Source organism: Chrysemys picta, chromosome 7 (genome assembly GCF_011386835.1).
Source record: "Chrysemys picta bellii isolate R12L10 chromosome 7, ASM1138683v2, whole genome shotgun sequence".
Taxonomy (NCBI): Eukaryota; Metazoa; Chordata; order Testudines; family Emydidae; genus Chrysemys; species Chrysemys picta.
This window is the reverse complement of record NC_088797.1, coordinates 12,581,234-12,653,322: the sequence shown is the minus strand read 5'-3', so window position 1 is coordinate 12,653,322 and position 72,089 is coordinate 12,581,234.

The window sequence follows — 72,089 nt, the reverse complement described above, 5'->3', positions numbered from 1 at the left end:
GAAAAACAAAGCTTAGCAGAGCCATATACAAGGACAGAGTTAAAGCAAGCCCGATCGCCTCATGTGCCCTTGTTTTCTCATGGTTGCCTCTTTCAGACATTCTCCTTTAATTCTCAATTAAAGCAGGAAGCAAACAAAAATCTCATTAAACAGTTTTTGCTGAGCCTTTGGAAAAATTAAGGAAGATGCTCAAGAGCTTTTCATTTAGAAAGTGTTTCATTTAGAAAGTGACAGTTCACCTCCAAAAGTATATAGATAATACACTGAGTGAGACTGGCTCATGTGGCTACAGATGAAAATGCTATTAATTACATTTCCCTCTGTCTTCTTGCAGTGGTTTCCTCCTTTCATTCATTTTTCTTTGTAAGGACAGTGAGCTTGATTTCAATGAGAATTTTGCCTACGTGTAGACTGTAGGATCAGACTTTTTTATACAATAAATGTACCTTTCATTATAATGAGCGTAACATAAGAGACAATATAAGATAGGGCTGATATTCTGAACATGGTTCACTTCAGAAATCTTTGCAAAGCTTGCCTGGGTTTGCATTTGGAGATCTGTCCTAAAATCTTCAAGACCAAGAAATCAAACTCATCAAACTACTGAAGAATACCACATGAAAAAAGGAAAGCACAAAGAGGGAAGATTAACTTCAATGGGAGTTTTGCACAAGTAGGAAGCGCAGGATCAAGATTTGAAGGGTCCTTTCATTATATTAAATACACTTAAGAATCATCGACTTTAAAACCCATCTAATCCATACACCCTTCTATGAAAAGCAGCTTAAAAACTAATGTGAATAATAATGTATTGTATGAACATTATACAAGATATTGATGTCACCATATATATGAACTGAAGCTACTAGCATCCCAGTTTCTACTCAACCCACTATTATAAATTGTGGGCCTGATCCTCAGCTGGTGTAAATGAACATTGTTCTTTTGAGTGCAATGGGGCTACTCTAGTTGACATCAGATAAGATCTGGTCCATAGCACCGAAGCCCTTTGTTTAAGTCCTAACAGTGGAGGGTGGGAGGGAATCAGCTTCTAAATTATGATTCTTTAAAGATCAGTGGCTATAATTTGTGCAGTTAGTCTGAGGCACTGATCTAGGTAGTACTTTGAAGCTTTTTTCTCATAAAACGCCATTTACTATCAAGTGCCAGTAACATTAAGATTATAAGACAATGTGTCATGTACAAATATTTATTGGGCCTCTATCTTAAGCTTTCTTCTGAGTTTCCTGGTGGAGGAAACAAACATTAAAACAGTCAACTCCATAAATTCTAAAGCTTTTGATTTTATTTTGAATAGCCTATTAATATCTTCCCCACAGCAACTGCTTTGACATAAATTAAGAAAATGAGGTCCCATGTTAGTAAAACAAGATACAGTTGCGAGAGTTCACGTCAGCACTTAGATATATTGTAAACATCTAGCGCCGTTCATCTGCACAATGGACTATGCATATAAAATAGATCTGCACAGGTTCTATTAAAGCAAATTCTTCCAAGTCCTTCCAGCAGGGTAGGAATTAAAGACTAAATCCTGCAAAGTGCTCAACACTCCTGCAAAATCAATGGGTTCTCCCTAAGCACAGCACCTTGCAGGATTGCACCCTAATAAGTAATTTTCCTCCCTTTCAAGTGAAGACAGTTCTAATCAGTTGTCACTGAATTAAGAGACTTTTACAGATGATTTGTGTCCGGTTAATTCCTTAAGTGTCAGATACAAGCACATCTAACTCATTGTCGAAGTATAAAGGCCATTAAATGTTACCAATAAAAAAGTGCTCAAGGGTTGTTCTGCCTAACATGACATCATTTTAATATGTCTCTGTACCCTATGAGCTTTGTTATGTAATATTAGTATAGGACAATTAATGCAGTGCTACTAGAAAAGGCTCATAAATTATGACAAACCATAGACCGCAGGGTTTTTAATTGTGCATGAAATTCATTTCATGTCTCATCCATCAAAAAAGAAGAAGTAAATTCTAACAAACTTGATTATGAATTTTAAGTTTGAAAGTCACCGAAATGAGCAGTAACAATGAAATGCTTGTGTCAGGGGTCCTCAAGGTGCTAGCCACCAAATTCCAGGAGGAGCTATTGTGTAAATGGCTGAGATTTAAAAAAAAAATGATTCCTAAAGGTAGGCTCCCAAATCCAAATTAAGGCATGTAAATAATTGGTATATGATTTTCAAAAGAGAGCTGTTCACACAGTCTCTCCTCCTGAAATCAATGGGATCTGCTGGTTGCTCAGGATTTTTGAAAATCTGGCCACTTTATTTAGGGAGAGAAATGCTGATCCTATGGAAATCAATGGCAAAGCTCCCATTGACTTCAGTGGGCCAGGATTTTACCCAGGTAGTCTAAATATTGACAAAGGAGTTTGGGAAACTAAAGGTCAAAGTTGAATTTTCCCTTGGGGTGTTCCACCAATTCTTAGATGCAGTGTTACATGTGTTCAGCAGAGCAAGATGTGAAGGCTAACATGGCTGCAGGGAAAGAGCAGATGTTCTATGGTGTACATTTATACCCAATTCAGAGGAGGAACCAGTGGACCTGGATTACTATAGCAATGCTGATGACAAAGCTTGTGGACATATTTCAGGGTGCTGAATTGCCTTCAGTGTCAGCATCATCCGGTAGCTAGGCCTCAAATCACTTATAGTGGGACTTTCAAAAGTTCCTAGATGCTTAATTCCCACTGAAATCAGTGAGAGTTAGTGGCTTTTCAAAAGCACCTAGTCACCTATTAGCACTTTGTAGATCAAAATGGGCACCCTGAACTCCCCCTAGATTTAGGGATTTGCATTCTCCTGTTACAAAGGGCTGAAGGAATAAAAGCAGCATTTAGAAATTAAGTGATGGACTGTTCTGAAGCTGGCTAATTCACCTCCATTTTTGCTAGCACAAATACATTTGGTTCTGAAAATATTAAAAATGATGACTGAGGCTTCAAAAGGCCCAACTTCTCTGCTCCTTTTGTAATTATTATTTAAAACTATTACATGGAAAAAAAGCCCCATACCCATTTATTTGAATCTTGAATGGCAAACAATAAAATCTTCCTACATCCATGCGTGACAAAGATATAAAATATAATCTAATATAAATGGTGAAATACACAGTGTAAATGTAATAAATGTGTCTATGTGCATTACTTTATGTTACAGCTGTGCATCTAGTGAAACATAGATAAGTTCCTAATAAAGAATTCAAATTATATTGAAAAAAAAATACTCAGATGTGACCATCAATCCACCAGTTATTTGGGTAATCCTGAAATTGGAGGTAGCCTCTCCTTTGTCTCCCTCTGTAACTTAATTTTGTTGTTGGTGGTGGTGGTGTTTGGTTGTTTGTTTTACATTTGTTTGTTTTCTGTTTGTTAGGGTCAACTTAGAAAATAGCCTGATGAACTTAATGAAAAATTCTGCTTTGTATCATCTGACAAAATTGCTCTGTGGTCCCGATAACTGCTCCTGTTAATTCTGTTAGCTTAGAAACCCTACTGGAAACTTTTGCATGCTGTCTTTATTACTTCTTACTGATCTGGGACAAAAAAACGTTGGGGAGCACTAAATGGTGTAAACCCAAACCACTTGTTTTCCCTATGAATTATCATATGTGACTGCAGAAGAGCATCTGTAATAATGGAGATTTGGTTTGGCTTGACCAATTTCATCAATATAAGGGAATATATTATTTATTTGTATTACCATAGTGCCTAGGAGCTAGGTGATGTACAAACACAGAACAAGAAGAAGGTTCCTGCCCCAAGTTGCTTATAATGTAACTATGTTGACTTATAAACAGCTAAGGACTTGTCAATAGGGCAAGTTTTGGTGCAGCAAGCCAGGGAGTGAAACTACAGCGTGCTTGCTTGCCGTGCTCTAATCTCCCATGGGGACCCTGCTACAAGTCACTGAAAGTCCCAGAGTGCGGTACAATGCTTTCAAGTAATTGTTCATCAAGCCACATTCTGGAACATTCAGTGAATTGTAGCAGTGTCCACATGAGACATTTTGTGCAACAAGCTGTTGTGCTGTAATTTCCTACCATGGCTTGACGCGTAGTAGCTTGCTCTGTAGACAAACACTCCATTAAGGCCCCTTTTGCACATATAATGTTATGATATGTAGTTTCAATATTATAATTGAAGGAGGGGGAATTTTACTGGTAAAGGTATCTAAGCAAGTGAAATATTTGTGGATGACCATAGAAAACACTATGATTTCTATGAAAATAAAATCTGAATATAAACCTTGCTTATCGGCTGAGCGAATGCTATGAATTTCCTTGCAGTTTTGTTGTAATAATTATTTAATTTGGACATGGGCTTCCACTGAAACTCTTTTGTTTCATCCCTATTGCATTTAACATAACCGAGTGAATTTTGAGGTAAGATTAATTTGATTTGACAGAGTAAATTAGCAACCAGTTCAGCACCAAACTCTATAAAAGCACCCAACAAGGGGACATTTTTAACATAGAATAAATGTAACCAGTCTTCCAGTTTGCCAACAGCAGGAGAAAGATACCATTCTCCTAGTTAAATATAAATTGATTTATTCACTTAGGAAGAGGATAGAAGAGTAAAAGCTCTGTATTAAAGGATATAATGAGATTGATTCTGCATTCTGGGAATGAAAACACATGACATTTAAAAGTTGGCTATATCAAGGAAGAATGAGTGGTTAAGATGAACACTGGCAAAATCAGAACGAGTTGGATTAATGGCAAGAAATGTGTGAATCATGTAAAAATTAATGCATTGTCAGAGGGCTGGGGAATCCACTAGTTTATGAGGTGTCTGTCTATCAGCAGTAGTAATTTTGGGCCTGATCCATCATGGAGTTTTACTCTTGATATTAAGCTAACTGCTAAAAGATCAGGCAAGCCAGATAAACACTAAGAACTTTGGCATGGTTACCACCTCCTTCTCACTGATATGTTAAATCTTAAGCAATTTTAGCACAACCATACAGAAACTCATCAGTCTCAATAACAGTCAATAATATTCTGGGTTTTCTTAAATATTTGAGTAAATCTGACTGATCTGAAAAATAGAGATACTGAGTGACCGATGGATAATTTAATGGCTGGCAAGGCAAGGACACCCATTTTGTTGGAGCTAAGGCAAATATTCTAATTTTTTTACCAAACTTGCAAAAACCTTTATAAAACTCACTATTTTCCTTTGAAAAATTGGCATCACGTTGCAAAATAGCTATACAATTAAAGCTCTCATTCAGCAAGATTCGTAAGCACATGCTTAAATTTATGTATTTCAGTGGAACTGTTCCCATGCTTAAAGTTAGACACATATTTAGGCCCAATCAAAAATATTTAAGTGATTAAAAGTGTTTTATACCATTGGTGAGAAAAACTGATTTTGTCTGTCTCTGATATTTCTAAAGGGCGTGTCATCAAAGAATGCAAGCAATAATGCTGATGGTATCAAATCATGTTAGTGTCATTTTTGGCAGATCTTAAAAATGTTGCTGAGTTTTAAAGAGGGTAAAGTTCACAATGCCACAGAACACCACCAAATAACAGCACCAAATTTGCTTTCTATTACTAATGGGGAAACCAATTTGAACAAAATAGGAACCAACCTGAACTGATTGACATAAATTTGAAATGGTTCTGAATTGAACTTTCCTGGATTCCAAATGTTCAGAATTGTATTTCATTATTCATCGTCATACACTATTGCACTTCCTGGTTGCAACCAGAAGCTTAAGTGCCAAAATGCTTTGAGAGTTCATAGTGGGAGTTGTGCCAGCCAAACTGGAAGCAGAGTGCTAATAATCACACAAGAGTCTATTCTCATGAGATTTCCTACCTGTTTTACAGACCCCAAAACTCTGGAGACTTCAGACAGCATTTACATAGGTATTCTCACTTTAGTTGCTTATCTGAACTGAACTTCCAAATCATGAGAGTTAGCCCTTCACTATTTTCCATGGGTCATTTCCCAAAGCCCCCAGAGATGTTTCAACTTACTATATCAACTTGGATCCAAGTGGCATTAATATCCACTTTAACAGTCTAAAAGGGGTGGTACAGATTCCCTTAAAAATAATATTTTGCAATTTCACATGACAGCTTGGTAACAAACTAATCTATTTGCAACGAGTATTGAAATAAGGGTACGTCTTCACTTACAGGAGGGTCCGGCGGCAGGCAATCGATGTTCTGGGATCGATTTATCGCGTCTGGTTAAGACACGATAAATCGAACCCGGATCGATCCCGGAAGTGCTCACCGTCGACGCCGGTACTCCAGCTCGGCGAGAGGAGTACGCGGCATCGATGGGGGAGCCTCCCTGCCGCGTCTGGACCCGCGGTAAGTTCGGACTAAGGTACTTAGAATTCAGCTACGTTATTAACGTAGCTGAATTTGCGTACCTTAATCCGAAGTGGGGGCTTAGTGGGGACCAGGCCTAAGTCTACCTCAGAACACCAAGATGAATTGCAGCAGCTTGCTTTCACTGGGTCCTACTTTTAACCTAATTTTCTGGATGGGTGTGATTGAGAAATAAGGTGAAATAACTGTGTCAATTTCACCAAATTTTATATATATATATATATATATATATATATATACACACACATGTACAGAGAGAGAGAAATTATAAACCTACGTCTCAAACATTAGTCAAACTTCCTCAACCAAGTCTTTTGGCTGCTTTCTTGAGCTTATCAACATCACCTCTACCCCAACACCACCACATACTGTGAAGTCAGGGAACTTTCCATTCTTAAGGTCTCTGTGCTTTTTGGGATGGGAAAGTGAGGCCTTAAGAAAACTCAGTGCTATTGGGGCCACCAGAAAAGGATCAAAGTAAAACCTCCCACTCTGTTCCTGTGTCAGTCAGCAGGATTCAGAGAATAGGTAATAATAAGTAGCATGCCAGGGAGGTCAGAAGCAACTGGCGATCATCAGGCAGACCAGTCAGATGATGAACATCCCACTTTCCGTTCAGGGCATGTGAGGAGCTCTATGAGCATGTTCACCAGTGTCACTAATGTCATGCTCAAGAACTTGCTCATGTGATGAGAATTCTGAGCCTGATGAGTCATCTCTGAGCCTGAGTGCTCTGAGCCTGAGGAATTATTTGAGGTAATTATCTGTGAGTGCTAAATGTCCAGCCAATCACAAGCAGGAGTCTAGCCAGGTGACCCCAAGTCAGGTATATGGTCTCCCAATGAAAGCAGGTACTCCAGTCTGCTCAGCATTGGTACCTTGTTGTGGATTCTCCCTGCTATCTGGTAGTTCTGACAGACTGTTCCTGCCCCTGCTCCAGCTCCTGCTCAAGCTACTGCTGATCACCTGGCTGTCCAAACAGCTCACTACATACAGTCAGTGGGAAGGACAGAGTCAAAGAATAACGTAAAGTCTTAAAAAGAGGTTGCTCTAGAAAAGACAATGACACAAATGATGTCATGATCAATAGTAAAGGGGGAATTCTGTTTTCCAAGAACAATGCAGAATATAAAAAAATACTATTGCTGATGTCTTCATAAATAAAGCCCTGAACAATCAAAGAAAAATTAAAAACATGTTTATGAACAATTCTCAGGGTATTTTTTCTCCTTCAAAAATAATTAAGCGGATGAGGAGAATATATTGCTAATCAATTACCCAAGAGGTCATCGTTACAGTTTGGTCTTGCAGTAAGATAGACTTCACTCATTAACCTGTCAGGATGATAAAGGCCATTCATCACAATGTCTACCGTTGTGTCAAGAATCAGGTCCTTCCAGAAAGATATCTGTCCATCATTGTCATGATCTTCTAGTTAGACAATCCATCACTTTGAATGGCACAAAAAATAGTCTTATCACTGTCTGTTGCTTCACAAAATAGGTACCTAATTCCATGAAAGGACTAAGTAAAGAAGAGACCTATTTTCAAACCAGGGAGTAAGTAAACTCTAAAAGACTATGGTATAATTAAAATAAAGAATATGGATTTGTAATCTGAGATGTTGATTAACTAATTTGGCTGAAGGCTTGAGAAAGTAATAGAGTTAGTGGGCCAAAGTGAGTGGCTTTCCTTCATGCATGTATTGTGGCCAGATTAAGGAAAGTCTGAAGTACAGTTACACACACACACACACACACACACACACACACACACACACACACACACACACTTTTAATCTAGTTTACCAAAGCATCAATTGAAATATATTATTCAAGCTGAAAAAATAAAGGCCTAGAACCTCCTTTTGACTCCTAATAGCATACCAATCATAGCATACATATAAGCAAGACACTAAAAGTAATTCTTCTGCTCTGCTCTGCTCTGCTCTGCACTGATTAGTCCTCAACTGGAGTATTGTGTTCAGTCCTGGGCACCACATTTCAGGAAGGATGTGGACAAACTGGAGAAAATCCAGAGAAGAGCAATAAAAATGATTAAAGGTCTAGAAAACATGACCTATGAGGGAAGATTGAAAAAATTGGGTTTGTTTAGTCTGGAAAAGAGAAGACTGAGGGGGGATATGATAACAGTTTTCAAGTATGTAAAAGGTTGTTACAAGGAGGAAGGAGAATAATTGTTTTTCTTAACCTCTGAGGAAGGACAAGAAGCAATGGGCTTAAGTTGCAGCAAGGGAGATTTAGGTTGGACATTAGGAAAAGCTTCCTAACTGTCAGGGTGGTTAAGCACTTGAATAAATTGCCTAGGGAGGTTGTATAATCTCCATCATTGGAGATTTTTAAGAGCAGGTTAGACAAACTGGTCAGGAATGGTCTAGATCAGTGCTCGGCAACCTGCAGCACGTGGGCTGCACGTGGCCCATCAGGATAATCCACGGGCAGGCTGCCAGACAGCTTGTTTACATTGGCATGGCTGCCCGCAGATCCCAGTGGCCACAGTTCGCTGTTCCCAGCCAATGGGAGCGACAGGAAGTGGCAGCCAGCACGTCCCTGCGGCAAATTTCTGGTAATAAAAATGCATTTAAAGTAATAAGGTGTATGATATGTGCTCCCAAAACAGACCAATCTGTCAAATCTTCAGCTGATTTAAACTGGCATAGTTCTGTTGGCATCAGAGGAGCTATAGTAAAGTCAGAAAACTGAGAGCTCTTATAAAGGCAGTAAAACATTCTAGAAGAAGTCATAAAAATATACTAGACTTTAATTAATCGATTATAAATTGGTTGAATGGTGCATTGGGGCATTATTATTGCTAATCTACATGATTTTTTATTAGAACAACTCATTTTTGAGTACAGAAGTCTGTCCTGGAATGTGTTTGTGAAAATCCTACAGAACTACAATATTCCCAGGTAAATGAGCTATACGTTTGAACACAATCTGACATGTGAGTAATTTACTTTTATTTATGAATTAAGTTTTTAATCTAAAAAACAAAACAAATTTAAATCACATTCTGACTAACTGAAATATGGAGCTACCATAATTGTATTGATTTTTTTTAATGTATGAAGAGTAGAAATGGTGATAAAATATTGCTAGCATGAAATTGCTGGATTTTGTTACTTTTATTTACCCAGCTGACTGGTGTGAATATTTCTAGCAGAGGTTTTGGTTTTTAATCCACATTCAATTAGGCAGAAATCAACAAATAAAAACACTGCAGTTAAACATGGAACAATATTTATAAATTAAGTTACCCTTCCATTTCCCTTCTTTCCTATGCCCGGCAGAATGGTTTTTAAAATTGGGCTTTTTGCATAGATATCTTTTTGCATAGAACTATATTAAGAAGATGATTTGAGAATGAATTTTATTAAACATGTTTGTTTGCAGATGTTAATATCACATGTTCTTTATTGCCAATGAAGCCAAATCATATTGAAGAAAAACGCTTGTGAAGTTAGAGACATGTACACATTTTAAGAGAAAATTCTATCAGATACAGTAAGAATCAAAAGCAGGGGAAGCTGAAAGTGTGTAGGCAAAACTGACACATATATATGCTCAGAACCAAAATACCCAACCAGCAATGGGTAAAAATTCCTTGCATAGCTAACTGAATGGGGTAGGCCAGCTCTGCCCTCACAGAGGAACCTCTTTCCAACAACCAGTGAAATTGAAACTAGGTACTACCTATTGAAGTGAATTCAAAATTAGATCTGGAATATAGCAACAATAGTGATGAAAACGTGTTAAGGTAGTTACAATAAAACATCAATGAAAGGTCTAATGAAGATCAATTGTGTTGTCTTTTCAGTAGCTGTAGTGTGACATTGTTGCTGCAGAACTTCAGTGAATTACATTCCAGTCTTATCCTTTTAGTAAGTGCTATAATGTAATGGAAAACAAGTGACTTTGGGGAGAGCGGGGGGGGGGGGGGAGGGCAGTAGTTTCATTATGTCATTATGGTACCAGCTCCAATAAGGCTCAAATCATCTGCTAACAATTAGATATCCACCCAACAAAACCCCACTAGCTACTGCAAAGTTTGGAAGTAACTGAAGTCTGTGTCACCCCAGAGCCAAATCCTGCTTACTTTACTCGCACAAATAATTCCTATTGCTCAAAAGGGATTTCACTGTGATTATCTGTATGAGTGAAAGAAACAGGATTTGTCCCACGGCTCAGCCCATCTGGACAACACTCTCCTCAAACCATACAAACAATATTTAAATTTGGCAGTAGTCCCATTTCTTATCCTCAGCATTGCAGTCAGGCCAGTGTATAAAATGAAATAAAAACAGTGAACCTTTACCTTTTTCACCCACATTTAGAGACTCATAGACTTTGAGGTCAGAAGGGACCATTAAGATCTTCTAGTCTGACCTCCTGCACGGTGCAGGCCACAGAATTTCACCCACCCACTCCTGTAACAAACCCCTGACCTATGTCTGAGCTACTGAAGTCCTCAACTTGTGGTTTTAAGACTTCCAGGTGCAGAGAATCCTCCATACTCTTGCCTATTTTCAAAACACATGAAATTGCAGAGTTTAACAGCAGAATTTCTAGCCAATTGCTACATGTTTGGCAGAAAAATTAAATGGAACCCATTACTCTTTTTTATTTATTTAATTTTATTTTCTTCCAGCTAAGACAGGGAGAGAGGGCTTAACAATAAAACTAGAAAGCAATGTCATTCATTTTGTGTGTTGCTTGGAGATAGGCAGCTGAATTCCCCCATGCTGACCAGAGTTTTTAATTTAATTAAAAAAAAAGAAAAACAACCCAGCTGTTTAGGCAGAAATGCTGCTGCTGAAAATGAGTCCTTTTCTACCCATAAAAGGATAACAGAGACCAGTAATATGAAAAATGCAGATGATATGGTTCTTATCTCTGCTATGTGGAATTGGCCAACATAATCGGGCGGAAAAAATAATTTCTACAAGTATCTATTTTGACTCTCTTTGAATATCCATAAAGAAGGAAGACAAGTATCATTGCAGGACTGGGTGCAGGGTTGTTGGATTTTCATTTACACCTCATAATAAGGAGCTCTCCTATGAAAATCTCTTAGCCACATTAAATACCTCTATAATTAATTATTTTATCATAGCACTCAAAGTGCCTGATGCTGAACCACAATGTAATAAAGAAGATAGAATATATCTTAGGACAGTAACAAGCTTCTAATAGCACCTCGATCTGTCAAGTAGGGGACAAGGAATATAGTGAGGTGGTACGTGCTCAAACAATCATCACTGTTAAGTTTCACTGCTAAGCGAACTATTTCACGCAGGGCAGACCCCTCCTTACCCCGAAAGTCTCACTGACACTGGCACAGTTTTGCAGGACTGGGGTGTAATTCTACTGAATTTATTTTCATGGCAGAGAGAATGCAAACATGACATATAGTTGTTGGGACTGAACAAAAATTGCCTGGCAACACTCAAATTTAACTTCCAAGAAATAAGCGTGACTATTACCGGATATCCAAGGCCTGAAATCCATTCTCCTGTTTTATGTGCTACTGGGGACTTATACTTTTGCACGGCTGTTTTTTGGGCACCGAGGTGCAGCTCATAACGATCATTTGCCTGGGAATCCTGCTTTGTTATGAATATCCTACAGTTCAGCACCTCCTGGAATTGCTTTCCAAAACGACAGCAAATTCTTATTGATAGTTCTTATATATATACAGTATAACGATAGTTTGGGACACCCACCAAGCCTAGAGAGAAGTGTATTGACAACTTCAGCAGTAACCTAAAATTTATATACCTGAAGAAGTCTAAACTTATTGAAGTTAACTAACTCCTTTGAAGGATAGTTGCTGATTTTTCCCAAGAGGAAAAATAATAAATGGACCTTATCTATTCAGCCCTATAGTTAGGACATTTATCGAAGGATCTAGATTTACTGTAATCATTTATGATATACAGGATGGCAAAATATAGTACCCAGATCCTCAGGGAAATATTTAACATTTTATTTTGAAAAAGAGTGAAAACCCATTCTTAAAGCTTTGACAAGACTTGCCACATGATACAAATTATGCTTTATCCTCAAAGTACTGTAACTGTACAAGTCCACTGGGGTAAGACTTAGTCGTCATTTTCAATGGAGAAGTGACAAACAAAAATGTCCATCTCACTTTGTGTTTCATTTAATATTTGTTTCTCTGTTTCCTTCAACTTTCTTCTTCAAATTAATGAACAACAGTCCCATCTCTAATATTAATAAAGAACATCAGTTGTTAACCATACATACTTTTACAGTAATGAACACACTTTACAAGGTTTGGAGTCCAGGTTCATATTAGATCAACATCCAAACATTTCCAATGGAGATAGGAAGCTGCTTGGTAAGAGCGTCACTTCTAAAAACGAAGAGTGAATTAGCTGTATATTGAGAATACAAAATTGTATATCTTTTTCCCTATATACTTTACAGGGTAAAGCCTCAAACCTGCAAACATTTGTTCATGCACTTAACTTTCCAAACATGTCACAATATTAAAGTTAATCACTCTCATAAATGTGTGCAGGTACAGGGCCTAAGTCTGTGTTACAAGGAATGTTTCTCTGACACTACCAGCTATATTAATTGGCACTAGCTTTTCTTCAGTGCTGGGAAAACCGAAATCTTGCTGTTGAATCAGAAGAATCCGTCTCTATCATGCTTCTTAAGGGAATTTATTCATAGACAGGTTAAGAATTATGCTATCATAGGTGACCTTGCCTCATTCCAGCCATAATGATATGAAGAAATAATTGTGCCTATTGTATCTTATCTGATTATTTTTTATTTCTCTGTAGTCTGCTTACTTTGTGTGGTCAGTAGGTACACCTGAGTAAAGACCTCAGAAGAAGAGACTGTGAATATTTGCTCAAATTAAAAAAAATGAATTCACATTCCTTTTAGGTCACATTTTTGTGACTATCCCAACATTCATGCTCATTGGCAGAAATTTTCATTGAAAGAACACATTTTACTCTAATCTTATCAAATACTCATGGAGAGCAAACTTCTGGCTAGAAATTCAAGTGTTCACACCAGGAACATGATTCTAGGAGTTATGACAATTCATGTCTCAGTTTAACACTCATAATGTTAACTATATGAGTAGTCCAGTTGATTTTAATGCCAGTCTAATTCACTTAAAATTAAGAGCATGCCTAAGTACTTTGATAAACTGGGGCCATAGTCAGGTAACAGAAACAATACCATGTGACTTAGGTGTCCAGTGAAAGCTACCCATGGCTCACAATTTTGAATATTCACAATAGACTGCTTATGAACAATCCACTGACCTCGAATTATCCACCAAAATTATTTGTTAGATGATGAATGAACCGGCACGAGCTGTATTTGTACAGCATCTAGAACAATGGGATGATAAGGACACCTAGGCACTACTGCAATACAAATAGTTAATAATCTTCTTCTTCCTTGTATTAATCCCATCAAATGGGGTCCACTGTACGAGTCCTCTCCCTCAAAAGTCCTCTGTTCAATGCCATGTCCTCTATTGCACCACATATCTTCCTTTATGACATCCCACCACTTCTTCTGGGGTCAGCCTCTCTGTCTTTTCTAATTCAGTCTTTATCTGTTGGACTTCCTTACCGACATAGTAGTCAGGTCTGCACTTTACATGACCAAACAACCTTTTCCTCTTTTTTTTTTCTCCTTCCCTTTTATGGATGTTTTGTTGAGCATATCTCTAACATACCAATTCCTTGTCTGGTTTTCTCTTGCTCGCGCCACCCAGCCATCTCAACATTCGCATTTCTGTGCAACAGATCCATTGCTCATGTTTCATCTTTGTTTCCCAAATTAACAGCAAGAATCATAATAATAAAAGACAAAATTAATAGAAACAGCTATTGGCTGTGAATGATTTGGTCACCTCAAATAGAACAGAATAGTCAAAGTGAATGCCCAGAGGGAAGAGCAACACTAGAGGCAGTACAGTAAGTTCTACATATATCCACTATTATGTATCTATTAGGAATTCATACACCTGACTCTACAGTAATGAGGTATTTAAGTGCCACCTGGTGGATGTTTTATGAACTCTCCATCTGTCACACCTTTTCTGAATTCCTATAAATTACACTCAAATGCACAACTGACCTCAGCAAGGTTGACATATAGTTTATAGAAGTATGTGCACTAGTATACCATGGATTGTTATTTTTTATATTAGAAAGTGTGAGTTTGCTATTAAGCTTGTTCATTTGAGAGTGCTGTGGAGGAATTTGGTATATGAATTGTGGTCCATGTCAGAAGAGCAAGGAAACCTCTTGAGGTGAGTGTGTAAATCGTTTTGGGTATTCTGAGGTATGTTAATTAAGGCATGTGAACTAAGGTTGCCTTAATTGGTGATTTCCTTGATTTTCAGTTATTGTGAGTGGGTTTTGGAACCCACCTACAATAACTCCTGTACTGTGCGTAGGCCCCAATAGGACTACTCACGAACTTCAAATTAGGGACAGGGCCTCTGATCTCTATTTGGAGTCCCTGTGCACTACCACAATGCAGATAATTAATATATAAAAATAATGATTGCATGTTTTGTTGGATCCTCTCGAAATACTCTTGAAACTTTGCAAAATTCTTTGGGATCGTTGCATAAAGGCACTGTATAAATGCCAGTCATTTATTTATTAGGAGCTTGGCCCTTTGCTTTCCAAAGCCTGTGTTACTTATAAACAGCTCATATACCGTGAGCTAGAGGTGGTGCAGTGACTGAAGCTGCCTCAGAAGGAACAAAATTGATCAATAATGTACCCCCTGAATAAGCTAAAGCAATCACTTTCATTGACTTTAGTGGGCAATTTGTGTTCATCTTACAGTGCAGCTCGCATATGAACAAGGAGAGCAGGAAAAATGTAAAAGTGGCACCACGTCAATTGATGCTGGTGGTTGTGGCCAATTACTGGAATTAAAAAAACCTTGTTCAGAATATAGCAGGATTAGCTGTTGACCCTGTTGGCCTAATACAATTGCTATTATACTTATTTTCCTGAGTCCTTCTGCCCTAACACAACTGATTATGCTATAATTGAAAGCACCCACTGCAGTGTGTATTGATGCCGCTTCTGCATTCAGAACTCATGGATCTGAAAGGCTTTTAGATATTCAGTTAATAGATGTGGGGAAATATTTAAGTAAAATGTTGGAAGATAGAGCAAAAGCGACTGAAAACAAATAATTCAGTAGCTATTGTTTGAGTGAAGGAGGCTACTGAAAGCTGCTCTTCTCGAACAACTGTATGGAAGCCACAAAATCAGTCTTGGTTAATTTTGTCGTATCTTTATGCAACTTTCTAAAAAAACTAGAAATACGTTTGTTCTACTTCCTCCTTCCAAAGATGTATGGTATTTACTATTTGATCTTATTCATGGTTAGTGAAGAGTGTCATAGGAAGTTGGGAAACCTAAGGAAATGGGTGTTATTGCCTTTTACTACCATTTTAGGACTTGACTGTGCAATTGTTATACTGATGAGCCTTTACTCATCAGTATAACAATTGCACAGGAATCATTAAAAAGGGGATAGAGAATAAGACTGAGAATATATTATTGCCCTTATATAAATCAATGGTACGCCCTCATCTCGAATACTGCGTACAGATGTGGTCTCCTCATCTCAAAAAAGATACTGGCACTAGAAAAGGTTCAGGAAAGGGCAACTAAAATGATTAAGGGTTTGGAACGGGTCCCATATGAGGAGAGATTAAAGAGGCTAGGACTCTTCAGCTTGGAAAAGAGGAGACTAAGGGGGAATATGATAGAGGTATATAAAATCATGAGTGATGTGGAGAAAGTGGATAAGGAAAAGTTATTTACTTATTCCCAAAATACAAGAACTAGGGGTCATCAAATGAAATTAATAGGCAGCAGGTTTAAAACAAATAAAAGGAAGTTCTTCTTCACGCAGCGCATAGTCAACTTGTGGAACTCCTTACCTGAGAAGGTTGTGAAGGCTAGGACTATAACAGAGTTTAAAAGAGAACTGGATAAATTCATGGTGGTTAAGTCCATTAATGGCTATTAGCCAGGACGGGTAAGGAATGGTGTCCCTAGCCTCTGTCTGTCAGAGGATGGAGATGGATGGCAGGAGAGAGATCACTTGATCATTGCCTGTTAGGTTCCCTCCCTCTGGGGCACCTGGCATTGGCCACTGTCGGTAGACAGGATACTGGGCTAGATGGACCTTTGGTCTGACCCGGTACGGCCTTTCTTATGTTCTTATGTACTCAAACATAGTGATGGGAATGCTTGTGTGTTTGAGTAAGGGCTGACCAGCATAAGGAGGAGTTGATTTTAGGGATCAATCCAGTGTCCACTGAAGTCAACAGGAGTAAATAGTTCTATTGACTTTAGCTGAAGTGGACTAATGCCCAGATTCTCCAAAGTATTTAGGAACAGAACTCCCATTGAAATCAGCCTTTAATGAATGTAAAGATATGAGTTTTAAAATATAATCACACCTTTATTTTAAACTATATCTAACTGGTTTAATTTGTTTTTTGTAAGTTACATACAGCACAATTTCAGGGATGCATATTACACATTAAGCCTGCCTCTGATTGACCACAGTTATAGCCACATCCAAAACGAAACTGTTTTTATCACATATGAATACCTGCACATGATTGGACTGAGTGGTATCTTAGTTATGCAACCTCAACAAGGTTGAAATATCTTATTTTAGACACTGCCAGTTTGCTGTGTGGTGTGACTAACTGCAAACTAGATGCTTCAGAGCATGAACAGAAACAGGTAGCTAAGTATTCTAAGTGAGATGTCCATTAACTGCTAGATGAAATGTATTACATTTTCCCTTGATAGAGAATGTCACATAGAATCAGATCTGATCCCAACAACATGCACTCTGAGAAAAGAAAGGCAAATTTCATCCTCTGTGAAGTCCCAGCTTTGTTCAAGCATAAAGAGGTCCTTTCCTCCTAAACTGTCAGTCTGTCATGTATAACAGGAACCTTCTATAACAACAAGGCCAACTGGCAGGTTGTCTTTCTTGAAGAAGATTTTATATCAGTTCATCCTGTTGTCCACTGTGCAGAGAGACAGAGAGAAACAAGAAGTACAGGGGCATCTACTTTTTATGAAGATGAGCTATCTTACATATAGACGATGTAGATTCCTGATAGGGCTAGGATGGGAAGGGAGGACAAAATAGACACTGTGGGTGGGATCCAGATCTTCCAGGGGATGACTTTCCAGTCATGAAGGGATGATGCCAAGTGTGAGTAGAACACCCGCAGTAGAAATAAGATACCCTGAGCTACCCCTTTACAAATTGCAGATCTGTTGACTTGGTTATTTTATTCATAAGTTTCCTTGTGTTGCTTGATGCACTCCCTCTTCACTAACAACCAATGAATGGGATCTGTGGCCTCCTGACCCAGACAGTGGATTTGTTGTGGCGGCAGATTAGATGACATCACAAGGGGAATTAAATCTCCATTCAGACTATCCTGCTTCAGGAACACAAAATACTGTGCCTTTCTATGCCCAGATGAACTGTCTTTGGTAGGGTCTCATGACAGTAAGACTAGGGGAAGTGGAACGGAGATACGAGATGAATCTTCTGTCTGCAAGAATACATTGCTGGAGAGAGGGATGTTCACAGCAGGAGTTCAAAAGCCTTGCAGAAAAAGTAACTTTTTTTCTCACTTGAATATAACTCTTGCTGTTAGATGCCACTTGGTGAAAAAAATAATCACATTTAGCTAAATATGGGGGTGATTATAATTCTTTTCAACAAACAAGTGTCATTGTGACTTATGAAGCATGGGCATCAATGTCTACGAAATCTACCCCTAAATACCGGATTGTTATTTCACTTACTGAACCAATCCATGAGTGAAGAGTACATTTAGCTATAGGGGGCTGTGTTAATGTGTACTCATCCTTTGATTCAGGCATCAACAAGCATTATTGACTAAAATATTATGCTTATTCAGATTATTTGGCTGAACAGTTATTGAAAGCAAATACAGAAGATAAACTATTTAGAATGAGCAGAGAAGGGTAAAAATACAAGGTCATAGTTTGCAAAATAAACTGAAGGGTGGGATACTACCAAACAAAAAAAAAAAAAGAATGAACTATAGTGCTTAAAAATTATTTGAAGGAACTGAATGTTTAAGGAAGGCCTGGATCTGTGCTAAGCAGAAACCCAATGAACTCAATTACTCCAGTTACTACTTCCTTCTCTACAGATACAAAAGTAATTTACTTACTTATTAGTCATTCCTTACAGGATTATAATCTATCATAGCCTCATCTTTTCCATACTTCCTTGGGAATACAGAGAGGAAAACAAATCTATAAATAAACAAACAAATAAAAACAAAAAGACAGCTATAAAATGCTGCTCATCCATCAGGAGGGCAATCAATATTAAACATCTTTTACTTTGCCAAAGATTGATTGCTCCTCACCCACTGATCAGGATGAAAGGAGGTGTTTTGGAACAGGCAAATATCTGGACACCTCAAAAGAAAAGAGTGACCCTCTCCCAAAATTTCAGAACTGTTTCTCTCTTACATCACTTTGGTTAATCTCATTGAGTAGACATCCCCAAAGAATGAAAGAACCTTATTTAACACTTGTGATCCAAAGCTCATTGAAGTCAGGGGCTAAACACTGAGGGTGAAATTTTAAACCCACTGAAGTCAATGGCAAAACTCCCCTTCAGTGAGACAAAGATTTCCCCCTGAATATACTTGGGAACCCATACACTGTAGAATAACTAGGTTTATTCTGCCTCTCACATGTGGCTTTCCACCACTAGCACTAACTATTCTAAGGGGGAAACAAAAATTGCCACTCCAGAAACTAATGCAGTCTCTTTTTTTTCTTGGAAATTTTATGGACGCTTCCTATCACTACCGCTGACCATATAAAATAATACAATGTTTCAGTTTCTGTTCTTAAATATTTAGGTACTATGGATACTTGTCATTACTTCTTGCCATTTGGAAAATAAAATAGGAAATTCCTGCAAATCAAATACTGCAGGAGAACATTAGATATTTTCTTAATTGTTTTTATTTTAAATATGTAGTTTTGGGGATCATGTAATAATATTATAAGATCATCAGTGAGAATGATTCCACATTGTAGTGTTCATATGGAGACTGGGACACCTAAAAACGTGAGCTGGTCAGAAAGCTGGGGAAACACAAGTTTCCCTCGTTTAAAGGACATTTTTTCAACCTGCACTACTTTTGGCACCTAAACACTGACTTGATTTGAGCACTGAGGGCCTAATCACTGACATTAATGGAGTGTAAGTGCTCAGCATCTAACACTATCAGACCCCAAATACAGAAAGGTTCTCCATACATGGTAACCCAAGTTTGAAAACTGTACTTCCCAGTTAATAAAGAAGGATCCCCAGACAACCTCCCCTACCTTAAACAGGCCAGCTTCAAAAGTGTTTGATAACGATCTTTTATTGGTATCTTTCCCTCTCTGTTGGTTCTACTGACTATATAAAAAAAGTTAGAAGACAGAATCTAGAGCATTTTATTGGGGATTTTCATTAGCTCTACAGAGCTTTTTATGATAGTTAATCCATTCTGAATATATCAATACTTCAGTGGCCATATCAGGATTGTCTTTTGTTTTGTTGAGCCACACAAACCCAGGCTGATGTCTGGATAAACTAATTTAAAATGAGATTAGAGAGAGAAATGTTTCCATCCATTTAGAATGAGTGTAGTGAAGAAAGAAAGGAAACTCCATAATTTTAGTTCTCCACTGAATGCACACTGGGAACAGTGTCTTCAACTTCCTAGGTAGGCTTTTATACAATCCCTCAGCCAGATTCACACCGACACGGATGGAAACTTTTTGTGGCAAAAATAATTGAGAATCCTCACAATTAGTTTATGAAAACAATCTAAGAGCCCATGGATATTCCATAGTATTTTGAGGAACTAAAGTTTTCAGGTCATAGAAATATTGTCTAGTTTGTCTAGTTTGTAGATAATACTGTTGATATTTCCGTAAAATTAAGATATGAACTACCCATACTTTCCTTGCAGATATAGCATGTACTCATATATGGACTTACTCAAGTAACAATATATGATATGAAGAAAAGACTATCATGAAATGCATACCAAAAGATATATCAGTTATCATAGACCTTAAAGAACTGAGAGCCATTTTACTGATCGGACAGTAAAAAATGTATTATATAATGGCAGCAGCAGAGTTTTAGGATTCAGACCTTGAGTTTATTTATTTCAATGGCCTTTGTGATAATTCTCTATAAATTATTTATTATTATTTCAATCAGCTGATTGACAGGCCTTGAGGTAAATTTAATAACAATATAAATATTATTCAAATACCTTCTGGTAAAGGATATTATTTATAGAAGAAAAGAAGGAAATCCTTTCTAAGTTACAACAGTGATAGACATTTAATATTCCCATCCTCAGTAATGGTGAGATTCAGAGCACAGAAACTACATAGTTTCACTAAAGCCATCAAAATAGGCCTTATGGGGACTTAAGCTGCAGATAAGCCATCTGTAGGGGGTGAATTTAGCCCTAAATAGAAATATAGGCAGTTTTCACATAGCATCAACCACTTGTTTTAATATCATCAATCATGTTTTTCTTGTGTTCCACCACCTCGCCCTTTTGGAATCATTCAAATTCCCTGTGCCAACTATAATGGCTTACATGGAACTACTGTATTATTAAAATATTTAATTTATTTTTAGATATCTACAATTCCAATTTAGCATCTGGAAGTAAGAAGTAGAAGTCAGCACCATCAAACCAGCTAGACCACCACCAGTAACCAGCAAGTATGCTGTAGATTACCACTGTTTCTACATACCATAGTCTGGCAGCTTCTAAAAATACCAGTAGGTGCCTAACTACATCTTTAGGCACTTAAATACCTTTAAAAATCAGGTTGTTAGGAGTCTAAATCTCATTGAAAGTCAATGGGACATAGACACGTAATACTTTCGAGGATCTGGGCCTTAGTATTGTAAATCTCCTTGATTTCAGTACCTTTGAGGATCTGGAGCTAAGTATCTCTTAAAAATAAAAATATGTAGGCAAAATTATAGTCACATTGCAGTCAATGGCAAAACTACCACTCTCCTGGAACTCTCCTTCAGGGAATTAAATTTTATTTCTGGGCCAAATCCTGCCACATCTTTGGACCACAAAAGCACCCAAAGGCATGCAGTTCCACAACATAGAACAAAATAGACTGCAGACAATTCACAGAAGGATGTGAGTTCTGTTGCACACCATGGAACACTGCCTCCTGTGGACTCAAATTATGTCACCATGCTGGGATGCTTCAGGGTAGATGGGGCAGGGACAGGTCAGGGAGAAGGGATGCACGAAGACTATGCAAACCCACTGTGCAACCCTCACACTGCCTCTATATATGGAAGATGACTGCATGCATTTTTCTAGCCAATTGACTTCCCCCACCCATTGAAGTGGAGCTGTTGCACGAGTGTTTGTGGTGGCCTTGTTGGATATGATCCCCCCCACCCAATCCCATGTTATGCCCCAATGCAAAGGCCATTTTCTTGGCCTTGGTAGAAATTAAAAGCATTTGGCCTCCTTTTTTGATGTCTAAAGTCCAAGAAATCGTGTTACATTGCTCTAAACCTTCATATTCCTGATTAAAAACTTTGCAATTCTATGTGCTGTGTGACTGTCAGAGATAGAATCAATAGTATACTAAATATAGGTCACTCTCTTGTTTTCCCACATATATGTTTTAAATTGCAGGAGCATTATAAAAGCTGTTTTGTTATTGTTTTTTTCCAGATTCTTGATTGGTGTGAATCAATGTAGTACCACTGACTCTAAAGGAGCTATACCAGCTGAAGATTTGGCCCTATAACTTTAATATACAGTACACGTCTTTCACTTAACACCCAACAGTTTTGTTTGTTTGTTTCTCTGTAGCTATCCTGAGAGTATTCTTCAAGCAAAATAAAATGATTGTTTTATAGACAGCAATATATTGAAGAAGATATTAAAGAAATGCTAAGTCTCCTAAGGCCACAACACAATTAAACGCTGGAAAACTACTTGTAAAGGTTGTCTTTTATATCAAATGGTTTTTGGAATTAAAATTGAATCTTATCCAATATAACATAGTTTGATAGATTTTTTAAAAGACGTTCTATTTTGCTTCATTGTTGTAACAGCAGTACATCTATTCTCTAATTTGATATTATATTTGTTAGTTTGCTAATTCTGTGAGTCAGCTATCGTTTAAGAAAACCTGATGTTTCATTTGACTGAGTGATGTCCTACTGGAGGGAGTGGTTACTGAACCATAGGTTCTATTTTCTTGTGTTTCTAGTTTCCTGTAAAAATGCAAGAGAAGCTACCAGACATAGATTAATAGGTTATAAAGCCAAAAGGGACCCACTGTGATCATCTCAACTCACCTCCCACTTGATACCATTCCAAAGACCTTTCCAGAATTAATTTCTTTTTATTCTAGACAGAGTGTATCTTTTAGAAAAAAAATCCAATCTTGATTCTAAAATTGCCAGTGATGAAGAATCCCCCACAGCCTTTCATGAACTCTTCCAATGGTTAATTACCATCACTTTTTTAAAAAGGCACCTTTTTCCAATTTGAATTTGCCTGGCTTCAACTTCCAACTTCATTGGATCTTGTTATATCTTTGTCTGCCAGACTGAAGAATCCATTACCAGTTTTTCCTCCATGTAAGTACTTATAGACCAATCAGTTTTTTCTAACTTTCTAGTTGTCTCATGCTGTTTTTTTTTTAGAAGCATTGTCTGTTTCAGTAACGTTTGTCATACTTGAGCCAAACTTCTGCCTCTCCACCACCCCCGGCTGCATAGGTCACACTGGAACAGAGAGACCCAAAATGCAGGACAGAAGAAAAATAATAGTGCTTGTCACATGATGCCTAAAGCAATAAAGGGTTAAATTGTTTAGCATAGACTACTTTCCCTGAGACTTAAATTTCATGATTCAGCATTTTAGATGTAAATAATTTACAAAATCCTGAATGAGAAGTGAAGGGTCTGTTTTCAAATTTGTGGTTTAAACGGCTGTATTTTCTTTCAGCTATTTCTAATCCATCATTCCATAGCTTGGTCTAAATTCCCTTACTCAGGGATGTGAGAGCAGACTCTTCTTTTTCCATTGTGCAATTGGCAGTATGGCTCTAATGCATTGGGTTTAATAGGGTGAAGATACATTCTGTAATAGCAGATCTAACCTGTTTCATTCTATAACACATTTGTCTGCTTTATCAAGCAGAGCATATGATGCCCTGTGTATAGCAACAAATTAGACTTTGTTCATTTTAGCATGTAATAAATATAAAGTTTGTGTATCCACTCTGCAAACTTCTCACATTCTCTCTGAGGCTCATGGAGCCTACAAGAAATTAGTTGATGGATGAAGAATATCTGGCTCAAGCTGATTTCAAGCAAGACCGACGTGATGCTGGTCACTCTGATGAAGGGGAGACACTCTGATGAAAGGAGATTGTATGCCTTTGGTGGAAGCTGGAGACAATGCCTTGGCTAGTTCTCCAAAGTGGTGTGAAGACTTGGAGTTCCGTTTTACTCCTCGCTAAGTTTGGATACCAAGTAGCAGTGCTACACTAAAATGTCTTCATTCACCTTCAGCTTACTAGCAACTTCATCCTTTTCTCCCAGACAAGGACCTAGCTATCGCAATCCATGCATTTGGCAACTCTAGGGCTGCATAAGTGTAACTAATGAACATGACCCTACATGACCATTGACAGAATTTTAGGCCTACAAACCACATTCAAAAAAGGCTATTTGGGTTACTTCAACTCATTGAATGGAAGGAAGAAATAAGTATTCCTTGGAGAGCTGCAGGTTGGATTTCTGCTCTTTCCTGAAAAGCTAAGGGGTGAAAGCTGGAAAATCCCCCAAAGTACCAGTGAGACATGGAGAGGTTGCTTTATAGGTGAAAATCATTCTGGATTAGAAAGATATCTGATGGCAAGAGAATCTGTTTTAAAATTAGAGTTTGTTGGTCAAACTTACATAAAACTTCCATTAAGTCTTTATACATCGAGGACATCAGAACTTGACCCAATGTGTATAAACTTCTAACATGCCCTTATTACGCTTTGGGGGGTTGAAAACTATTGCTATAACAATGATGTGAGGGGGTGTATGTTTGAAAAGCCAAAAAGGAGTTTGAAGATCAACTAGCCAAAAACTCAAAAGATAATAACAAAATGTTTTTTTAAGTACCTCAGAAGCAGGAAGCCTGCTAAACAACCAGTGGAGCCCCTGGATGATCAAGATACAAAAGGAGCACTTAAAGAAAATAAATAAAATCATTGCGGAGAAACTACATGAATTCTTTGTTTCAGTCTTCACAGCTGAAGATGTTATGGAGATTCCCAAACCTGAGCCATCCTTTGTAGGTGACAAATCTGAGGAATTGTCACAGATTGAAGTGTCATTAAATGAGGTTTTGGAATTAATTGATAAACTTAACAGTAACAAGTCACCAGGACCAGATGGCATTCACCCAAAAGTTCTGGAAGAACTCAAATGTGAAATTGCGAAACTATTAACTATGGTTTGTAACCTGTCCTTTAAATCAGTTTCTGTACCCAATGACTGGAAGATCGCTAATGTAATGTCAATATTTAAAAAGGTCTCTAGAGGTGATGCCGGCAATTACAGACCGGTAAGTCTAACGTCAGTACCAGGTAAATTAGTTGAAACAATAGTAAAGAATAAAATTGTCAGGTACATAGAAGAACATAAATTTTGGGGCAAAAGTCAACATGGTTTCCGTAAAGGGAAATCATGTTTTGCTAATCTATTAGAGTTCTTTGAAGGGGTCAACAAACATGTGGACAAGATGGAGATCCAATGGACACAGTGTACTTAGATTTCCAGAAAGCCGTTGACAAGGTCCCTCACCAAAGGCTCTTATGTAAATTAAGTTGTCATGGGATAACGGGAAGACCCTTTCATGGATTGAGAACTGGTTAAAAGACAGGGAACAAAGGGTAGGAATAAATGGTAAATTTTCAGAATGGAGAGGGGTAACTAGTGGTGTTCCCCAACGGTCAGTTCTAGGACCAATCCTATTCAACTTATTCATAAATGGTCTGGAGAAAGGGGTAAACAGTGAGGTGGCCAGGTTTGCAGATGATACTAAACTGCTCAAGATAGTTGAGACCAAAGCAGACTGTGAAGAACTTCAAAAAGATCTCACAAAACTATGTGATTTGGGCAACAAAATGGCAAATTTAATGTGGATAAATATAAAGTAATGCACTTTGGAAAAAATAACCCCAACTATACATACAATATGATGGGGGCTAATTTAGCTACAACTAATCAGGAAAGAGATCTTGGAGTCACTGTGGATAGTTCTCTGAAGACGTGCACGCAGTGTGCAGCAGCAGTCAAAAAAGCAAACAGGATGTTAGGAATCATTAAAAAAGGGATAGAGAATAAGATGGAGAATATCTTATTGCCCTTATATAAATCCATGGTACTCCCACATCTTGTGTGCTGCGTACAGATGTGGTCTCCTCATCTCAAAAAATATATACTGGCATTAGAAAAGGTTCAGAGATGGGCAACTAAAATGATTAGGGGTTTGGAGAGGGTCCCATATGAGGAGAGATTAAAGAGGCTAGGACTTTTCAGCTTGGAGGAGACTCAGGGGGATATGATAGAAGTATATAAAATCATGAATGGTGTGGAGAAAGTGAATAAAGAAAAGTTATTTACTTGTTCCCATAATATAAGAACTAGGGGCCACCAAATGAAATTAATGGGGAGCAGGTTTAAAACAAATAAAAGGAAGTTCTTCACACAGCACACAGCCAACCTGTGGAACTCATTGCCTAAGGAGGTTGTGAAGGCTAGAACTATAACAGGGTTTAAAAGTAAAGTAGATAAATTCATGGAGGTTAAATTCATTTATGGCTATTAGCCAGGATGGGTAAGGAATAGTGTCCCTAGCATCTGTTTGTCAGAGGGTGGAGATGGATGGCAGGAGAGAGATCACCCTTTGGCCTGACCCAATATGTCCATTCTTATGTTTTTATGACAAATCGTGTCAAACCAACCTGATAGCTTTCTTTGACAAGGTAACAAGCCTTGTGGATGGGGATGGGTGGGGGGGAGCGGTAGATGTGGTATATCATGACTTTAGTAAAGCTTTTATACTGTCTCGCATGAGCTTCTCATAAACAAACTAGGGAAATACAAACTAGATAGAGCTACTATAAGGTGGGTGCAAAACTGGTTGGAAAACCGTTCCCAGAGAGGAGTTATCAGTGATTCACAGTCATGCTGGAAGGGCATAACAAGTGGAGTCCTGCAGGGATCAGTACTGGGTCCAGTTCTGTTCAGTATCTTCATCAATGATTTAGATAATGGCATACAGATTACATTTACAACGTTTGTGAACGATACCAAGCTGGGAGTGATTGCAAGTGCTTTGCAGGATAGGATTAAAATTCAAAATGATCTGGACAAAGTGAAGAAATGGCCTGAAGTAAATAGGATGAAATTCAATAAGGACAAATGCAAAGTACTCCATTTAGGAAGGAACAATCAGTTGCACACATAAAAAATGGAAGGAGTACTGTGGAAGGGGATCTGGGGGTCACAGTTTACCACAAGCTAAATATGAGTCAACAGTATAACACTGTTGCATAACAAGCTAACATGATTGTGGGATGTATTAGCAAGGCACGAGAAGTAATTCTTCCGCTCTACTCTGCACTGATTAGTCCTCAACTGGAGTATTGTGTTCAGTCCTGGGCACCACATTTCAGGAAGGATGTGGACAAACTGGAGAAAATCCAGAGAAGAGCAATAAAGATGATTAAAGGTCTAGAAAACATGACCTATGAGGGAAGATTGAAAATATTGGGTTTGTTTAGTCTGGAAAAGAGAAGACTGAGGGGGACATGGTAACAGTTTTCAAGTATGTAAAAGGTTGTTACAAGGAGGAGGAAGAAAAATTGTTCTCCTTAACCTCTGAGCATAGGACAAGAAATAATGGGCTTAAATTGCAGCAAGGGAGGTTTAGGTTGGACATTAGGAAAAGCTTCCTAACTGTCAGAGTAGTTAAGTACTGGAATAAATTGCCTAGGGAAGTTGTGTAATCTCCATCATTGGAGATTTTTAAGAATAGGTTAGACAAACACCTGTCAGGAATGGTCTAGATAATTAGTCCTGCCATGAGTGCAGGGGACTGGACTAGATGACCTCTCGAGGTCCCTTCCAGTTCTGTGATTCTATGGTGTGGCAGACAGATTTGTTATGATGTTTTTTGAATCTATTCAGAAGTACTGAATTAATTTTACTGTACATTTTGTCCCACATCCATAATCTAGTTACAGTGGTAGTTTGGCTGGATACTACACATTAAGTAAATCAAAAAGAAAAGTGCAGCGTCAACATGCACATTCCCCATTATTTTCCCCCTCCCACAAGCTAAGGCAAATATCAACATCAATATGGATCACCAGGGAATACAAATGGAAGATATGAACATAATTAGAGTTTTGCATGTGTTTTTATTGAGGCAGTATTAGAAAAGAGCCTCAATATACTACATGGATAGTGTGAAGCAGGTTGAGAAAATTTCAGATACAGGTGTGAGAGAAATAACTTAAATGCTATTTTAGAAAAAGAAAAGGAAGAAAAACAGAAGACTAGGAAGAAGCCATAAGCAATAGAATTTCAAATGTTGCCTGAGGCAGAAAACTGTCAAAGTGATGCCACAAGTGTAACTCAGGAAAAAAACAGGTTGGCATGTACACTATTTGAATATTTTAAGCATCTGAAAAGTTTTGTGGGTGATTAGTTGTATGCAGTAGTGTTTCTACACTTTTTGGGCCTAATTCCACTCTAACATACCCTTGGAACCCCACTGACTTAATCTCTATGGAACTATAATTTGTCTCTGTAGGATTATCAAACTCCATATTATATGCCAGGTAAAGCTGCTTCCAGATTGGATTACTGCAGCTCTCTGTATTCAGTGAACTGAAGGATAGAGCAGCGCGGTGATTCTAGCTTGCAATGGAATGCAGCAGTTTGGCCCATCAATGGAATAGACCACTCTGTCTTCTCATCCTACCACTGGTTCCCTTTCTACTTGTTCTGCCAATTCAAAGCCATGATCATTTTTCATATATCAGCAGTTGTGTTTCCATCCACGACCTACTTCTGTGCACTTCTCTGGGACAATTTTGCTCACAAATCACTGCGCAAGGCTCCTGAGAGCTGGATTCTTTAAATACTTCCAGTCATGAAAAATATCCAAATCTTGCCATTCCTTAAACCATCTACATGACTTGTTAGTTGGCTGAATTCACCCCCCACAGGTGCAGGAGATTCAGTTTGCAATTAGCAACTTCTTTCTGTGGGGGTATCTGCATTGGTAGGAGGGTTCACCCTACCTCTCCCTTTGACAGGCTTTTCCAGAGGAAGCCTGCTAGCAGAAGTTGCCCACAAGAGAGGTTAGATTAGTATATCTCCTGGATGTCTTGACACTGTCCCTTCCTGCATCAACCTTACCATTTGGAGCTTTATTGGCTGGCTCAGCTATTCAGAATAGCCGGAATTGGAGATGACTTGTGTCACTTCAAACCAGCTCCAGAAGGACTTCTGCCTCCAGTGGTTTGCAACCTTAGCTGTAATAGCATCTACTGGAGCCAATCCAGCCTTGTGACTTTTCCTTGATCTTAAGGTATAAACTCCATGGCATTTAGTGAAATTTCTGCATGTGTTATTAAAACAAAACCACAACAATAGCTGATACATAGTTAACATTTAGTAATATGGAAAGAATCATGATGTCAGGCTGGTAATTCTGCTTTAGTATTTTATCTCTAATCTAATCTGAAATATGACAGAATTATATGTGTATCCAGAATGAAGCCAGTTTTTCTTAGTCAATTAAAAAAGTGTGTTCAGTTGTTCATTTCCTTATCACCACTGAACTATACCTATTCTTCATAACTAAAAGAAGGGTTATTATGTGTTTGTGGTGGGTGTTTTTGTTTTCTTTTTAATAACACATTGCATAAAATATTGTTTTTCATCTATAATTTAAAAATGCTAAGGACCAAGGCTAGGGTTTTCAAAGGTTCCTAAGTGAGTTAGGCATCTAATTCCCAGTGAAATTCAGTTAGATTTGGATAGCTAAGTGTATTTCTATACTGCATTGTGAACCTGGGTTCAGACTCAGGTTTGAGTCCAACCCCGGCTACCGCCCACACACAAATCTGTCTGACTCAGGTCAGTAAGCATTCAGGACCCAAGACCTAGGACCCACTTGGAGGAATGGGTCTGAATCTGAGTCCTGCTAAGACTCGGGTACAAGTCCTGTCATTTTACAGGTGGACACAGCTCAATCCTCAGATCTGAGTCAGAAGGTCTGCATAGTGCAATGTGGACGCATTGGCATGTTTTTAAGACCTGGGTCAAGCAATTATATGGTGGGTTAGCAACTATACACATGCTAATTTAACTCAAAGACATCCACATTGGCAAATGGGCTATTTAAATGCATGACTCCCAATTTGCATAGGCCAATGCAGGTTTGCAAATGAGTATTTGGCTGTCCAAGTATGCAGTTTCTGTTAGCAAATGCTCCTCTGAATGCACCTATACAGGTTTAGGGGCCAGCAATGAATGTGTGTGAATGTTTCAGAAATGCGCTGTGCTCTCCATTGACAATTAGTCTCTGAACGCCATTTCGTGAAAAGTAACTGATGGCCTCATTATGAGTTTTGAAAATAATTTACCTTCTATGTAACTCGTATTCTGCTGTTTGTATTACAAACAGAGAGAAGATGAGCTAGGAGCGAACAAGGATAAAAATATAATCCATCATTTTTGGAGAGAGCTCAGTTAACTATTCCATTGTCTTATCTGACAAACCAAAAGGATATTTAAAAGAAAGGCAAGACGGAAGTAATGGTTGTTAATTTAATGGTACTGAACTAATTCTTGAAGAAATATGGTCACTGAAAAATGCTGTGAAGATGTGCATGGGCTGAAGCTACACTGATTTACATTAGCTGAGGATCAGTACACATTATTTTAAAAGTAATATATGGTTAATAATGCAATATTTCCTCTCCACACAATTTCATACATATTTTTGACTACTCAGAAATGTATGACATTCAAAATGTGTGGTTATGTGTAATTATGATTCATTAATTTGCTTATCTCTTCACACAAATCCAAGCTTTTTCAGGCATCTGTAAACAACCCACATCATATGTCTGGATGAATTCAATTTGTAATTATGAATATAACTACATAAACCATTTCCACAGAAAGCTCAGACTTGAAAATATCACATTTCAGCATTTAATGAAGTTGCAGCAGATGGAAAACTTTTCCTTCTTGTTGTTTAAAAGACATCCTTATGAAATGTACTACCCCTCCCCCATCTCCTTTTCTTCTTCTCCCCCTCCATCTCTTCTTTAACAGATAAACAGCAAAATGTGCTTACAGGAAACCAAAACCACCATCATTTCAGTTTATAGATATATAGCAGTAAGTCTTAAAATGAAATTCAATCAGACTTTTCACAGATGTTCTTCCTGAAGGGAAATAATAATAGTAGATTTTGAGCAACTTTCATACCTAGGAGCTTAAAATGTCCTTGCAGAAAATCTCCTCAGCAGTGGTACATATTGTGCTGCCCCTCTGCCAAATGGGAAGCATAAAAGAAAAGATGTGATCACAAAGAAGAGTATCTCCCAATACTTTCTAAAATATGGAATGATGTTATACTGTATATTCAGCGAGAGCCAAATTCAGTATACCTAACTTATTCTGTACACTGGCAAACCTCCCAGTGAAGTAAAGGGAGTAAGGATTTCAGTACGTGGCCCTTAGATTAGTATGCAGACTGTGCTGATGCAAACCAGGCAGGCAGATGTACTATCAGCAACTGTAAATAGTGAACAAGCTTTGTTTGTAAAGTTCTGTATTGTTGCTGGGCTTGCCACCCTCTGGTTAGTTTAATTAAAAGCAGTGGAGTTTTTTTAAGTGAGTGGGATAAGTAGGACACGTTTCATATCTTCTCTGCAGACTTTCTCTCTAAAGGATTCACTTCTCCAAACCTCCCTCAGAAAGGCAAACGCACATGGAGTGTTTTGCACAGGCACAAATTCAATCCTGTGCATTTGGCACATACGGTAATTACCTTATTTCCCATTTGCTCTACAGTAGCAAGCCAACAATATCCAGGTTTTTTTCTAGGGGGTAGATTACTCACCATTGTTGCAATTTCCCAGGCAGCCCAATTACTAATAAATATTCCCAACAAAAAACTCAGCATCTGAGCTTGAGTCACTGCTTTCACCTTCCCTTAGGCTGCATCACTATTTCCAAAAGTGAGGTCATTGGCAAGGATGTTGTTTTTGCTAGAATTAGACAAATGCAGGTGATAAGGAGAGTTAATAACATAGCAATACAAGTGCTAGAAGCCTAGAGAATGATACAGACCTTCCACTGATTCTGTTCCATGCGGGAACAAATTTCACCAGTGACGAAGTATTTCCTAAGAGAAAATAACTTAAGATGAGATCAAAACAGGTTCTTTTTTCAGGGTTCCTGGTGGGACCAAATTCAAGCAAAGAAAGTGAGTTGGCACGTTCTATGGGCTAGACCCTGTAACTGGGTCCACTGGGTTGCAACGCATTAACTTCACTTGGGCTTCACATGGACTCAGAGTTGTTTCTGACTGGATGCTGGATCTAGCCTTGTGAAAGCAGCCAAGAGCTTACTGGTTAGACAACTGCCACAAGATATTATAAACACCTGCCCTCTCCAGACAAAAGGACAGAGTAGCACAATGAAATTGATATCTTAAGCATCTCATCAAAGGCATTTGGCAGGAACCTAGATACTTGAACTGCATAAATTCACAAGACAGGTACTGTTCATACTTTGAAGACTGTAGGTAGGCTTGGAGGGATTTGATTTTTATCCGAAAATGTGTATAAATCAGTAGTGGGCAACCTGCGGCCCGTCAGGGTAATCCGCTGGCAGGCTGCCAGACAGTTTGTTTACATTTCACGGCCACCCGCAGCTCCCAGTGGCCGCGGTTCGCTCTTCCCAGCCAATGGCAGCTGTGGGAAGCGGCACTGGTTGGCTGCTGGTTGCCCACCACTGGTATAAATGTTGATTTCACCGTACACGTACACACACAAACCAATGAAAAAGTATTTCCATCTATAATAATCAAAATTTACAGACAGGCAAAGTAAGAAAAGGCTATCTAAGGACTTATTAGAGTTTGCTTTAAGGCTATTTACTTTTTTTATTTTGACATATCATGTTGACAATTTGTGTTTTAATGGTTATAAAGTTTTACTTTTTTGGAATCTCAGTGTCTACTATCATTAAATTAACATCGTCTGACATTCCTCCCATAATTTCCCACAACTGTGAAAAATTGATAAAAATAGAAAAAAGTGCTTCACCGCAATTTTTGGGATTGTGAATATTTAAATAGAAGAAACTAAAAAATACACTTTGATATTATCCATGAAAGATATCAAAAATAAAAAGATTGCATTCTGCCAATCTAGCTATAGCTAGCACTCTGCACATCTGGTAATTATTTGTTTATGTCAAATGTCAAATAAGAGTGTTGTTTCTTAAATATATTTTTCATAAGGTAATTGGCTGGTTCCGACACTGGCAATACTTAATAATGAAGAAAAGATGAAAATTAAAATGTATTTTTCATGCTGTATACATTAAAAAAGGAAAAGTATAGTTTAAATTCCTGTAGTCTTTAAATGAGTAATGAGGCATATTAATTAGCTATTGATTTGAAAAAAAGAACATTTCTGGGGGGGGGGGGGGGGAGAAGTCCCCAGGGAGTTGATTGTAACCTTCTTTTGTACAAAAGCATTTTAAATGTTACATTCTATTAAATGACAGTATAATTAAAGGTTGAAATAATAGTACTGACACCTGTATGGTGATTCAAACAAACTGCCAACAGAGATAGCATTATAGATTCAAACAAACTAGGCTGAGATTGAAAGTGTTATAACATCTATATCACCACACTTCAAAATATCTGTGGTTCATGAAGCTTTCATAGATTCTAAGGCCCGAACAGACAATTATAATCATCTAGTCTGTCCCCCTGCATAACACAGACAAAGAATTTCACCCAAATAATTCCCGGAGTATATCATTTAGAAAAACAAAATCATCATCAATGATGGAGAATCCATCACAACCCATGGTAAATAGTTCCAATGATTAACCACTGTCACTGCTAAAAATGTATGCCTTATTTCCAGTCTAGCTTCAAATTCCAGCCATTGGACCACGTTATACGCTTCTCTGCCAGATTGAACAGCCCCTTATTAATAATTGTTCTTCATGTAGTTACTTATAGACTGTAATCAAGTCACCCCTTAACCTTCTCTTTGTTAAGCTAAATAAATTGAGCTCTTTGATTCTAGCAGTATAAGGCATGTTTTCTTGTTCATTAATCATTCTTGTGGCTATTTTCTGAACCTCTCCAATTTATCAATATCCTTCTTGAATTGTGGGCACCAAAAATGGACACATTATTCCGGCAGTGGTTGCCCCGGTGCCAAGTAGAGAGGTAAAATAACCTGTCTGCTCCTACTGAGAGCCCCTGTTTAATCATCCCAAGGTTACATTGACTCTTTCGGCCACATCACCACACTGGGAGCTCATGTTTAGCTGATTATCCACAACAACCCCCAAATCTTTTCAGAGTCACTCCTTCCCAGGATAGAGTTCCCCATCCTTTAATTATGGCCTACATTATTTGTTCCTAGATGTATAAGTTTACATTTAACCTCATTAAAACCCAGATTGCTTGTTTTTTGCCCAGCTTACCAAGTGATCCAGATCGCTCTGAATCAGTGACCTGTTGTCTTCATTATTTACCACTCCTCAAATTTTTGTGTCATCTACAAAATTTTACCACTGATGATTTTTTTCTTTCAGGTCATTGATAAAAATGTTAAAACAGCATAGGGTCAAGAACCAATCCTTGTGGGACCCCCACTGGAAATTGCACCCACTCAGTCATGATTCCCCATTTACTATTGAATTTTGAGATCTATCAGCTGTTGGTTTCATCCACTTTGCTGGTCATCTATTTTTAAAAGGTTGTGTGTTAAAATATCCAATAGTGCCTGTGAGGGTATACCCCCCAAAATCTGAACTCTGGGGTACAGATGTGGGGACCCGCATGAAAGACCCTCTAAGCTTACCTTCTACCTGCTTAGGTTAAAACTTTTCCAAGGCACAGTCTTCTGTCTTGGACAGATATTGTTGCCACCACCAAGTGATTTTCCACAAATATTCAGAGAAGGGTCGCTTGGAATCCCTATCCCCCCCAAAATATCCCCCCAAGCCTCTTCATCCCCTTTCCTGGGGAGGCTTGAGAATAAAATACCAACCAGTTGCCTTAAAAATGTGAGCACAGACCAACCCCTTGTCTAAGGACTTTGGAATCAAAGGATTATTTTAAAAAAAGGTAAATTTTATTCAAAAAGAAAGAAACATCTGAAAACTCAGGCTTTAGGGATTAAACACCAAAAATAACTTTATTGGGGTTCAGAGGTTACACACAAAACAAAAGCACAGGGGGTTAGCACAAAGGAGTCCACAAACCAAAACAACAAAAGGTTCCTAATCGCATCTGTCTTAACTTTTCCTGTGCTACTTACATATCTGAGGTTCCAAATGAGGAGTTTCTTGGTATAATGCTGATGATTTCCCGCACCTGGCTTAAAGCTTACAGCTTGTTGCTGCCTTCCCCTCTCTCCAGCCTGAGAAACAAAGAACCCTCCCCCACACACACCCAGCAGTTTTTCCAATTTAACACACACACACACTTCCCTATTGGTTCCCCTGGTCAGGTGACAACTAAGGTTAAGCTTCTCTTAACCCTTGACAGTTAAGGCAATTAGGGTACAGCTACTAAAGAGGATTCTATAGCTACTGACTGGCTGGGTGTCCGTAAAAAGGAGCTCCCCCCCCCATTTATTACAGGGCCAAGTCCAATGTCACTTGAGAGATCCAGGAAAGGATCTGAGCTCTTTTGGCTTAAAGACATTCTTATGGCAATAGCCCTCAGAACGTTATGGGGGTTAATGGAAGAGGTTGTGTAGCCCATTGGTGTTCTGCCATACATATCTGCAATGGACTCTCTAAAGGGAGAGACTGTCTCAGGGGTCGGCAACCTTTCAGAAGTGGTGTGCCGAGTCTTCATTTATTCACTCTAATTTAAGGTTTCGCATGCCGGTAATACATTTTAATGTTTTTAGAAAGTCTCTTTCTATAAGCCTATAATATATAATTAAACCATTGTTGTATGTAAAGTAAATAAGGTTTTTAAATGTTTAAGAAACTTCATTTAAAATTAAATTAAAATGCAGAGCCCCCTGGACCGGTGGCCAGGACCTGGGCAGTGTGAGTGACACTGAAAATCAGCTCGCGTGCCACCTTCGGCACGCGTGCCATAGGTTGCCTACCCCTAGTCTAGGTGATGCTGCCATCATGTGGGAGCCAAAGGGTAAATGGAAGTATGAATTGGACACAGCCCAGAATAAGATAGTGAGAGGAAAATACTCATATTTTCAGAAGAAAAACAAAAAACAAATGGCCCAACCCTGGAAATCCCTTCTCCAGTAAGTAGTGAATGTGTGTGTGTGTATGTATATGTGAATATTATGTACCATCTGAGGTCAATGGAAGGGCTCAGATGAACATGGTTGTGCAGAACTGGACAGCCACAAATTGGAACCTTTTCCTGATTCCCAATATGTTATTTTTTTTTCTAAATAGAAAGTGAGTTAAAGTGTCTAATGCACCACAAATGATTGCTGAAGGAACAGCCAGGCGTTTGGGTGGCAGAGGGAAGGCGAGGGGTCCAGATAGGCCTGGGAACCTGTAAAACAGAAAGAGAAAGAGTCAGAACAAATGTATCAACAGCACAATATTGCATGGGAAAGTTATTGACATACTGCTATTTTCATGTATCCTTCCACAAGGAACTCTCTTTTTCACTGGAAAGATACATTGCATATTTTCCCCAAATGTAGAACAAAAAGGTATTCTAAAAAGTCTTCTCCCATTTAGGCTCCTGAATAAAGTAGACATATAAGAATTCCCAGTGTTTTCTAAATGCCTGATCCAAACCATTGTAGTCAATGGAGTCTTTCTATTGCTATCATTGGGCTCTGGATCAGGCCCAGAAAAATGCTTAAATTTACTTGGTCTTTGGCATCATGTTCCACAATGCACTTGAAATTCTGTAAAGCAAAAATAATTCAAGGGTGGTTAATTTCTAAAGACTCTACTACCCTTTCCAGACTCTCAATTTGGGGGTGGGGGTAAGAGGTAAGAAGGGAGGTGCTGATAGGCTCATTTACTACACATTCTGTCAAATGATGTCAGCCTCAATCTCATTATATTACATGACTCTTAACATGACACAATGATGCAAGTAGACATAGAACACTCTCCAGGAAACCTTGACTGCAATGGGCAGAAAAAAGTGATTTCTAAGTCTCTGTTTGTATTTTTTTTAAATGCATCAATGTAAACACATATATTAGAGATTAAATAGTTAATCCAGTGTAAATAAATGATCATCCAAATTGTGGGCCTTAAATCACAACCCTAAGCCACTCAAAAGTCTAAAGATGGGGCGGGGGGTAAACACCAACACTAATAAGTAAATACACTCAAGTTTCTATGCTGAATTGTAATTTAGTTTTTCCCAAAAGATGAAATCCACCCTTTTGTGAAAGATGAACAAAAGGCTCTATGTGCACCAAGTAACCAGTATCCAGGTGCAGGGGAAGCCAGAGTGGATAGTGTTGTGCAATGACTCGGAGTAGGCTGATCCAATGGGATGCACTTGACTTCTACAGATCTCCCACATCCATGGAGTGGAGGAACAGCTGCACAAGGATTGTGCAGGATCCCAGCAGTCTGCCCAGAAACTGTGTTCCACAGAGTTGTCCCCAAAGCTGTTTACCTATGAGTGGTGGTATGATAGGGGTCTTTATCCTAGTGAAATCAGGAGGCTGAAAAGTAGGTCAGCTCCAAATCTGGTGCTGCATCATGACATGGACCTTCAGTACATCCTGAGTGCTATACCAAGACTTAATTTGGAAACGATACCCTGCCTACTCCCATAGAACCACCAACATGTCTTCCAGACCCTGTCCCAGTGAGGAGATAGCCCACTAGAGATAGATGGCTTCCTACATTCCTAGATTACTTAAGATCTTGAGAATTCAAGAAAGTCAAAGGAATAGTAGACCATTGTCTAAAAAGAACAGAAGGTTCAAGCATTCACCCCAACCATGATGTCTCTGTCATCACTACACAAACAACTAAGTAAATTCAGTCACACAAGAATGAAACCAAACCTTTCCTTTTTTATTATTCAGGGATTCACTTTACATCATTGCGAGAAGTTTCACAACGTTTAGGATGCAATATTGTCCACAACCTTAGTTCTTTGGGTTGGACTGAAAGCTCTTCAAGATCCTATTGAAAAATGAATACTGTTGAATAGGAGGAAAAGTAGCTCTTGTGTAGTGTTGACAGAATGTGAGGTCAGCTCTCTGAACAAATCATGTTATAAAATTAGGGGAGAAAAACCCCTTCTTAGTTGCGTAATATTGAAAGGATTAGAAGTAAATGTAAAGTAATGCTTCCAGCTGGAAGATAATGTGTATCACACAATTGTATCTCATGAATTAAATAAGAGAGATGAACTACCATGGAGATATTTTATTTATATGCCTCCTTTCTTTCAAAGACTTTGTAAACACAGAAATGCAATACTTACAGAGACACTTAAAAACTGTTTTCGAGTAGCTCGCTTTTAAACCAATTTTATTTACTTAAAATGAAAAATAACCCTTAAATGATCACAGATTAGGATTTGCTCAACTGTATTATTAGTTTAAAGACATTCAGTAACATGGTGGAGATAGAGACATCATAGGAGGTCCTTTAAATTTTTTATACCGCAAGGAAATCAACAAAGCCAACACTGGATGTGATCTTATTGTCACTTACCATTTTGCAACAGTCTAACTCCATCTACTTCAGTGGAGTTACTCCTGATTTACATCAGTGTAACTGAAAACAGGCTCAGACCCATTGTATTTTGTTCAGAGGGAGTTGCATATCTAAAAGCAACAATGTTTAGCATCCATTGCTGTATACAGGTACATGAGAGGGCATATTGGACAGGAACATGTTCACTTGTGCATGAACATTACAGTGCTTATTACCATATATAGACAAACATAGCGGGAACATTATTCACACCTAAATGTAAGCCACACATGGTCACCTACTACCTTTGAATATTTGGCAGGGAGGGCAATGTGAAGAAGGGACAGACTAGGAGAGTGTTTAGGGGGAGATTCCCAAAGGCCCAAAGAGTAGTTAGGTGCTTACCTATCATTGAAAGCCAGCCCTCCAAAGAAGGGGGGGAGTGGCCCATCCACCACCCCTCGGAAGACCTGGTAAAAAGGGGTCAGGAGAAGGGAATGCTGGGGTGACAGACAATGGGGAAATTGTTAGCATCCTCAGAAGGCAATGTAAAGGGGTGTGTGAGCAGGGAGTGTCCTGGAGGGAGGAGTTATCTGAGGATGTAAAAGGGAAGGATGGTTGAAGTATGGTTCAGTGTAACACTAAACTTCAACAAAACTGCATGTTCAGTAGTCTTATTGCAGAGAGAGAGAGAGATGCACACACATACTCCCTGCTCAGTATTCCTATAGCTTGCAAGTTAGAAAATGCCTGTATGCTGTGGGTCAATATGACATGCCAGAAATTATTAGAGAGCTGCGTTTGTTACGAACAACTTGTCTACCCTGCTTACCCAGCCATTTTTCTTCCAATCCCTTAGCCTAGCATCTTCTACTATTTCTCACTCCCTTTGACATTTCTTTTATTGCTCTCTGGAGAACTGGCTCATATTTACACATGTCTGAAAAGTAACATCTTTCTGTAGTACTTTTTAATTAGTCTGTGCATTCTCTCTGGGATCTCTGTTTGTTCTAAAGCTTTCTGCAGGTGCCTATTTCATACTATATATGACACTATGTTACCTGAACACTATATAACCTCCTTGCTAGTATTTTGTAGCAATCATTTAACTTTTAGGTTGTCGTCCATTCTTCTTCCCCCAGGCCTTACCCTCCACGGGCAATGTAAATTACTGGAAGCATGGAAGGAATTTCTGTATGAGGAGAGACTGGAAAGATTAGGACAGAGATTTGCAAAACTGCTTCTGAGATTTGGACTTCCAGTGTCCATTAGTTTTAACTGGAATTTGACATCCTAATCCTATAACGCCTTTCCAAAATTTCTGCCCCCTGTATTAAGTTTAGAGTGGAAATGAGTAGAAGGGGACATGAGAAAGTTACACAAAATAATGAGTGATACAGATAGGGAAATTATTTATCATTTTTCCATAGGTTTTTTCTACCTATCAAGAAAAATCACTGGACTCAATGGGAACCCACTGCTACTATTTATGTGACTAAGGTTTGCAGGATTGGTCCTTAACTTTGCTATATTCCTTCTACTGTACAGAGTCTTAAATATTTCTACAGAAACAATCAGTTAAGTCCCCTCTATGCAGTAGCTTGTTCTCCATCCATTTGTACTTCTGGCTTCCTTTAATAGTTATTTTTAACATTGTACATCTTGTACCTATAGTATCTTTGCTCTTTTGAACCCAATGCACCATGCTAATCTCAGGATGTTTTATAAAACATGTTGTTTTTATATATCAGTTCATCAGCAATTTTGTTTTCTCTTATTTGTAGAACATCAAAATGGCTGTCAGTCAAACCTGGCAATTCTTTCCCTAAGATTTTGGTTTACCTTCTAACACATGAGATCTTGAGTTTGCTTATGTGAGGTGTATTTTGGCCTATTTAATTACAATAGTTCCTTTTGTGTGCTGTGGCTGACAATTTAGCAGTATTCAGAGGAGTTATTGTAATGTTATTCATGTATCATAATTATACAGATGATCTATACTGCTAGAGATTTCTCTACTAAAATAATTATTACACAATCACTGGTAAGATATAGCAGTTGGGAAAAATTCTTGCAGTCCTTACTCGGGCTGAACTCCCATTAGTACTTCAGTCCCTTTGGACTTTTAGTGGGAGGTTTGCCTTAGTGAGGACTAGGTAAGGACTGCAACCTCCTCTTCTCTGGCCTTGACAAATCCCATCTTGTCCTGTTCATATGCATTCAGAATGTTGCTGCAAAGATAATTTTCCTAGCTCATCACTTTGGCCATATCACTCCTCTCTTTGCTTTGCTTCCACTAATTCCTCTTTCTTCATTGCAATAAAGATAAGCTACCTGTCTTCACTATCAAGACCCTTCACAGCCCATCCCTACTCTACCTCTCATCTCTCATGCACTGTTGAAATACCAGCTCCTGCCTCTAATCAGCCCATGATACGAGTCTTCATTGCCTACTTGTTAAATTTTCAGACAAGTACCTTCAGGCTTTTCCCCACGCTGCCCACCGCCCATCCCCACCATGTGAAATCTCCTAATTTTCCTTCAGTAAACTTTTTAAAACTCTTTTCGTTATGCCCTCAAAAAACTTGACAATGGTTACAAAGCAGGAGTGCCGAGACCGCTGCCTACCTTGCTGACCAAAATTGTCTCCGTTTCCTCTCACTGTGCTCCCCAGTCGGTCTGTATCGTCTGATATGTACATTGTAAGCTTTTTGTCTTCTTGTTCTGTATTTGTGCAGGGATCCTGGTTCTGGACCGAGGATGTTGGCACTATATTAATATAAATAATAATTAATAGCAGCACTTCATTGTTTGTATAAATATTTGCTGGTATACTGCACGCTTTACAAAAATACTTTCTTCAATAATCTGCTCCACTTGGCCTTGACCTAAACTATGTATTGACAAAGAAATCTCTGCCTTTTGTGACACAGCCCTGTATCCACTACCAGCTTCAGCCACATGCAGCTTGGCTTTCTGTGTTTTTTTTTTTTTTCATTTGCTGACTTAATGAGCTGGGAAATCATTCTTGTGTTCTCCATGTGAGTGGAGAAGATAGAGACTCGGTCTTAATTAGCTGATGTATCTATTTACCCATTTCTTAGCACATTAAGATTAATCAATTATCCTTATTGCTGGAGTGGGTAAAAAAACAGCTTAGCTGCCCGAATCATTAAATACTGAAATCAGTTTAAACTCCTTTGACTCACCCACTCTTTTGCCATGCTAACTTAAGGGGCTGTATGCTGTGATATTTACCTAGCAAATCTACCATTGATTTCAATAGAAATTTACCACGAAATCCTTCGAGATTAAGGTGAAGATGTTTTCATTGGGGAAGGACACATTGTTTGGATAAAATAAGTGGCTTGATTCCACACAGTGGTGGAATTTCCATAAGAGGCTGAAGGTGAAATTGATCCAGTCTATACAGCAGGTCAATACAGCAAAGTCCCACTTATGCAGTTTTGGGGATTTAGGGGGGATTCATATAATGCAGAGACCTTGTGCTGAACCTGTTCAGAGGAGTGAATTTCATCCTGAGTCTCTTCAAGGCCCATTTTAATATATCCTTTTTCAGATTGCCTTTATTACTTGCACACTTGTGAAGCTTTGTCTGTTTGCCTCAATGGAGCACTAAACACATTAGTAAAGGTTTGTGGGATTGGCCTTACATATGGATATAAGCACCCAGGTTTGAAAAGTTTGGCCAGTATGTGTAATGGGCACAAAGAGATTAAAACTTTGATAGTTTTTAATGGACTAAAGCAAAGGCAAAAAACAGAGGGAAATGTTGCATACTATTGATTTTGTTTTCTTCATTGAGATGAATGATGATTTGAAGTTTTAAACAGTAATACAGTACTGACTTATTTTAGGCATTAATTCATATTTTTACTATTCTTGCCTGCGAGTGTAACAACTCCATGTTATTTGTGAAAGAAGCCAATACAAAATTGAAACCTTAGTTCCAATCATTCACCTTCACTCTTTTTCAGTATCATCCATCACTTTAATTATTATTTTTTCAAGAAGGAGATTAAAAAGGCTGAACAACAATAAATAAATAAATTAAACAAAAGCAAAAGGCAAACATGCCTGCCTATGTTTTCAGACCTAAAATAGTGCACAGATTTTCTGGAGAGCCGGTTAGTTTATCAAGCTGTCTGGGGGGGGAGGAAAGATTTGGGATGATAGCAATAAGCAATTTTGAAAACCATTTGTAATCTTGATAAAGCCCATAAAACATCACCCCAATCAGAATCACAAGTTTAGTTATAAAGAATTGAAAAGGAAGTAGCCTCCAGGCCAATTTCTGCTGCAACACCTGTGTTGAAAACCATTTTCAAAAATAAATGTGTGCAAACCAGAACCTGTGTACAAACTTCAAGGGCAAGCACTTTCCAGAGTACACTGAGGTCAATGCACAGATTTAAGTCAATGGGAGTTCGGATCTTGACTTCAATGGGAGTTAGTGCTTAATCTTTCACTAGTGTTCAGTATATTTATGTAAATGGTAGGTCTAAAAGGGTATATGCACCAATTGAGGACAAGCTTCTCATACTTGGACGTATTCTTATTTTTCAGAGATCAATTGTACTGCATTTTTGTTTATGCAGCACTCAAAATCTGAACATTAAATTGATCCATGAGTTATACAAGTATTAATTTTCTACAAAAGGGAAAAGACTAGTAAATATGCATGTCAGGAAATTGCATTTGACTAAAGTAGCAATTTGGAGCCCCGTTAGCGATCAAATTGTTGATTCTGTATTCTCTAACATGTTAATTGCATAAATTTAACTATGGCCTGATCACAATGGAAAGAATCACACTGACTTCATTGCTGATTGTATTAGGCCTGTGGTTCCCGAACTTTAACAACCTGTGAACCCCTTTCACTAAAATGTCAAGTCTCGTGAACCCCCTCCCAAAAAGGAATATTTCCAGAGATTTTCTCCTTTACCTGACTATAAATTATAAAAGCAGTGATTGTGGAAATATAAAAATTGTTTTTATGACATGCTTATTACACACTATTTATTATTTATCATTACAGTATTTTTATTACATTATGAAAATGGCAACACTCTTCCCAGATCTCACTTTCGTAACTTGTATCAAGGCGCCTATGTTTCATCAAGGAGTATCAGATGTGAAACAGCATGAAGGTATTTAAGAAGCCAACTCAAAGAATTCCTCCTACACAAGCAGTCAGGTCTTGAGCAGTCCAGACAAACAATGTACGTTACAACCAGGGCCGGCTCCAGGCACCAGCTTACCAAGCAGGTGCTTGAGGCGGCCACTTCGAAGAGGGGCGGCAGGTCCAGCTGTTCGGCAGCAATTTGGCGGACGGTCCCTCACTCCTGCTCGGAGCGAAGGACCTCCCGCCAAATTGCCACCGCAGATCGTGATCACAGCTTTTTTTTGTTTGGTTGGTTTTTTTTGTTTTGTTTGGCTGCTTGGGGCGGCCAAAACCCTGGAGCCGGCCCTAGTTACAACAAAGCTTAAACTTGTTCATAATAATTTTAAAAACAATACTAGCTGCCTATTTAATTTTAAAAACAGCAAAAAAAATCCACCTCCTTTTCCATTTTTTATAAGGAGTCTTGAAGTTTAAATCTCCTCAGTGTGGTAGATAGGCTTGCTTTGATCTTGGAAGTCCAGGGGCTCCAGGCTGCTGGCCCCGTGCTACCCAGGGTCCCCAGGGACAGCTCTCGCCGCCATTAGGGATCCCCCTACCCCCGAGAACCCCCTATAACATTTCATGAACCCCCAGGGGTTCACAAACCCCAGTTTGGGAACCACTGTATTAGGCCCTAAATACTTTCATCGGCTATCAGGAGAAACACTTTTTCTACAACATAAATGACCAAATTCTTCTACCCTCATTCAGATTGGGTAGTGTGCTGCCCCATCAATTCTCTCACTGATTTAAATGGGATGACTTGCAGATAAAGTACTACTCCTAGTAAGCAAGATATCAGGATCTGGCTCAAACGGTGTGTAACTACTTTCATGCGTACAAGAGTCTTGTAGTAACAGAAAAAAAGATGAGACGCAAACGGTGGCTGCCATTAAAACATCAACATTTCCAGTCGGTATTTTGGCAAGTAGTCGTTCTCCAATGGTGATCACGATATTTGCTCTTGTAGCCGTTTCTGTAAGCTTCTCACAAAGCTTCTCCCTCTCACTCCACTCACATTCCTTCTGCTTCATGACCTGCTCTCCAAAAATGCTGCAATTATTGTCACATTCTACAATACACAAAGTAATGGAGTGGAAAATGGAGTCATCTTAGTCTGACTCTTGGAAAAGATACATTGATAAGAACGTGGGGGGAGGGAGAGCTCACTGGTTTGAGCATTGGCCTGCTAAACCCAGGGTTGTGAGTTCAATCCTTGAGGGGGCCACTTAGGGATCTGGGGCAAAAATCAGTACTTGGTCCTGCTAGTGAAGGCAGGGGGCTGGACTCAATGACCTTTCAAGGTCCCTTCCAGTTCTAGAAAATAGGATATCTCCATTAATTTTAATTTTTAAATTTAATTTAAACATAAGAATGGCCATACTGGGTCAGACCAAAGGTCCATCCAGCCCAGTATCCTGCCTGACGACAGTGGCCAATGCCAGGTGCCCCAGAGGGACTGAACCTAACAGGTAATGATCAAGTAATCTCTCTCTTGCCGTCCATCTCCACCCTCTGACAAACAGAGGCAAGGGACACTATTCCTTACCCATCCTGGCTAATAGCCATCAATGGACTTAACCTCCATGAATTTATCTACTTCACTTTTAAACCCTATTATAGTCCTAGCCTTCACAACCTCCTCAGGCAACGAATTCCATGGGTTGACTGTGTGCTGTATGAAGAAGAACTTCCTTTTATTTATTTTAAACCTGCTGCTCATTAATTTCATTTGGTGGCCCCTAGTTCTTATATTATGGAGTAGCAATGCAGGACTCACCCCTGCAGTGCCTCCTGCTGGTCATATCCAGGAATTAGCTCTCCAGCCATTGGAGCGCCCTCTGCAGGCCAGAGTCCCGCTACCGCTTGGCCCCCGTGTCCCTCCCGGACCCAGTGCCCTGTTGTCTGGGGTGCTGCCCCCTGGCAGTAACCCCTCACAGCTCAGGGTCTCCTCCTCCCAGGGGAACCCCCACCCACTATCCCCACTTCGCCTCAGTCTTGGCTACTGCCCAGTCTCCAGCTAGCCCCCATTCACTGGGGCAGACTGCAGTATAAGCCACTCATCACAGACAAAGGGGTTTGGACCTGCTGCCTCTGCCTACCCATGGGCTGCCTCCTGCAACCCAAGTGCCCCTTTGGCCTTACCCTAGACTTGCAGCCTGGGGCTTTCCTAAGCCAGAACTCCCCGGCTCCCTTGGCCTTTCCCCAGTCCTGCTCCACTCTAGGGACTTGGTTAAGCTCGTGCAGCCAGGCCCTTCTCTCCCTGACCACAGAAAGAGACTGTTCTTGGGCCTCTGCATCACAGCCTTCTTTCCAATCAGCCCAGCCTTTCCCCTGCCACAGCCCTCTGCCAGTGCTGTTTTAAGCCCTTTTGGGCAGGAGCGGGGGACCACCCCGCTACATATGGGAACAAGTAAATAACTTTTCCTTATTTACTTTTTCCACACAACTCATGATTTTATATACCTCTATCATATCCCCCCTGAGTCTCCTCCAAGCTGAAAAGTCCTAGCCTCTTTAATCTCTCCTCATATGGGACCCATTCCAAACCCCTAATCATTTTAGTTGCCCTTCTCTGAACCTTTTCTAATGCCAGTATATATTTTTTGAGATGAGGAGACCACATCTGTACGTGGTATTCAAGATGGGGGAGTACCATGGATTTATATAAGGGAAATAAGATATTCTCTGTCTTATTCTCTATCCCTTTTTTAATGCTTCCCAACATCCTGTTTGCTTTTTTGACTGCGTGGACTTCTTCAGAGAACTATCCACGATGACTCCAAGATCTCTTTCCTGATTAGTTGTAGCTAAATTAGCCCCCATCATATTGTATGTATAGTTGGGATTATTTTTTCCAAAGTGCATTACTTTACATTTATCCAGATTACATTTCATTTGCCATTTTGTTGCCCAATCACTTAGTTAAAACCAAAGCAGACTGTGAAGAACTTCAAAAAGATCTCACAAAACTATCTTGAGAAGTTTAGTATCATCTGCAAACTTGGCTACCTCACTGTTTACCCCTTTCTCCAGATCATTTATGAATAAGTTGAATAGGACTGGTCCTAGGACTGACCCTTGGGGAACACCACGAGTTACCCCTCTCCATTCTGAAAATTTACCATTTATTCCTACCCTTTGTTCCCTGTCTTTTAACCAGTTCTCAATCCATGAAAGGGTCTTCCCCGTTATCCCATGACAACTTAATTTACATAAGAGCCTTTGGTGACGAACCTTGTCAAAGGCTTTCTGGAAATCTAAGTACACTGTGTCCGCTGGATCCCCCTTGTCCACATGTTTGTTGACCCCTTCAAAGAACTCTAATAGATTAGTAAAACATGATTTCCCTTTACACAAAACGTTGAATTTTTCCCAACCATTTATGTTCTTCTATGTGTCTGACAATTTTGTTCTTTACCATTGTTTCAATTAATTTGCCTGGTACTGACGTTAGACTTACCGGCCTGTAATTGCCAGGATCACCTCTAGAGCCCTCTTTAAATATTAGTGTTACATTAGCTATCTTCCACTCATTGGGTACAGAGGCTGATTTAAAGGACAGGTTACAAACCATAGTTAATAGTTCCCCAATTTCACATTTGAGCTCTTCCAGAACTCTTGGGTGAATACCATCTGGTCCCGGTGACTTGTTACTGTTAAGTTTATCAATTAATTCCAAAACCTCCTCTAATGACACTTCAATCTGTGACAATTCCTCAGATTTGTCACCTACAAAGGACGGCTCAGGTTTGGGAATCTCCCTAACATCCTCAGCTGTGAATACTGAAGCAAAGAATTCATTTAGTTTCTCCTCAGTGACTTTATCGTTTTTAAGTGCTCCTTTTGTATCTCGATCGTCCAGGGGCCGCACTGGTTGTTTAGCAGGCTTTCTGTTTCTGATGTACTTAAAAAGGCATTTTTAAAAAGTGGAAGTCAAATCCTACTGACATAAATAGAAAGGAGCATAAACACTGCCAAATTAAGTGTAAAAATGTAATACGAAAAGCCAAAAAGGAGTTTGAAGAACAGCTAGCCAAAAACTCAAAAGGTAATAACAAAATATTTTTTTATCTCTCACTGCTTCTTCTACATGATTGTTAAGCCATGGTGGCTCTTTTTTATTTCATTTTTAGTTCTTTTACTGCTTTTTTTTTTATAATGTGTGGTGTACATTTAAGTTGGGCCTAACTTACGGCTAACATTTGCAACAGTTCCATATGGAGTTAGAATCATACTGTACTATCTAGTAAGAAAACACTCCCAAACGACAGTATCTCCACTGTAAAAGTTAACCTGGGCTCTTCCTAGGTTTTAGCCCAATACCTCCCCCCTCACCCAATCCATAAAGAAAAACCTTGTACCTGGAATTGGAGGTGCTTTAAGTCCATGCAAGCTTACCCAGTCGGGGGTGTAGGTTATAGCCAATATGCTGTTTTCACTCGGGCTGGAACCTGTCCACTTTTCAGGGAGGACACAAGCAAAATTACTTGAGTGCAGATATTCCTTTGATGCTCTTCCCATAATTCTCACTGGATTTGACACAATTTACTGGGAATCAATCCTAGAATATTTCAGCACAAAGATACATAGGTGATACACACACAGATGAATACAAAAACAGTGAGAACATAATAATGCAGATAGGATTTTGCTGTGGGAATGCTCACACCTAGGCTAGGCTCACCTGGGTGCTCAGACCCAGCTGACAATCACTGAGCTAACTTCACAGAGAAGACATAGCATTAGAGGTAACTCAACCTTTTCAGTTTGGCCCATCACTATAATTGTAACTGGAGCTAATCTAGTATTTGAAAATACTGTATTTGGGAACTACCAGGCCTAGCCAGCTCATGGTGCAAAGCAGCTCCTTCTCTTTAATAAATACACTAAACAGTCTCTGTCATGGAAATAAACAAGGCTTTTAATTGTTTTCTCTGATGAGAATCAATGAGTTTATCTTTAGTTACAAAGTACACCCACAATTTTTTTCATGCAGACAATTAAACACCAATTTGCAAGGATAAAATTGCAGACAAAGGAATTAGTTCATGCATCAGTGACTCTTCATTAATAAATGCAGCTGGAATTGGTCTACGAGGGAAGTGAGAGGCAAAATGCTAATATGTTCCCTTCATCAGTAACATTGCTTTTGTCTTTCTAAGGGCTTGTCTATACTACACAATTATGTCAACGCAAGTTACGCCGACAATAAAAAAACGGTATAATTACATCACTTGTGCATGTTCACACAATGCTCCCTCTGTCAGGGATAGCTCAGTGGTTTGAGCATTGGCCTACTAAACTCAGGACTGTGAATTCAATCCTTGAGGGGGCCATTTAGCGATCTGGGGCCAAAATTGGGGATTGGTCCTGCTTTGAGCAAGGGGTTGGACTAGATGACCTCCTGAGGTCCCTTCCAACCCTGATATTCTATGATTCTATGTTCACAGTTGGTGTTCTAACATCGACAGTGAGAGCAGTGCACTGTGGGTAGCTATCCCACTGTGCTACTTGCCACTTTCTGCAGCTAGGAGTTGTGGGAACTCCCAAGCTGAACAGAAATCAGAGTTGCCTGACTTGCTGTGTGCCATGGAAAGAAACAACATCAGAATACTTTGGCATTCATGAAGCAGATAAACACAGTGGACTGCTGTTTTGGCGACAAATCTCAGTGGAGCTCTGTCATGGCCGATCCACATATCCCCTTGTGCATGCTCCCAAGATGGTATCTCCCTGAGTGGTGGAATCAAACTAAGTCCACTCCAGCTGTGGAGGAGGGATCCTCCATGGGATGCACTCTACAGTGAATTTATGATACAGAGATGAAAAAACAGGCTGGATGGGAAATAGGCTATTTCCTAGCCCCTTTTCTTGCTGAAATATGCAGCTCTTTCATCCCTCCCCACCAGTGGGCAACTGTCATGAAAGATCTGATCAGAGTTCTGTACCCTTAATACATTCCTCCAAAGACATGCCTGTTCACTCCTAATTAGTGAGATATATATTTCAACAGCAATTTTAGAAAGAGTTCAGCTGGTGCATAACTCCAGCTAAAGACCAGAGGGAGGGCAAGGTGACATAATGGTGAAATAGACTCAGCATTAAGAAAAAGGATGGTTACTACTGGACATACAAACAGCTTCACATCCCTTTGAAAAGTCATGACCTACCTCTAACTCTCTCTCTCTGGGTGTTTGATTTAAAGATACTAAACACATAAAATTGGCTACCCGTGGTTTCTGTTTTTAACTCAGACCAATCTCTAGAGCGGATAACTATTGTTTCTAAAAGAGGTCATGTGTGACCTCAAAAAAATTGATCCAGGAATGACAAACGATTTCCTGGTGGCTTTGCAATTTTCTGTGCCGTGTTGCAGCAGCCTGGGTCCATACTAACCTGCTGTTCCATAGACGAGATTATGCCAGCCAGGAGTAACAACTTCTGCAGGCCTACAGGAGCCAAACTGCATAATCTCCAATCATATAGGAGAAGTAGGTTAACTACGTCGTAGCATCACTCCACCAACTTTAATGGAGACATTTTACACTTAAAGTTTGTGATCTATGGCGAGTGTAAAATCAAAACACATAATGGCCACAGAGAGACGTTTCACACTGAATATTTTAATTAAAGTTTTATTTATGAGATTTGACTACAGCTTTATATTTCATTAAATATTTACAGATAATGCAATTTGGTGTGCAACTGAGATACTGAAAAGGACTCTGGTTATTTTACATTTTAAGTGTTTCATGGCATGTGCAAACAGACTGAATTCTGGATATTTTTTTTTAACTAATCTGAATAGGGCACAGTTAGAAAAACAATAACCATTGCTTTTAATAGTTCCGTTCATTAAAATAACAAATGTGGCTATTAAAAAAGAACATTTATCCATACTAAGTATAGAGAGCTCAGACCAATAAGTTACAACTTGGAAACCTAAAGTTAAGCATCTAAGTCTATACTTCAATACGAAATAATAATAATTTTCAAAGGTGCTGGGCAACATTAGGCCCCATCAACTCTACTTCAGTGGGTGCTCAGCACCTTTTGGGGCCACTTTTATTTATGTGCCTAGCTTTAGGCACCTAGATTTATACATACTTATCTCGGAGTCCTGAGGTTCAGATGTGATGACAGTTTTAACTGACTCTAGAGGGAGTTGCAGGTGCCCATTGTGACAGAAGTGGAGCTGATAGGTAGAAATGTCATACTTTAGGAGCTGTTGTGTAAGAAGGTAAGAATGGACATGTAACCTAGTTATTCAGAAAGACTGTCATTTATATTGGGGGTAATAGAATGTTCATTATATGCCAACCTGCTGCAATAGAATAGGGGCTGTGGGAAGAACAAACAGGGAAAGAATACAATGGCATCCCAGATAAGAACATGTAGCTACACATTTGAGGGACAAGAACCAGCCTATTAGCTTTGGAGATCCTGTCTCCTCTGTCACCAGGGGTTTACAAATCTTGTTTTGCCAAAGCAAGGAACCTGGAGATCAAAGGGAGACTAAAGAGTTAAAATCCCTTTCTGAGGGGGAGAAAGGGACTCATTTATCAGCAGCTGTCTAAAGAGCCCGAAATGCACAGGCTGTGGAGGAACCTAAAGGAACTTTCCCAGATCCAGGGAACGGTCAACCTTAGGAAGAAACTAGACATGCATTCTCTGTTTGATTGTTTTAAAGATTTTATTCTCTGAAATGCTTGTGCTCTAAAAAATAATATTTGGCTTTAAGGGTGCTGACTGGTCACAGGTTACCACTGCCCTTACCCCAGAGAGAAAAGAGTTGTAGGGTCTGGATATAAGTCAGATCTTCTGAAGTAAAGCATGTGTGACACACAGGGGACTGCAATGCAGGGCCCAGTCTCAGAGTGGAAGAACTGTGTAATTCTACCTGGAAACAAGGTGACAAAGGTCTGAGAACTTGGTAGGGAGAACAAAACCAAGAGGGGTCAGCCGTGCAGTTCACCCTGTAAATGTGATATCCTCCATCACTAAAAATTTGGCCCTTAATTTATAACAGACAAGGCTAAAATTATGCAACAATAAACTAGTTTTGATAAAATAAGAACTAGGGACTTTGACTATCCCTTCAATCACACTTTCATTGAAGCTCTGAGAATATTTGGTTAGAATTCCTAGTAAACCTCACCAACTTGGTGGCCACTTCCTCTTGCCAATCATTATTAAATGAACCTTAGGAGACAAATATTTATAAAACAGCATTGGTCCCAGTGCCAATTCCTGAACTTGCTATCTTCCCTCCACTCTTTGTTTCTTATCATCCATTCATTCATCTAAATCTAGATGACTTCTTTCTTCCTTTATAGATACTTATAAATTACCCTATTAGAAGTATTTTGAGAATCCAACCAAATCACGAATACCCAAGTTCACTTTTATCAAATATTGACATTTTTCAAATAATTAGTAAAGCTCTGAAAGACATGATGCTCACGTGTTATGTGCCTCTGCTGGGTTATCCTTAACCAAATATTATCCTTTTCTGTCCTTAGACCTTCTGTCATTTTCCCAGGAATTGAACTGGTCTTTCCAATCTATAATTCCTAGGTTCTCACTTAACTGCTTTCTTTTAATTTCAGATAGCACCATGTTGATGATGGAACAATGTCATGCAATGCTTCCACTATTTCACACTTCATTTCCTTAAGAACTCTCGTATACATACCATCTGTTCCCGGTGATTAAGGTTTTAATGCTCTGAGATCTTGAGTCCTATCAGGCTCCACTGACTCTATTAGAGTTAAAGATACTCAGGATCTCACAAGATTGCTGCATTATCGTTTCTCAAGTGGCTCCTTAGCTTTCTCTTTAGAAATGTAATTCTCTTAAGATCAGACACTTGTTTCCTTTGAAAAGTGAAATAGGAATTTTCCATTTCCCTCAACTCTTTGGACCAATGTAAATAATAATACTAATTTATTTCTCCCTCTACTTCACCATCTTCTTTAATTGCATCTCTTGGCAGTATAAAGCTTAATCCTATAGGCTGCTGAGAGAAGTGAAGGTAGTCAAAGCACCAGTCCTGAGCCCTCAGTGGTTATTAAGCACTTGTACAATGAGAGGTTTCTGCATAGCATGGATAAACATGCAGAGTCAGACAGTGATCAGTAATCTGAAAGTCACTTTGCTTCTGCACTCAGAGAACTGGTTAGTAGTAAATATAGGAAATGTGATACCGGGGGAATACATGGCATTTCCGGGGCACAGATATAAACGCACAAACCAGTGTGTAGAAAATGCGTGTTTAGTATCAATCTTTAGGATTTTCAGTTACTCCTTTTACCTTCTAGGAACGGTAGCTCAGTTGAGTGTGCTTAAGAGCTGCACTCGGAATGAAATGAATCCAGAGGCAGTCATGAGAGCTAGCCACTTACACAAATGCTTCTGGTGGCTCCCAGGAAAAATCATCACTTATAGGCAGCTGCTCAATGTATTCTGGCCACGGTGTTCTTGCCAACCCACCAGCCTGCAGCACCTGCTCCCTTCACATTACTTATTGGAATATGAGTTGTGAATCATCATACTCATCTGTGCAGCTGCCCAAAGTGGGTGTCCCACATATTGATTGGTTCCATGATGTGGGACATGAAACTTCCATGAATAGAGAGAGAAGAAAGAGGCACCCGACACGGGAAAAATATTCTGGTCACATGGGCTCCATTCATTATTTGGTTACAATACAGCATGTAACAGGGACTTGGATAGGTCTGTTATAACCAGCATTCACGGTTTATATATATATTTTTAAACCAAATATTTTTTCAGACACAAACACTCAGATCACCCACTGTTTGAATTTCAATACAACATTTATTGCAGTTTGTACTCTGAGAGATATTGTCAGTGTTGAATATTATGCTGTAACTCACTAGAATAAAAGTGTGTTAATTCCCACTGGAATTTCATGCTGCTTGAAAATTTATGAATTTGATTTTCAAGGGACAACACTAAGCTCAAATCAATTTTCAAAGGGGTAGGCGTTGTCAACACTTGGAAAATAAATTGTAGCTTTTCTACACTAGGAAGATTTGTGATATTGCGTACATGAACATTATTATAATTATTCATTGGTTATCTTTTCTGGTACTCTTAAAGTAATCAGAAATAAAAATACTGCATATTACATTTGTCATTTCTACTATCTATTAGGATTCCCTCTGAGACCTTTTCCTCTCGGCTTATCCAAAATACCTTGTTTGATTCTAGGAGAACATTTTATTCATTTCTCTCGAATTCCAAAACTTAGTTGAAATTCAGACTCATCACTAAGGTTTCTTTATTGGCATTTCATAAAACAACACATGAGGTGATCGGGCTCAAGTGTAGAGAGTTGTGCTAGGATGCTCCACAACGCCAAAGTACATAATTATAAATGAAATCATATACATATTCTAAAACAGACTAATACATGCACATTACATTTTATATTGTATTACATGCTTTATGATTAGTTTACTCATTTTGTGAGCCAATCCCTGTACAGATTATGAGCAATACATGAGCTACAAAGCATGTTAGTAAGCAAAGTGGTAGCTGCAAACTTATCACATTACTATTTCTTTATCTACTAGCTACAGATTATTTAAAAGGTCACTTGTGAATTCATGTTTTGACCATTGTTAACTTCTGTTTCCCTTACTTCTGTTTTCTTTCATTGTTCATGCAAGGCCTACACTACCAGCCCTCTAAATCATCCATTAATATGCATTATATAGAACACAATGACTAATTTGTACCAAAACACTTTGGATCTTACAATGGAAGCACAAAGAATATTAAGAGGTCAATAATAAATGAAATCTGGGCTACAACAGGGCATATGAAGATTTAACAGATGAAAGGTTTCTCCTTGTGGTTTTTATTGGAAGAAGGATTGGGCTAGTTGACCGGTTTTGTTAGTTACTTGGTTGAAGGGAATTTAAAAAAAAGTGGATTTTTTTCTCTTTTTTTAGCCAAACAAAAGCAAAGTTTTTAATAGTGGAATCTTAGTGGGCACTTAGGTGTCCAAATTCCATTGATTTTCAAAAGGAGTTGGCACCTAACTGCCCTTGGAGTCTTTAACAATCTCTGCCTATGTCCCCTTTGAAAATCTCCCCCTAAGGGTGTGTCTGCACCAGAAGCTGGGAGGTATGATTCCCAGCATAGGTAGTCAGACATGGGCTAGTTCAAGCATAGCTAGCACACTAAAACTAGCTGTGTGGACACTGCAGTGTGGGTGATGGTTTGGGCTAGCTGCCCGAGCTCACATCCAGGAGATCCAGCAGGCTTGGTCTCAGGTGGCTATCCCAAGCCGTGTCTGTACCACAATATCCACTCTTCTAGTTTTAGTGTGCTAGCTCAAGGTGACGTAGCATGAGTCTATTTACCAGTGCCTCCAGCTGCACTATAGAAATACCCACAGTAAACCATACTGACATGTATTGGGCCTATTATATGCAGCCTATTTTGCATCTGATGCAGGGCCCCAATGTGACACAGAGGTCCATTGGTGGTTCACTACTCCTTTTCAGCAATTCTTGTCAGGCCTGACATATTCAATACACCTAACACGCTGTTGTCATTATGTATACCCCAGAAGTGGCATGCAATATATCATTGCAAATCTAATAACTCACTGATCATTAATATTCTTGTGTGATGTAGAATCATAGAAGATTAGGGTTGGAAGAGACCTCAGGAAGTCATCTAGTCCAACCCCCTGCTCAAAGCAGGACCAACCCTAACTAAATGTATGTACGGGGTATATACAAAGACTTATGGATATGTGCTATAATTATGTTTGGCAAACAATGCATAAACCCAGTTCACCCTAGAGAAAAGAATGTGTATTTGCTTGTCATCAGGCAGAGACAATCAAGGCACATTTACATAAAAGGTAAATAAAGCCATCAACCTAGAGAATGGGGGACTGAACCTCAAATGATAAGTAATTTAATCAACTGATTGTATGCAATATCACTGTATTATAAAAGTCTATCAGGAAAGGTCTTTTCTGAAAACTATTGACACACTGGTGATTTATAACACTGGGAAATGTATGTATTGAAACTGCATGAGAAAATATGGATATTTAATGATATAATGCTTGAAAGACTGTGACCAAACACAGGGAGAAACAGGATCCCTCTCAGATAGGAGGGAAGGCAGCTATCTTTCTGTCTCCAATGAAATGAAAGAAGGTGTGACCAAAAGCAATGGGAGCCCCATTTGCACATGAGGGGGATGAGAAGCCTCATTTACAGCAGAAGGATGAGAAGCCCATGGCAGAAAGAAGAGCATGGGGTCATACTGTGTCTAGGGACAAAACAATGAGTTTGGGAGGATTATAAAGAGAGATAAGAAACCATCTTGGCATCCATTGCCGGACAAAAGGGGCCAGAAATATGGGTTCTTCAACCAAAAGTGTTGAAGTCTCTTGGAACTGAATATAGGTGATAAACCTATTTGGCCAAAGATATTTCACCTAGGCAGACAAGACAAGGGAAACCAGTACTTTGTACTTCCGTGGAAGGTCCTGATTGAGAAAAAGTCAGCCTTGGCTGGAAAGAGGAAAGACTGGTAAAAAAAAACAGCTACCTTGAACCAAGGCTGTAGCTTGTTGAGTTAAGTCTTAGCCACTCAAAAATGTTTTTTAGGTTTTTTTTGCTTGTTACCATTTTGTCTTTAACCCTTAAAACCTCTATTTTTTGCTATTAAACTAGTTTTACTTTTCAATCTAAACCAACCCAGTGCTGTGCTTGAAATTAAAGTGATTCTTAATCTCAGTTACAGTAATACATTCTGCTTTTGTCTCTTTAAAGGAGCAAGAACCCTTATTCATTTTTGAGAGTTTCAGGAGAGAGCTGGGACTTCAGGGCAGATGGCGTTAGGGAAATTTGGGACTGGGTGTGGGTTGGGGTCACCCTGCAAGTAGTAACCAAGGCTGATGGAGACGAGGGTGGGGTTGTTGTGTTGTCAGCAGGCTGCTAGGACCAGAGTGCTGAACGAGGGCTGCAGAGCGCACACGCACACACACACATACAGACACACACACACACACACACACACACACACACACAACTACATGGACCAGAGTGCTGAATCAGGGCTGCACAGCACACACACACACACACACACACACAACTGCATGCTTGTCTGCTGGTATTCAGCAGTGAACTCCAGCAGCAGAACATTTAAGGCACCCAGGGTTAAAGGGCAGGGGATGACACAACCTCTCACCCTACATTTTGGGGTGGTCTGAATTGCACCCCAAAGCATGACACACAGTGATTCAGACATAGCTTGGGGAACACAAAACCCCATCCTAAGCTACAAATATGCCTGGCCCATGCTGAAGACCGGAGTGTGCGCGAGAGCACTGGATGATAGCCCTGGCTCCTCCCACTCCCTGCAGTGGTCAACGATCACTAAGGCTGCGAGTCTGTCATGGAGGTCACGGAAAGTCATGGCATCTATCATGGAGGTGATGGAAAGTCATCCAGGATCTCCATGACTTCCGCAGTTGCAGCAGCCGGTGCAGCTGTCCCCAGGGCTTCCCGAACAGCTGGCCCCAGAGCCAGCTGCTGGGATGGGCTCGGGGATGGTCAAACCAGCCGCTGCTGGAGCAGCCTCTGGGCTAGCCTCTGGAGCAGCCCCGAGGCCAGCCGCACCAGCCATTACTGGGATGGCTCCGGGTCAGCCGCTGCTGGAGAGGCCCCAGGGCTGGCCACACTGATTGCTTGTCGGGTGCCCCAGTGCAGCTAGCTCTGGGGGCCGTCAGAGCAGCAGTGGTCCCAGAGGCTGTCCTGGAGGCCATCAGAGCAGCAGTCCCCAGAGGCCTCAGAGCAGTGGGTGGCTGGGGGGAGTTAGCCCCCCACCGCTGGAGCAGGGGCCGGTTATCAGCCCCTGGGGCCCCTCCACAGCAGCTAAGATTTAGTCATGAGTATTCATAGTAAAAGTCATGGACAGGTCACAGGCCATGAATTTTTGTTTATTGCTTGTGACCTGTCTATGACTTTTACTAAAAATACCCAGGACTAAATCTTAGCCTTAGTGATCACTCACTGAACTTGCTGTGCATAACAAGAGCTTCATACTGCCCTACCTAGACCCTCGGTCTTGGAAAAATCAGTATTTAAAGGTACAGTCCCCAACATGACACTCCCTATCTATTACTGTCCTCATGGGGTGAAGTGTTATCCTAGGGTTGAATGGAGATAGCAAACCCTGCACGTCCCTGAATTGAAGACTCCCCTTCAATTTTCCATAACAGTGCATATGTCAGTGAACAGAAGACTCCGTATACTCACCGTTATTCCTTCATACAATAACAGTTAATTAAATATATATATATGTGTGTGCCGCCAGGGTAAGAAGGGGAAGTGTTAGAAAATCCATGTCTGATTTTTTATCAAGACCCCTGGAGACTCAGCCTTGCTTGGGGACCCTGTCAGTTGCAAAGTTTGCCTTGCAAGTTTCACTGTTTACCAGCTGCAAATTTTGTTCCATAAGGCCACATACAGTATAAAAATAAAGATAGAAAGAAAGAATTGACAAATGGGCAGGCCTATTTCTGCTTACAGTGATCCTTTAGATGTTCATAGTTCACCAGCTGAACATGTTCTCTACTATTCGGCCTAAACTGGGACTATTACACTGGTCCTTGTCCCTCAGCTGAGTACCTATATGTTCTTATCTGGGAAGCCACTATGTTGTTTCCCTGTTTGCCCTTCCCACAGATACTATTGAATTCAGGTATTCTGGCATCTAATAAACATTTTACTACTCCAATATAAATTATACGGTCTCGCTCAATAACTAAGTTATTAGGTTCTTAGATTATTACATAGCAGCTCCTAAAATATTGTGTACTGTCTGGAGATGAACTAATTGGTCCTCTTGACCAAGACAATGTGGTCAATGTCTCCTATGGTAATAGGAAATCATTGTTTACCAAACCAGGACAATTACATTCTTATTTCCCACATTGTCATACAAAGAGAATCATGTAATCCTGTGATGCACAAGAAATCAACACCTCACTAATGCACAGAGCATATATTATTTTCTGTTATATTCTTCAAGTATGCGATTTTTCATGATACAACAGTAATTTCATCTGAAACAGTACTTTCTAAAAATGAGAGCTGCACAGCTGAAAACCAGGTAATTCCTATGCAAATTTACTTCTGGATTTTATTTCTCTGAATAGAATCCAATGGAATTTAAGAGCATGCTGGCTGGAGAGCTCTTTCAAAATATGAGGAGAGCAAAATAGCTCCTATTATGTTATTTCCCAGTTCATTTTAGCTGTTTCTGTCTTTCCGATTGAGACCGCCTGAAGTAAGATGCATCAGCTGTTTCTCCAGAGAGGAAACAAGGCTGCTGGAAATACAAAAACATAAATCATTGTATTTCACTATAAAGCAGCAATATATATTAAGAGAATGTCTTTTGAAACATTATATTACGGTCATTGGCCTAGCAGGCTAATAACACAAGAGGTTAATTTAAGTATGGGTTTTCCAGCAAATTTGCACATAAACACTGTCATGCATAAATACATATTTTCTACATGCAGCTGAAGGCTCAAGATTATTTTGCAGAACAGGGACATACCTTTCACATTTATTTCCTACTTGATGCATTTTAGTCAAGGTGAACTTTTTTCTTATGTATAAGTGAATTACAAGAAAAATAATATATTACTGATTACGAGTGCTATTATTAATTAAAAAAAAACCCACCAGGTTGCATTTATCATTTATTTTGTTTAAGTATTTAAGGCAACATTTCCTCCAAATATGTGTTTTTTGAGTCAGCCTTCCTTAAGTACAAGTCAGGCAATGTACTTAACTTTAAAAATAATTTTGCTTTGAATTTAGGTGGCCCATATATGCTCCCAAATTTGTATTATTGCCTGTGTTTTGTACTTCATAAGTAATATGCAGTGTGAGTAAGCAGTACTGTGTCCTTTTCATATGACTTTTATGGAATCACAGTACAACCACGTGTTTTGTCTCAAACCCACTTCTTTTCTCATCCACCTGTTACATCTTGTCTTTTAGACTGTAAGCTCTTTGCAGCAGGGGCTATAAGTTACTGCATGTTTGTATGTCATCAAGCACTGTATAGCCCTGACTAGTTTGGCCTCCAGATGCCACTGTGATATATATGTTAAACAACAATAATCAGGGACTACATGGGTATCTGTGTGATATTTTACAGTATGTGCTCCTGTAATTAAAGGCTATGTTATAATGCACACTCAAAAAAGGGTAGAGTTGAGGCTAAATTAATTAAGGAGGATAGGATAGAGGTTTATAAAATGGTATGGAGAAAGTGCAGATGGAAGTGTTATTTACCCCTTGACATAATGCAAGAACCAGGTTCCCCTAATGAAATTAATAGGTACCAAGTTTAAAACAAACATAAGGAAGTACTTCTTCACACAACACACGGTCAATCAGTGTAATTTGTTGCCAAGGGATGTTGTGAAGGACAAAAGTATAACTGGATTTAAAAAAAGAATTAGATAAGTTCATGGAGGACTGGTCCATCAATGGCTATTAGCAGAGATAGTCAGGGGGACAACCCCATGCTCTGGGTGTCCCTAAACCTCTGACCGCCAAATGCTGGAATTGAGTGGATTGCTCAATAAATGCCCTGTTCTGTTCATTCCCTCTGATGCATCTGGCACTGGCCACTGCTGGAAGACATGATACTGGGCTAGACTGACCATTGATCTGATCCAGTATGAACATTTTGATGTCCTTAATGTAACTCGGTTATTAGCACCTTACAGATCACCCCTCCAATGGGATTGTGTCAAGGAGCAGGAAATCTCCATGGAGGAGGCTACAGATTGTTCTGTGAGAGGAGTGGCATTTACTCTGAAAACTATGGATGGGAAGTTTACTGGTGGCCAGAGCTATGTGAACACAGCCCATGGCAGAAATTCTGGCTTCACTGAATGACAATGGAAAAAATCCCTCTGACTTCAGTGGGTCCAGATTTTCACCTTCTCAGCCCCCACATCATCTTGGAGTGTTCTATTTCTCTTCCGGTTTGATGCCAGATAAGTGGTCCCAGTCCAAGGCAATTCCACAGCAGGAATGAGTCCCGCAGAAGAGTTAATACCGCCCCAAGCCACTCTCCTTTGTGAGGATTATTCTGATAAATCTCTGCCCCTGTATTCAGGAGAGGCTGTAAATCAAAAAGTAATTGCATACTCATACTGTATATTTTGTTCAGAGACTTTTGTGTGCAATAAAGTACTACCTAGCTCCAGAGTTTGTCAGGACCAAAGCAGCTGTTAATCTTATAGTGATAATATACCATTGTTCTTGAGTACGCACTTCTGAGGTTGAAAGCATATTCAGAATTCTAATCTGAAGCAACTCAGGTAAATTAAAGCAATGAAGGATTTTTAATGTACTTAAATGAAATGCAAGATAAATTTCTCTTCTGGAAAGGAGAATCGAATGAACTCCTTTTGATAGCATTATAAAATATTTTAAGTTCCCTTTCCAGCAGCCATCTTTTAATTACATGCAGTTCAATACAGTTGTCTGTATCAAACACCATTTACGATTGTTCTTTAATCCAATAAATTGGGTGAAAATATTGTATTTTTATTACTAGTTTGATAGCTTAAACTGCACTGATAATTTAATTATTAACCTTGACATGAAAAAAAGGAAAGACTCCTCAACAATTTAGGAATTCAAAAGGAATCATCTTTTGAATGAAGTTCACAGGCTTGGTTTAAAACCAGTGTATGCCAACTTCACAGGAACTGATACAATTTCCTTGAAGAGAAAGGAAAACCAGCATTAACTGCAATATTCTCTGTAGAAATAAATGGCAGCATTTCGATAGGGTTGTATCCTCTCACAGTCAAATTGTGTTGCTATATAGTGTAACTACAAGCTCTCATGATGGTTAATTATTCAGACATGTTATCAGTATGCATAGGGCACTGGTTCTGCTACTTTTAGTAAACTTGGAGATTGTTCGGTTTGTAATTAAGAGATTTTTGTGGGAGTTTATAAATGAGCTAAATTATTTCCTGTGATGTCTGCATTTTTTATTGAGGAATGTTATTGCTGTCAATCACACTTGTTATCTGAGATGGATAATTTTAAAAGCATTTCATCTTATTTGCCTCTCTTTTTTGCTTGTGTGATAAAGATGAATCTGTGCTGCAAATAGAGCACATACTATCTATACAGCTTTCTCCCGTTAGTCATTTTTCTATTGTTAAACTTTGCTGACGCTACACGCTTTGCAGTTCTACTACTGTATCTGTGCAATATACATTCATTGGCCTCAATTTGTCTGTCATTTTTAGACTAAACTTGTTTTCTCAACCTGCTAGGTTGATTTTTACTGTCTTCATACTGTCATATTGTGCTCCACACCTTTACAGGGGTGCTAGAACAATTTGTATAGTGGAGGGGCTGAGAGACATTGAGCCAAACTGTAAACCCTATAGACAATGGAAACCACTTCAAGCCAGGAGGTATGGTTTTTTGTGGGTTTATGTTTGCAGAGTGGCTCCTCGGCGCTCAGATCAAGTGTAAGTAGTCTCTTGGCCTATCAAAGGCTGTGATCAAGTGTCTTGATGATTCTGGTCTTTTGGTCTTGAGATGAAAACCTTGTCTGTGTTTCTTGGAACATGAAGTAAAAACATTATTTAAGTTCTTGTCCATTTCATGGCAAAAATGCAATCCATCCACATTTTCTCTGTTAATTATCCACGAGCAGGGCCGGCTCCAGCATTTCTGCCGCTCCAAGCAAAAAAAAAAAAAAAAGCCACAATCGGCAGCGGCAGTTCAGCGGCAGGTCCTTCGCTCCTAGAGGGAGTGAGGAACCTGCCGCCCCCGAATTGCCGCAGGTGCCGCCCCTCTCCCTTGGCCGCCCCAAGCACCTGCTTGTTAAGCTGGTGCCTGGAGCCGGCCCTGTCCACAAGGCTTCTTCAGCTATCATTTGCTGAAATGAATCTCGTTTCCCTCCCCACTCCCATTTCAGTGTTTAATTTTGTTGATTTTAGTTGTTTAGTAAGGTGAAATTCACCCTATTGGGAGGACTTTTCCTGTCCCAGCTCTTGAGGTTTGTTGACATCCTTCATAGGTGTAAGGGACTGGACAAAGCAGCCTGTTCATTATGGCAGAAGCCCCAGGATGGCTCTAAAGAGAGGATATAGATGAGGTTACTGGGTAGAGATCAGGTGAGGACCTAATAGATCCTCACATATGCTCAAAACCATTGCAAAGCAACAGCAATCACAGCTGAGCAGAAATGGGTGAAATTTTTCAATTGAACAGTAAAATGGTCCCCCAAAATGTAGTTTTGGAGCAACCGAAATGATTCATGAATGCAGCTCGAATTTGGCAAATAGTTTCATACAAATAAAAATGGTGGAAATTAAGTGTTTCATTTTGCCATTTTTGAAACAAAATATTTTGATGTCGTCTTTCAAAACTAAGTCATCTAACTATTTAGCTAATTTATTTGTTTTTAAAAGAGTGAAACACCCCAAATATAACAATGAGAAAAAAAATTGTTTTGTGTCAAACAAAAGGTTTTGATCAATCTGAAACATTTGTTTTCTCTTTTTCTGGCTAGAAAAAAAAAACCAAAACATCAGTTTCAATTTGAAACAAACTATTTTGTTGTTGTTGTTGTTGTTGTTGTAGCTGCTAAATGGAAAAATCAATTATTCACCTAACTATACTGTTAAGCAATATAGCCTGGTGACCTTATCTTTGGCAGAGACTGTGAATTCCTTACTCTCTCATTGCCATGGTGCTCCCCCAACAGAGCCCAGTCACTCAGGCTTTGTGCAGAGAGAAGTGAATTTCACCTGTTACACATACCTGAACTTTTGTGTTTTATATTGCCATCATATATATCTTGGACTAAATATTTACAGAAGCCCATGAGTCAATTGTAAAATGTTATCCCTCCTGATGGCATTTTTAGTTCATTTGTGTTGCTTTAATACAGCTAGACCGTAAGCAGAGGTAGCAACTGGGGGCCTTCTTATTGTCTTTACTGCTATAAGTAGACATGGCACTTTATAGACATGAATAATCATAGTAATAGTACACCTTTCCTCTTCCTATAATCAATGACGATTAAGAGCAATAGGAGCCTGAGGACAATAGTGTTTATTTTGTAATTCTAATAAAATACATTTGGGTCAGAAAGGCTGACAAATGCCGGTGTTCCACTACCCCACAATATACCACAAGGGATCATGGAAATCAATGGGCATTATGAAACTGCCTTCGATGATATGGCCCCAGATAAGTGATGATTCATGGATACACTTATGTGGTAAATGTGAAAAATGAAAATGACCTAAACATTACCTTAATCATGATTCCATCCCTTCTGTAGCCTTTTGAGGAAGAAAAAGCACTAGGTTGAGGCAGATAATGTTGTAACTGTGGTATTTTTTTTTCTTATATGAAGGAACCAGTTGCTAAAGGTCATTGATGGACTCCAATGGAAGTAAGCCTTTACATTATGAATATAGTGAATAAAGTGAGTCTTTGGAGGAAAGCTCATGCAAAAGAATCACTACTGCATTTAGAAAAGTATGGTCAAATTCTGCTCTCATTCACACCCTATGGGAGGGTGAGTAGAAGTTCACCATTGAGCCTTAAGTATATTATAAGCATCTCACTTAGAAGAAAACAAGACAGATTTCCTGAAGCATTGACACCTGTGAGGATTTTAAGATTGGAAAGGAGAGAGAGAAGAGTAACAGTTTTGTTCTCTTGTATTCTTATGCCCAGGTCACATTGGGAACAATTGCTTTAATTCTTCCACTTCTATTGTCAGGGCTAATCTATGCTGCCCCACAATTTAGACTAAGGGGGTGTGAATAGTAGGGTGACCAGATGTCCCGATTTTATAGGGACAATCCCGATTTTTGGGGCTTTTTCTTATATAGGCACCTATTACCCCCCACGCCCTGTCCCGATTTTTCACACTTGCTATCTGGTCACCCTAGTGAATAGCAATGCCTACCAAAGTGCTGTTTTGTAATTCCCCAATGTGGACATGGTGAGCATGTCCTTTAAAGGTCCAGAGTTCACATTAATGTAGTTCTCTTTCAGTCTTGGGTGCAATGCCAACATACCTGAATTTTTCTCAGAGCATACTATTCTTACCTTTATTCTACAAAGAAGGGTGGCAAAAGAAACTTGAGACTAATTAACAAAGTTTGTTTTTTGCAAGTTTGGAAGCAGATTTATAAGCCTCTAGTAACTGTTATTTCAGGTTTGGGTTTTTTTTTTTAAATGACTAAGGACTAATTACTTACTAAATACAATGTTTACATCTCAAATGTGGTTTTACAAAAGTATAACCTCAAACTAGTATATTATCTCCTCTCCTGATAAAAGTCAATCATATTTAACAAAAAAATGTTAAAATAATAAAAACTCTTTCCTTTGCAAAGACCTTATATGCCAACTTTTAGAACAAATGTTTATAGCCATTATAAACATTTGAAGAGTGAGTTTTGCAATGCTTCTGCTGATACAACCTTAACTATCATGGCACAAACAGTCCTGCTAACATACATCTCCCTTGGACAGCTGGTATGGTCTGATACCCAGCAGATAAAAGAAATCAAAGCGAAAGACCAGTATAGGCTAGAATACAAGAGGGAGATAAAAGACTTCATGAGCCACAGTCTTATTCTTAACACACACACAAAAAGTCAAACAAGTTCATCTTTCTGAGAATGACATATAGCTCAAATGCACAGTCTCTCTTGCAAACAAATGGAAGATAAATTTACCGAAGTCTCAGGGAAAAGGGATGGATCGATGATGAGAATTATGTTACATGATAGCAGACTGTAGCACCAAGTAGAATACGAGAATAAAGTAATAGATAACGTCTGAGTAGGAAAATCAGAAGAGAAGTTGTCAAAAGACAGGAATGTCACCATAAGGACAGATGATGGATACAGAGAGAAAGTGGCAGAGGATGCTAACAACTGGTCATCATGCCTGAGAAAGGAAAAGGGAAAAAAAAACTAACTATACAGTGGGACCTGTATAAAAGCAACAGGAATGTAGAGGGAGAAAAGCATGTGGGAAGAGAAGGTTTATGCAATATGGTGCAAAAGACTTTGGGGAGGAAAAAACCCTCTAAAAGTTGGGTATAATCTGAAACCCAACTAATTGATCACCTCCACCAGATCAGCATCTCCTGGCACATGGTAGGACACAAGATTGTAGAACCAGCTCTGGCCAATTTATGAGAGCTCATCAAAGCAGTGCTGTAAGTGGGTATTGTTTCCAAGGCTAGGTCTACACTGGGGGGGGGGGGGGGGGAAGGAGGGAATCGATTTAAGATATGCAGATTCAGCTACGCGAATAGTGTCGCTGAATTTGACGTATCCGAGCCGACTTACCCCGCTGTGAGGACGGCAGCAAATCGACCGCCGCGGCTCCCCCATCGACGGCGCTTACTCCTACCTACGCTGGTGGAGTACGCGCGTCGATTCGGGGATCGATTGTCACGTCCCGACGAGACGTGATAATTCGATCCCCGAGAGATCGACTTCTACCCGCCGATCCAGCCGGGTAGTGAAGACAAGCCCCAAGAATGTTACCAAGCATAACAGACCCTGATTTGATGGTAGCCATAGGCTACTACTCTTTGTGCCGAGTGCCAACCAAAGAGGACATAAAACAAACATGACAAAAATTGTATATTTGTAACAATAGCTAGTATAAAGACCGGTTTCTTATTAGCAATATTGCATGTTTCACCTTATTACGACAGCAATTATATTGCAAGGAGCTATGGATTACATCTGCACTAGAATTGTGCAAACAGTTGCCCAACCAATGCAAAACTAGTGATTGATTTGGCCTTTTGCTAGTCCTACTAAGGTAGGAAAGTGTCTGTCACTTCACCAGGAATGTTTTCACTGATGGAAAAATCAGTTTTCATGATCATAAACTCCATTTCCCAACAGCAAATAGCCTTTTATGAATGGACAAAAAAAATAGACAAGGATTATATAAATTCTAAGTTTAGGCTGAAATAATTTTGTTTAAATGTGTCTCAGGGGAAAGGCTGGGCTTTATATCATCTTTTTAGGAAATTCGCCTGTTTTGTACCTAAATATATTAAAAATAAACCCTTTGTTTTGGGTAACAAAGCACCCTTTTAGACTACCAGTGCATTGGAGATCTACAGACCAAGTGTCCAGAGGGGCTCACAATTGAGAGTGCCAATCTCAAATCAGACTGTCAGAAAACAGGGCAGACACCTCTCATTGGCAGTGTGTTCAATAATTAGATTCACCAAGCCAGTAACAAATGCACGCTTCTGGATTACTATATTAGTCTCCCCATGGAGCCACAAGCCTTCACTTTAGGCACTCCAGCCAACTTACCACACAAACAAACTGGACTTAATGATATTGGTCACATAAACCAAAAATCACACTGTACTAGGTTCTTCCAGCCCCAAAGGGCCAGTCACTTACTCCAGGTTGAGATATACTCCAGATCTTACCCAAGGCAATATTGCAGCCAATTTCTCTAGTAAACTAACCATAGATTTATTAGCTAAGAAAAAATAAATGAATTATTGAGAGGTTAAAGCAGGTAAAATACATTACAGGTGAAACAAAGTTTGTAAATCCAATATGACAGCAGAGGTGTAGTAATTTGCTGGTTCTCCACACGTTTCTCAGGGTTCCCTGGAATGGCTCTAGTGATCTCTGTCCAATTGCTCAGAACTCCACCCTGTCAGAATTCATTAGTTCAGAGATGAAGGATTGTTCCCAGAGCACCCTTTTATAGCTGACTTCCAGGAAAAGCAGCGAAGCAAATACTTGCCATCACAGACGAAGAATGCCTTTTGAGTCTTTGATCACATCAAGGATCACTTGCTTTGAAATTAACATTGTATTTCCTATATATACACAAATAATCCAGTTACAGTTATATACATAATGCAATTGCCAGCTCTTCTTTATAATAGGGGTGGGTAAGTGAAAACAATGCAGGTAACATTAATTGGTTTTCAGGAAGTTTGCACATCAAGTAGGTTCCTATCTCAATACTAGCACCATCCTTTGATCTAAGGTTAATTAAGTACGGGACATACATACGAGTAAATAAACAAGTTACAGATAAGTGAAGACAATACCATCACATTTTCTTTGAATTATGTGCGCGCACAAGTAAATTGGCCTGATCACATTACAATGCCTTTTGACACTCCTTTGATTTCTATTAGAATGGAAGTGAATTAGCCTGCTGGCAGCTTGCTAGAGCAAAGAGAGCTCTGCAGGATTTCCATAAAGACCCACAGTGCTATGGCTCCACCATGCCTTTACTTCTCACAGTATTCCCAGACATCCTCCCCCACAGCTTTGAAAAACTCATTCAGGTTGCACAAGACTTTCGGAAGGCCCATTTTACTGTTCCACAAGTCTCTAATTTCATTTGAGGTTCAGGTTCATATGGAACCCAAATCTCAGTGCAAAACTCTGACAAAAGTACAAAGTTCATCTGAATGCATCCGAAGAAGTGGGCTGTAGCCCACGAAAGCTTATGCTCAAATAAATTTGTTAGTCTCTAAGGTGCCACAAGTACTCCTGTTCTTTTTCCGGATACAGACTAACACAGCTGCTACTCTAAAAAAAGTTCCTTTGGATGTTCCTGAAGTTTGAATGTCAATAACCATTTTCATAATGCAAGCCCAGTGACAAAACTCACTGGTTTCTGGAAATCTTTCACAAACACTGTTCTTTTCTACAGAGATTAAATTTTCCCAAGAGGTGCAGTCAGAAAGGCCTATGCACGCCATGGTTCCTCTAAAACTTAATATTTGCTTACACAAAAGAAGTAATCATATCCATAAATGCCCATTTTGTGTGTACAAATGCTCCCTTTCTGCAGCCAAACTGTGCATTTTGCAGACTCATCAGAAACCCGTGTATTTTTGTGTACAAGTTAAATATTCTTATGGGATAAAATGGTATTCCAGGATTGATTCCCCAGTTTTATGGTTCTAAGCCTGGAATAGTCAATGAGGGCACCAACTCAACTCCTTTGCTTTGTTTGGCAACCATTCCTTGACACCCTCTTTGTGCACATTTGTGTCTCCTTACTGATCAATGTGGAAACATTCTAGTTTATTTTTCCCCAATAGATTCAATATCGTATTACAAGCCAGCACAACTAGCAAGACAGGGGCTATGACTTTATCAGGGGAGATACATGGTCACAAACATGAGGATAGATTCTCAGTTGTTTTAAATTGTCATAGACCCATTGAAATCAAGCCACAACAATTTACACCAGCTGAGTATCTGCCCAATGGACTTCCTGAATATCCAAGAATGATGTCCCAAATCCATTAGAGTGGATACTACTTTAATTGGGCAATGAGTTTCTTCTGGAACAGTTGAGGACAGACAATTGAGCGGAAAAGAACAGGATTATCCCGAATATTAGTAGTATTTTTCTGAGTGCTCAAAAATGTGATAAGTGCTTATAGATATACTGCTATGACCCCTGTGCAAAGAAGCGTATACTCTAAATGTGATGTGATGCAATAAAAATGAATGGGAAGCAAACAAAGCATGGGGAAGATTACAGAGCTGAGACAAGGGTGACAGCAATATGATTGCCCAGTGATTAAGGTCTGTGAGGCACGTAGGCATCTGGATGGTTACTTTTAGGCATTTTCCAATGGAAATTTTTATATAGATGTAAATTAAAATATCCAACATTAAAACTGCTATCCAAACCCTGTGATTTCACTGAGCATTGGAGGAAATATTGAAAGTTGTCCATTATACCCCCATTTCCCACAGCTCTCCCAGTCTGTCCTTAACACCTAAGCCATCTGCCTGTCATTTGTTGGCTCTCCCCATACCTCATCATAAACAAACCATCTGTTCAATGCCTTCAAACTTCTATTTACAATGCATTCTCTTTTATCTATTTTACAACACTTTGTAGATGTCAAAATTTTAATTACACAGTCACATATTAGGATGTCAGCTACTCTGGGTGCTTTTTCTAACAACAGTGTCTGGGATGGTCTAGAAGGCATTTGAAATGCATTTTATGGCTCAGTGATATATGGTATTTATGAGACATACAACAAATTTTAAAGTGAAGAAGCAGATGATGTATGAAGTCAATAATTGTTCCAAGACAGCCCCAAATGATTGATGTCTACATAATTCCACAAACATTGTCGCTTTATTAAAATACAATAACAATATTAATTTATATGAAAATTCAGTTCAGCTAACAGCTAATGCATTTAAATTTCATATAATCTAACAATACAATCTTCCTTCTGTCTATTGTCAGTTTGGAAAAAGGAGAATGTTACTTCTTGATTACCCACTGTATAAACCCTCTTCATATAAAATGTAAGTAGTTGTATTTTTATAAATACTAAAAATATGATTATGAAATAAAAAAAAATCAAACTCTGAGAATATGCATGAATTTGATCTAGTAAATAGACTTGACTGAAAATGTCTGCACTGAAAGTCCAAAAGACAGCTTTGATATCAGTGACAAAATTAAAATGTACACAAAGTTAGAGCTTCATTCCCTCCTCCAATCTAGAAGTAGAACTGGGAATCATGGGTAAAAATGTTCCCAAATCATTCTTGATGACTTTGCATCCCTGGTATTTTGCTTTGTTTGTATAATCTGAGGAGATTGAATATTTTGCACAGACACATGAAAAAGACTCAAAATGACCCTTTCCATGAAATTTTTGCCAGGAGGATTTATAGGATTGGTACAAAAATTAGAGGAGGTTGAAGTGATGTGGTGTCTTCCTAGAGACCACATAGTCCAGAGGAAGAAACACAAGCCTGGAAAGCAAGTACTCTGAAATTCTGTTCTCATCTCTGCTCCTGCCTTGCCTTCATTATATAGCAATTTATACCATTAACTAGATAGATACTTTAGGTGTTCTATGAAATAGACCAGGGGTCGGCAACCTACTGCAAATATGCCAAAGGTGGCACGCGAGCCGATTTTTGATGGCACGCGGCGGCGGGCTGAGCCACTCAGTCCGCCGCAACTCTGGAGTTTCTGCCGCCGGCTCCTGTCAGCTGGGGTCCCACAGCCAGTCCCACTCAGCACCCGCTGCTGGCCTGGGTGAAGGAACCCCAGGCTGGCAGCCCGCCAGCTGGCAGGAGCCAGCGGCCGAAACACCAGAGTGGGGGCAGGCTGAGCCACTCAGCCCGCCGCCACTCTGGGGTTTCCGCTACTGGCACCAGGGGAAGGGATAGCTCAGTGATTTGAGCATTGGCCTACTAAACCCAGGGTTGTGAGCTCAATCATTGAGGGGGCCACGTAGGGGTCTGAGGCAAAAATCAGTACTTGGTCCTGCTAGTGAAGGCAGGGGGCTGGACTTGATGACTTTTCAAGGTCCCTTCCAGTTCTATGAGATAGAGATATCTCTGTTTATTATTATTATGGAAATATCATACCCAATTTGAAAAAGAGAAATTAGACACACATTTAACGCTAACAGGGGAAGTTGCAACTCAGTCAAAGCAGTACATCACTTATCTGGAATGGTCTATGGACTTCTTAGTTAGAGATGAGCTGACTGCTAGGAGGCCTGGGTTCTCATTCTAGTTCTGCCACTGACTTCCTGTGCAACCTTGAGCAAGTTACATAAGCTTCTGCTTTCCTCTCTGTAAAATGGAGCAGTGATGCTTGCTTGTTTGTTGGGAGGCCTAAGTGCTATGCAAAAGTGGATAGTGGATCCTAACTATAACAAGGTTGATTAAGCACAGATACACTTCATTGTGTCTAAATAAAACACCTTTCAAATGACCTTAACTAAGTACAATTCAAGGAAACAGACATTAGAAATCCAGCTGATGAGAGTTAATAACAACTGACTCCAAAGCACACCAGATAACCCTCTCAAATTACTTGATAGCAAATTGATATGTAAATATACTGCAGGTGGATTATCCCTGGCAGATGAGTAAGCAGCATGAGTAAGCAGCATATAAATAGACAGATTTTTCTAAGTGGTTACCCCACAGTTGTTATACACACACACACACACACACACAAATGTTAATCTTTCACCCAAATAAGCTTGAACTAACAAAGCTCCACCAGCACAATGAACCTGTATTGGAATCTACAATTGTGTTCCAGATATAAATACATACAGCTGAACCATTTGCACTTCAGTTGCTTGATTCAAGGTGGTTTGGGAGATGGAATCCTGTAGCGAGAAAGTCAACAACACAATTAAACCTCTCTCCCCATCACT